Source organism: Heloderma suspectum, chromosome 4 (assembly GCF_057233095.1).
Source record: "Heloderma suspectum isolate Gila_16-S chromosome 4, 16-S_ref, whole genome shotgun sequence".
Classification (NCBI taxonomy): Eukaryota; Metazoa; Chordata; class Lepidosauria; order Squamata; family Helodermatidae; genus Heloderma; species Heloderma suspectum.
The window spans coordinates 51,878,456-51,950,544 of record NC_139461.1 but is presented as its reverse complement, the minus strand read 5'-3'; the positions used below and the strand labels follow the sequence as shown (position 1 = coordinate 51,950,544).

General features: G+C 45.0%; 1 protein-coding gene across 2 annotated transcripts; it reads right to left on the bottom strand.

Annotated features, from left to right (window-relative positions):
* Positions 1-22,277: 22,277 nt before the first annotated feature.
* On the bottom strand, positions 22,278-61,176 carry HEY1 (hes related family bHLH transcription factor with YRPW motif 1). 2 transcript variants are annotated; one of them, XM_084849246.1, is made up of 5 exons: positions 30,877-31,101; positions 29,823-29,898; positions 29,661-29,744; positions 29,448-29,529; positions 22,278-25,600 (listed from the first exon to the last, which is right to left on the bottom strand). In XM_084849246.1, the coding sequence occupies exons 1-5, from the start codon at positions 30,966-30,968 to the stop codon at positions 25,017-25,019; spliced, it is 918 nt and encodes a 305-aa protein (XP_084705372.1). In that variant the 5' UTR covers positions 30,969-31,101; the 3' UTR covers positions 22,278-25,016. The 2 variants fall into 2 exon arrangements, with proteins under 2 accessions (XP_084705372.1, XP_084705373.1); XM_084849247.1 differs by lacking the exon at positions 30,877-31,101 and adding an exon at positions 60,860-61,176 and having other exon boundaries at positions 22,419-25,600.
* Positions 61,177-72,089: the final 10,913 nt, after the last annotated feature.

The following is a 72,089-nucleotide window of genomic DNA, read 5'->3' as shown; positions in this document are numbered from 1 at the left end:
CAGACATGTATGTACATACACCGATCCCCCATCCCCCCCACACACACATATTTCCATCCCCGCACACCACACTCATCTCCCCCATGCCCCATGCCCTTCTCCATATACAGTCCACACCCTATGTCCTCCCCACACACATGCTCCATAACTCCCATACACATCCTTCCACACCCACCTACACAACACGCCATATCCCCACACATATCTACATGCACCCCTCTCCCCAACCTATACATGCACCACACAGACACAAACATCCCACACATCCCCTCCCACACACAAACCACATGCCCATACCACTGCTCACACAAACAACATGCACCCATCCCCACACAGGCAAACCCATTCACACATGACATCAACAAACTAACACCGATCCCCTCTGCAGACACAACACACAAACATCCACCCCCACAAATGCCACTCACACCCATCCCCCCATCAACCCCACACACAACACACACCCATCCCCTCATCCACCCCCAGACACACAACATACCCATCCAGCCATCCATGCGCACACGCACACAGAACACCCACCCATCTCTCCATATACCCTCCACCCACTCAACACATATCCATCCACCCCCTCACATACCACACACACATTCCACATCCACACACACACACAACACACACCATCAACCCCCTCACACACTATCCCCCATACACCCCTCCTCACACAACACACACCCATCCACCCGCCCCAAACACAAGACACACCCATCCCGTCACCTCACACAACACACCCCATCCCTCTCAACTCCTCCCACACACAACACCCACCCATCTACCCCATTCCCCCCCACACACAAAGCTCATACATTCCCCATCTACCCCCTCATAACACATTCCCATCCACCCCCACTCACAACACACACCTATCCCCTCATCCACCTCCAACAGAACACATACCCATCCATCCCACACACTTAATACATACAACACACACCCATCCCCTCATCAACACTCACACACCATACACCATACACCTCCACACATACCACATACATCCATGCACCCCCCAAACCACGCACCCCCATCAAAACTTTACATAACATGCACAATACACACATCCGTCCATCCATGCATCCATACACACACACGCACACACAACACACACCCATCTCTCAATCCACCCTCCACCCACACAACACACACCCATCTCCTCATCCACTTCCCCACACACAACACATACCCATCACACACACACACACAAAACATACCCATCCATCACACACACACACACACACACACACACAACATACACTATCCCCTCTCCTCACACAACACACACCACCCCACTCAACACATAAGACGCACCCATCCACTCATACCCTGCTATGGTGGGTGTGGCCAGTCTCAAAATGCCCATTTCTGAGAAGACAAACTGGTGAGGCTAAAAAAATAAGTAACTTGTCCAAGAAACTCAATACAGGGCAGAAGTGGGGGTGAGCACACACACGCCCAGGCAAGACACCCACCCACACTACACCAAAAAGAAAAACAAGGCAAAACATACACACTACACAAAAAGCTCCAGGTAAAATACACACACACACATAAACACACACACAAAACTCAGGCAAAACACACACTATCCCAAAACAAGGAAACAAATCAAACAAGATCACACACACACACACAGACACAAAAGACACACAGCACAGGCAAACTACGTCCCATCACCCCCAGTGAATGGTTTTCTTTTTTCTGGGTGGCTGGACACACTTCACAATAGAGTGCTCTCCTGCAGCCACTCACCATTTATATTTCCTAAGAACGCCTGTGGGGACCAGAGGCATTCTTGGAAACAGAGACGGTGCTGGAGCTGCTTTGCAGCATGGCTTTGCTTTGCAGCGTGCCTGCCTCACAGTTAAACAATTTTTTCAATTAAAAAACTTTAATTCTTTGTTGAAAAAGAAAAAATCGGGAGGGGGAGGGGTTGGCAGGCACCAGGTGAGGTGTTTGCGAGCGCATTGGTGCCATTTGGGACCCCAGGATTATAGCCTCTTCTAATGCAGAGACAATGTTAGGAGCTAAAGTGTGACCTGGTATTACTTATAGGAGGCTAAGAGCAGGAAGATCTCATGAGCTGTGTGGGAGATAACATTTTCGGTGAGATAGTGCAGTTTGAACATAACTCAGGAGAGAAGGCTGCTGACCCAAAGAATTCTGATGAGTGAATGTTAAAAGATCTACCATGAGTAGTCCAGTCTGGGCAATTGCAGGAGCCTGGCAGACAGTGAGGCAGCAGTGCAGAAACCAAGCAAGTGACACAGGCCGAGGGTTCGAGAAAGGCTTTGTTAAGGACTTTAAGAACTGGCTGCTCTCCTGGGCATGTTAAGATCCCCTTTAAAAGGCCCTTCTCCAGTGTGTATTTAAACCTCCCCATCCCTGCACACTGCGATGCGGGTGGTTGTAACGGGGAGTGCATGGGTATATGTGTGTTGATATGAGTATATATGTATGTGCATATGAGTGTTTTAGAAGGAAGACAGGGGGAAGGGGGGGTGTTTACACCTGTGTGCATGTGTGTGCACGCACATATGTGGAGCCCCCAACCCACCGCCACTTATCGGCGATTATAGCTGCATAGGTTATCGCTGCATGCTATTAGCAGTGGTATTAGCCCTATCATGAGGCAGAGTGGGGCAGTCGCCTCAGGTGGCAGAGGCTGGGAGGTGGCAGCAAGGTGACAGGGGAAATTGCTGTGGGCTGCATGGCTGGCTCTGCACCTTCTAAGCTAGCCTGCTGCCTTCAAGTGTGGGGAAGGAGGTTATCCTATTGCCAGTGTAGAAGAAGACTCATCGGCAGCCCATGGCTTTCATACATGGAATAGGCGAGGGCACCATCTTGTCCTTTGTCTCAGGCAGCAAAATGTCTTGGGCCATCCCTGGCTATTAAGAAACTTCAACTCACCTCCTACATCTGGGAAGGCCTGGTGGGCCAGAGGTTCCCCACTGTTGCTTTAGCATTACTTCTGAAAAAGGAGCTATGTGTTCTGAAGACTAAACTAGTGAGTTGGAAAAGAGAACACTGCAGTGTTATACAACCTGCATTGGACTAATCCCCCTTTGTTCAGATAGCCTGACTTCAATTTAAATTGCTTTTGATGTGTCATTCCTCATGAATTTTGCCTTGAAAAAAGTAAGCTTTTACAGCTGTTGTTAGGAAGGAATGTGTACATACATGCCAAATTACATATTAGTTAGGAAACCTGCCCCCAGATTTTACTATTAAAGTTGAGATCTTCAGAATGAATAAAAATGTCTCTATAAGAATTGTGTCCTGCTGCTGGTAACAGATTGTGGGGTTTTTTTTTAAGACATTGGCTATATTTGGTCAAAGGAAATATTTTGGATTTGAATGTAAAACACCAATGGTTGTTTTACTAAGAGGCAGTTCAATTTAAATAATAATGCAGTAGCATTTACAGAATATCTTTTTCTGTAAGATTCTTCTCCTTAGTGCTTTATTCTTCTGTTCTCAGTAGTGAATCACACTGTATGTGACTTTGACCTTTGTGAATGGACAACACTAAACACAAAGGATGTGCAATGGATCATAATGAAAGCACAAATTTCTGATGATTCTGGACTTCCTACAAGAGATCATACAACTAACAGCAACAACGATGAATCAAGCTATGGAGTTTTTCTGTGCTTTCAGTCACATTTTTAAGCTTTCAAATACACCATCATGGAAAACAAATTCTTCTGTTTCTGTGGAGAATCCTACCATTCAAATATCATACCACATGAATACATTATTCTCAATCATCTGAACAAATTCTAGAGGGGGATAGCTGTGCTAGTCTCTGGCAAGGGCAACAGAATCATGTGGCATCTTAAAGATTAATAACAAATTTATTGTGACACAGGCTTTCATGAGAGAGGGCCCAGTTTATCAGATGCATGGAGTGTTATCCTTAAATGCACATACACATAGATATACATGAGTACAGACAGAATAAGGGGGGATATTATTCCAAAGTGAGGCCAGAAGACTCAACAATGCAAGCGATAGGTGTCCATCATCCAACTCCCTTGTAATGTACATCTATGTATTGGAATGCTGGGGGTTCTGGCCTCACTTTGCAATAATGTTTTCCCCAAGCCCCATCTTCTGTCTGTACCTATGTGGCCAGCAAACTGACTGGCACTTCATGCATCTGGCAAAGAGCACACTTAATATGTTTGGGTTATCTGAATGTTTTAGAGACAACTTGGGTGAATGGGCTTGTGATGCAATTGGTTCAGTGTAGGTATCACAATTAACTACACATTTGCAGCTTGATCCATAACTGAGTGGAGCTGTAATGCTTTGATTTAAGCTGAATTTGGGCACAATCCACCTAGGCTGAAAGGAACTGCAAGGAATGTAAATTGCACTACTCCATTGCTCCCATACAGGTGAATTTCCCAGGAAATGGAGCCCTCCTGTACTCCAGCTTAAACTAGATGAGGATCTCTTGGCTTCCCTGTTGCATCAATGTGCCTCAGAACTGCTCTAGAGCCATTTCAGGGGATAAAGCACAGAATTGCTTAAGGATTCAATTTTTGAGAATTCCTGTATGAAATGACCAGGCTTGCACATCTCAGACTAATGTGCAGATAGGAACTTAGCTATCCATCAGATTTTGCATTTCTTTTCTGAAATGTTGTGATGTAGTTCTCAGCAGTTTAAACCTAACAAAATATGCATTTAAATCCATATCTTGAGATAAAATATTCATTTAAGGTGCAATCCTATGCATGCTTAGACAGAAAAAAGTCATACAACTCCCAGCATGGCTGGCTGGGGAATGCTGGGAATTGTAGAACCTTTTTTCTGCCTAAACATGCATAGGATTGCGCCCTTAAATTTGTATTTTGACATGGCCCTTTCACTCCCATTTAATGCTTTATCATAAGTCGCTGCCCAATGTACGAGTCAGTACCGCTTATAAAACTAGTTTTTGTTCACTGGCTGAAAATGGCCAGTTATCTGGATCATACAGAATGGAATGAGTGTAATTAATCCTAAGTGCTCCTGAAATCATTTGGATTTAGTTGCACCTAATGGTCTCTAGCTTTCTATAATATTGTCTTGGTTGTATAATATTAATAGGCAAGACTTAGACTTCCATGATGCCTTTTATTTTATGTTACTTTATTTTACTAGGGCTACATCATCAGCATCTAAAATGCTCTATTCCAAAGACTCTAGCTCCTAGCTAGAGCATATCTGCGGTGGTTCAAATCTGAAGGCTGATAGTTTGACAGTCTTCAGATTAGATCTTTAATTATGTGTTCTTCCCTACTAGCATAAACAACAATCTCAAGCCTGTGAGTCTCTTCAGAAAAAAAATGATTTTTTGTGGCATTGCCTCCCATACTTTGTGGACTGCTAACATGCAATAAAACTGCTATTCTATGTCGGCAGTTTGATGAGGGAAACTAAATACTGTGCATAATGGATGCCTCACTATGGCTAAGAACAGACAATGGCTGCATTCAGATTATCATATTTCAGTTTAATAAATTGAGATATGAGACTTTTGCCCGCACATGCAGACCCATTATTTCATGGTCAGTGCCAGCAATCAAATCAGGAAGCTTCTAATTAACCACAGTTCCTTGATTTGGATGATGGTTACCCCAGCCTTGGAACAAACTAGGATATTAAACTAGCTTCAAACTACGGTTTATTATCTTGGCTTGCTCCGAAGCTGGTAACCATACTGTCAGACAAAATAGGAAACTATCTTTAATGAGAGGCTTCCTAGTTTAATCTTGCCATGAAGGAAGATGTGAAGCAGCTGAGTATGTGAGTAAAAGGTCCGTTTATATCTCTTTCTTATTAAGTTGAGATATGATCATCCAAACACATCTAATAACCTTTTAGAAGGTGGTAGGTAGCAATTGAGAGCTATTATTGTCCACAGCACACATTCTTTCCCCTGTTTCTTTTATCCGATCATGGTCTCAGGTTACACCCATTTTGCAGTTTTCTGCAGCACTTTGACTGGTTCTTGAGAAACTAACTCCAGGCTGTGCTTCTAGTGGTGCAGCCAGGGGTGGTCTCAGGGGTGGGAGAGCTGGTGCAGAGTTGAGTGGGCTCCAAGCTGAGCTGAGTGGGGCACCAGGCTGAGCTGAGGGGGGCTCCAAGCTGAGCTGAGTGGGGCACCAGGCTGAGCTCATTGGCTTTTTTTTTATGTACTGTCTGCTAGAGTGGCAAAAAACAAGTGTCTGTAACCTTTCTTTTCAAGGTTGTAGAGGTTGTTTGGGTGCTAACTACAAAAATGATCTTCCTTCAATTAGCTTGAAAGTATGTTTCTTTTTCAATTTCCACTTTGATGTCATTTGCGCTAGGTAAAAAGCCGTGGAACACAGCTTTACTTTGAGGCAACATTACTGAGCACTTAGCACTTCAAACACTGTGAATGCTATAATTACTATATAAATAATAATAATAAAATAAAGCTGTAAGAGGTCAGCTGGATAACTTTTTTATTTATAACTTTTTTTGTTATTATTTTTAAAGATAAAAATAATGGATATTCTAAAATAAAGAGTGCTTACTAAAAGATAGGAGCTGCTACAAAACAAAAAATAGTGTAAGTAACACCTGTGATTGTTCTGCTGTGTTGCATAGTGCACTGCCACTATTCAGAACATGACATTTCAAACTTTGGTTTGTGCAAATTGTAGCACAGTGGCGGAGCGATCAAGGTTTTGAGCAATGTCATTCTCGATGGACATCACACCTGCACCAGGCCCCATAAATCCTTCAGGTAGCCTTGCAAAACTGACTATGGGGAGGGGGGAGGGGGGCACCAAGGGCACTCCTTGCCCAGGGTGCTATTTATCCTAGGGCCAGCCCTGGGAACACAACTTCAGTCTGGCACAGCCAGTGGAACCATTGTAAGGATTACCCATTGTACAAAGCTACTGTTTGTGATACTAGTCAAGGCCCATGACCTATTTAGCAGCAGTAAAACAGCATTTGTTTACGTGCACTTGAACATTTGCAAGCTATCAACCTTTCGGAAAGGGGTTTCCTGTATTTGGAGACCCTTCTGGGACAAGAGGGTCTCAATTACCACTAGAGAGGAGCATGGAAGAAAAGAAAAAGCAGGTGCTGTCCAAAATATGCATCCTTTACCCTATGCTCGTATTTAGCCTCCTCTATTATAAAGTCAGTCAATGCCTAGGAATTAAGGTGGCCTACTTGAGCACAGAAACAGAGAGGCCTCTGGGAAAAGCACAAGGGAATAAGGTAACATAAATGACAAGGTAACACTTCATTTTAACTGCTCAGACATCATTAAAGTGTAAGTTAGTCCTTAAAACCACACTGCGCTTGCTGCTAAAACCTGTTTAAGTCACACACAAGAAACTGTTACAGAATCCAATCCCTGTTGTGAAATTAAATTCAAATGTTTAGTATCATTTCTGGGGCGAAGAATCCACTTTACAAAACAAGGAGCTGTAGAATCACTTAAGGGTTCGGGGGGGGCGGAGGGAGGGAGGAAATTTGAACTGCACAGATCTTGATTTCATAGCAATTTCTTTTCTCAAGTTGGACAATTGTTTTAAAAACTGACAGGTAACATATTTATTCGTTAGGAAACGACCATAACATTCTGCATAGATGATACTGGGTTTTCCATGAGTCCATTTGGATACGGACCACCGCATGTATTGAGTAGATCTGAGTTCAACAGGTAATGAAGTGTTGGTGTGATTGCCTCACTATTTTGCTAGTGCAATTCAGCCCTACTAGATCACATTAACTAGAAAGCAGTCGCCATTTTGTTGAACAGTAATACAGTAAATGTGGATTGCGTTGGAAGCTGGGCATTTGGAGAAACAAGTATCCTTTTAGTTAGAGCTGTGCACAGTGCTCCAACCTAACTGTGGGCGGAGAAATTGGGAAGACTGTTTCACCAATTTTTTCCAGGGGAAGGAGAAATTCTCCAACAGTTTCTCACAGGTCGGGCTTGCCATTGGCAGCAAGGGTTGTAGCACAGCTGCTTTCTTTTTTCTAAAGGATTTTTTTCAGCTTTTGTGCTGCCACAGCTAGTGACGACAGCCCCAATTTTGCATCCTCCACAATGCAGGTGTGAAGGGGGCAGTGTTGTATCCAGCTCCAGGGAAGAGGTGGGGCTAGTGCTGTGCCAAAACCTGTCCTCCAGTTTCCTGAAAGTTTTCCTCACCCATGAAAGGGACTTCCATTTTTTCTGCCTCTTTCTTGGGGCATTTTATAATTTATTTTGAATTTATTTTGATGGTGTTTTTGAGTGTACCTTATCACTGCGAGGTGGCCAAGGGTGTGTATTTTATCTTTCTATTATACATCTCTCCATTGCTCAGCAGCCTCCCAAGCTGCCTGTGCTTCCGGATCTGAAAAAGCCCTGTGGGAGGAATTACCTCAGGATGCCTTCCCCTCGGCTTTAACTGAAGTGTGGGAAGCTGAGGAGGCCGCCAGAGATATGACTGTACAATGAAGGACAGGATATTCATGCACACTCCTGGGCCATCTCATGAGTAAGGTAAACACAAGAAACCCTGAACCCAACCCACAAGGATTTCTCTAAAATTTTCTTCTCCTTTGAATTTCTTTTCAAAAGCAATTTATTTTCTATCAAATTGAATGAGAATGGTTATATATATATATATATATATATATATATATATATATATATACACACACACACACACACACACACACACATATAATCAGAATTTGTTTTGGCACAGCACTTCTTTGAGTATGTTAGCCAGGCAGTAACTTTGAATCGCTGCTGACACATATCCCAAACAGCGTAACAAAGTTGTACTTTCTTTTCACTTCCACTGAATGCACATCAGCAGCAGGTCCATGTTATTACCTGGACTGCACTACAAAAAGAAAACTGGGGGTGTCTCTAGATTAAGCAAAACCCCCATAAAAATCCACATCCTTTCCAGAGCTTCCTGCTTTTGGTTTCTTTGCAGGATTAGGAAGAGCTTCTTTACACAGCAGCCATGTGGTTTGAACTGAGGGGGTGCCTTCCTCCCTCCCTGGCATGTGTGCAAAGGAGGGGGGGAGTCTTGTTTTCGTAGCTTAACTTCTGCTGTACTGTTTTCTCGCAGCCCCCAGGAAATCTCTGACTTACTTCTGAGTAGACATAAAATGTAAGATTGTGCTGTAAGTCTGCAACCCTTGGCACACTTATGTGGGAGTAAGCCCCATTGAACTCAGTGGGACTTACTTCTGAGTAGACATAAGATCACCCTGTAAGTCTGCAATCCTCAGCACACTTACCTGGGAGTAAGCCCCACTGAACTTAGTAGGGTGCTCTGAAACAACAGAGGACGTTGCTTCTGAGCTTGTGGGGAGGATCAGATGTGTCTCCCTTCATTGCAGGGGGGCATTTTATCCTCTTCTCTTTCTGATTGAGAAACGTGGAGGCAGGAGTCATAATCAGCAGGCGATTCTTGCCTTTGCACCTGTCAAATCTGCTCAGGTCTCCTTCCCTGCAACCCCGCTCCCATCCTCAATGCCTTCGTCATCCTGACTGCGCCCCCAACAACTGAAAAGAAACGCCCACAGCAGGCAGACACAGCAGTTTCTTCCACTATTGGAGAAATTCATGGGGAGGTTATGGCACATCTGTTCTGTGGGCTGGAAAAAATACCACATTTTTTTGCATTTGGGGAAAACATGAGATAGGCTGGGGGAAATTGCGGGAGGTGCCTTGGATGGTAATGGAGTCATGTAAAGAGCTTGCAAACTTCCGAGAGAGAGCCATCTCAATAGTAGGATAAAAGCTCCGTGTGATGAACCCCTGGGAGTTGTAGTCCAACACATCTGGAAGGCTCCATGTTGAGGAAGGCTAAGGTGGAAGGTCCTTACATCTCCATTTAAAATGATCTCAGGTAGCAAGGCTGGAAATAGCTCTATATGGATCCTTGGAGAGCTGCTGGCAGTCAAAACAAGTGGGCAAATTAGGCCAGTGATCTGATTTGGCATAAGTCAGCTTCATGCGTGTGACTCTTGATATGGCAAAAGTGCTTCACCCCATACCTTGGAGAATGGGCCCGTTCACATTTGCCTGTAGTCCCCATGCAAGGACCTCAAGAACCACCAAGTTCGCCTATGCGGCATTCACTCAAAGATGCCACTTGTGTCAACCTGTGAAGAGACACTTGGGGTCATACCTGCAAGCAGTTAGTTGGAAGGGCCAGAGATGAGTATGTAGTCTAGGCTCAAGCAGTAAAAGGGAACAGAAGGGAAAGAAAGAGACAGACAGACAGACAGACAGACAGACCACCAGGACTCACCAGCCTCCAGCATCTGCGCTCTTCTTATTTATTTTATTTAATTTATTTAAAATATTTCTTGGCCACATTTCAGAGCAGAAGCCCTCCCAAGGCGGCTTACAGCAATAAAATACATAAAAACAGTTAAAATATTAAAAGTGATAAAAACATAAATACAATAAAAACAACAATAAAAAACAATAAAACCAGCAACAATGTTAACAGCAGTAACAGCAAAAATAGCAGTCATATCAAGAGAAGGCCAAGGTAAAATAATATGTTTTCAAGGCCAAAAAAAAGTCTGCAATGACCGAGCATGGCAGACCTCTGAAGGCAGCTTGTTCCAAAGGTTCCAAAGTTTGTTCGTATGTTCTTGCAGAGCCAGTATCAAGGGTAAGCATAGCTGGGCACCTGCCCAGGTCCCACATCCCATTAGAGGCCTATTGCGAAGAGCCCTCTGGACTTGCTCCTCCTCTTCACCATTGCAACCTCCTTGTCCACCTTCCTCTTGCGCTGGCTCAGACAATGGTGGTGGTGAGATGGAGGAGCAGTAAATGCCATGGCCTGCTCACTCACTGGCTCTCTGTCTGGCAAGCAAGCAAGTGGTAGCAATGATGAGGAAGAGGAGGAAAAGCAGTAGCAGCTGCTGATAATGGTGGTGAGAAGTTAGACTCATTGAGAGCAGGGCCCACTGAGGGTGTCTTACCCAAAGCCCTTCAAAAACCTGGATCAGCACCATGTTCTAGGAACTATGTGGGGTCAGAATGGTGTCAGAATGATCCATGCCAACATTATCCTGCCATTATGCAGACAACAAGCCCGCATTCTGCTCAGTGTTATATCGTATTAGCATTGACCTGATACTTTTTCTCACTTTAATGTTAGGTAAAATGGGCAGTATCCAATGCGACACTACCAGTAACAAAGATTATGTTGTGCTAGTGCTCGGGTAAGCAACCTTTTTGGGTTGTGGGCACATTGGGCAATTTGAGAAAGTTTCCTGGGCACCACCACAAAATGGCTCCCATAGGAGGCATGACGAAGGACAAGTAACCTGCCTAAAAGACTGAATATAAGGCAGTGGTAGGGTCTGAGCCCCAATACATTAAACCCACAGTGTTTAACACCAACAGATACTTATTTCATAGCAATCCCAGCTGCCAGTAGGAAAATGTGTGGATTTATTTTATTTTTTTTAAGTGACAGGGGTACGGCATTTTGGCAGGCACTAAGAAAGGTGCCCAGGGTCACATTGGTACCATGTTTCCTACCCCTGCACTAGCACAAACAATCTCTAGTGAAACGCCAATAGCACTTACTGGCACGACATAAGCACACCCTGTGTGTTTATGTCTTAATAATGGTTACTGTGTTCTAATGTTTTAAGGTTCATGATTAATGAGTCAAGAATTCATGACGGTATATTTTTCATTTTCTATGTTGTTCTTAGAACCCTAAAATGTGCATATTCTCTTATGTACAATAACAGCATTTTTTTTTCTTAATGCAAGTCTAACTATCTCCTTGGAGTAGTAATTCATCTGTTTCATAGAGTGTTGTGCTGACTACATACGCTTCCCACCAGAAGGGAAGTACCTTTTGAATAAGGACCATTCAGTACTAGTACGGGATTTCCTCTTGTTGTTGATAGCTTCCTTCAAAAAGTAGATGCAATAATGCCCAAAGAAAATTCAAAGGGAGAATCTACAGACAGCAAGGCTTCAATATGATGCAAGGGACATTGTTCAACTTAATTGATGTTTTCCTTACAAAGTAATACAGGGAACAGCTATTTTTAACATGTCACAAGAATGCTGGCTACATTTACAGTTTCCCTCTGTCACACTCCATGTTCTTTAACCATGAACTAATACCACAAATGATAGACTTAGGGCCAAGTTACACATGACACTAAGTGTGTCTTTGCATTTAATGTGCAGAGTTGTTTTTTATACATGCAAATTGCATCAGCTGGGGGCAGAATAATTAATTGGATAAGTGCAGGTGTGGAGGGAGGTCTCAAGCAGCCTCTGGAAGAATGATCTGCTCAATTCCTATCCTTCAAGTCAATGCCAAGAACACCTAGGTAGGCTCTACTGTTACCTCTTTCATTCTGATCTACAGATTCTCATGCACATCCTCCAAACAGATGGCTGGTGCAGGACTGGGAAAAATCCAAGAAGGTGGAATAATGTTATAAGGAAGGTGTGAGTTCAAACAGTTCAAGACACACTGTATTATGGCAAATTTGACTGGCAACATGGCCACAATTTAAAATTTGTAGGAAAAGAGAAATAAATGTTTTATTTTGGTAAAGTATTTTGGAACAAAACAAATTAAAAAATGAAGAACTCATCTCTGTGGCTAAGGAAAAACGTTGTTTGTTCCCCATCCCCACCCCACAATCTTAAGAATGTAAGAACAGCCATGCTTGGTCAGACCAAAGGCCTATCTAGTCCAGCGTGGTCAACACAGTGTGGTTGACACAGTGGTCAACCAGCTTTGTACAGGAAGCCCTCAAGAAGGACATGAGTGCAACAACACCCTCCTGTTTGTGTTCCCCAGCAACTGGCATACAGAGGAACATTGCCTCCAATATTGGAGGTAATATTTAGCCCTCATGACTAGTAACCATTGATAGACAGATTCATTGAGGATAAGACTAATTGCCTTTTAAAGCCATCCAAATTGGTGGCCTGACTACATCTTCCATAGTTTAACTATGGAATTCTTCACCGTGTGAAGAAACATTTCCTTTTATCTGTCCTAGATCTCCCACCATTCAGCTTCATGGGATGATCCTGGGTTCCAGTATTATGAGAGAGGGAGAAAAATGTCTCCCCATCCACTTTCTCCACACCATGCATCATTTTGTACACCTCTATCATGTCTCCCCTTACTTGCCTTTTTTCTAAGCTAAACAGTCCCAAACATTGTAATCTTTCCTCATAATGGAATTGCTCCAACCCCTGGAACATTTTGGTTGCCCTTTTCTGTCCTTTTTCCAACTCTACAATATCCTTTATGAGGTGCAGTAACCAGAACTATACACAGTATTGGAAGTGTGGTTCCACCATAGATTTGTATAAGGGCAATATTTATTCATTTGTTTGTTGTAATTTTAAACCACCCAATAACCAAAGTTTTCTGGGCAATGTACAATGCATTAAAAACATAAAACACAAACATTAAAATAAATAATAAAAACAGTTCAGAATAAAACCAGCAGCAAAGAATAAAACCTCTCCAGCCAGTATGATATTGGCTTCTGGATATTAGGAAGCATTGGCTTCTTCTGCCCGTCATCTGATGCTTCCTTAAAACATTGTATTTTGCAGGAGCTTGTCTGCTAGAAATGCAAACCTATGCATATGTCTGCTGGCTCAGGAAAAGGGCTAGCTATAAATGAAAGTCAGACACAGACCAAATGCAAAGGAAAGCATTTAAACCAGAAAATGGTGCCTATTAGAGTTCAAAGTGATTGGTACTTGGCTATTAGATATAAATGCATCTACCCTTGTCATTTAAGCCCTTCACTTGGAGACCTTAGAGACATTGCTAAAAGGATGTTCATATGGATCAGACCATAATTGGAGAGCGGTCAGTAGATCTCTTGAAACTGGGAGAATGAGCATCCAAATGTCAAATGCAATTCAATGTAAGCAAGTGTAAAGTGCTGCACATCGGGGCAAAAAATCTCAACTTCAAGTATAACTTGATGGAATCTGAACTAGTGTTGACCGACCAAGGAAGAGACCTTGGGGTTGTGGTGGATAGCTTGATGAAGAAGTCAGTCCAGTGTGTGGCTGCTGTAAAAAAAAAAAAAAAGGCAAACTCCATGTTAGGTATAATTAGGAAGGGAATTTAGAATAAAACTGCCAATATCATACTGCCATTACACAAATCTTTAGTGCAACCACATTAGAATACTGTACACAGTTCTAGTCACCGCACCTAAAAAGAGATATTGTAGAGCAGGAAAAAGTGCAGAGGAGGGCAACTAAAGTGGTCAAGGGGCTGGAGCATCTCCCCTGTGAGACAAGGTTACAACAGCTGGGATTGTTTAGCTTGAAAAACAGAGGCTAAGGGGAGACATGATAGAGGTGTACAAAATTATGCATGGTGTGGAGAATGTGGATAGGGAGATATTTTGCTCCCTCTCTCATAATATTAGAACCCAGGGTCATCCCATGAAGCTGATTGGTGTGAGATTCAGGACAGATAAAAGGAAGGACATCTTCACACAGCGCATACTCAAACCATGGAATTCACTATCACAGGATGTAATGATGGCCACCAATTTGGATAGCTTTAAAAGGGGGTTAGAGAAATTCATGGAGAAGTCTTTCAATAGCTACAAGTCCTGATGGCTATGTGCTACCTCCAGTACCGGAGACAGTGAGCCTATGTCCACCAGTTGCTGGGGAACATGTTCAGTTGGGTGCTGTTGCACTTGTGTCCTGCTTGTGGGTTCCCGGTCAACAGCTGGTTGGCCACTGTGTGAACAGAATGCCGAACTAGTTGGACCCTTGGTCTGAACCAGCATGGCTCTTCTTATGTTCTTATGAGCTGCTCTTCTGAGTCTTTGCTCAGCTCATGTGCTTGAACCTCTCCTCTGACCCTCAGCAGCCATAGCTTTCTGCTAGGACAGGTCTGGGAGGAACCCTTGCCCAAGCTGCCCACAAATGCCTGGGCAGCCCTGCTCCTGGAAGACACACCATAACAAGAGTGGGAAGCCAACCATGTGGTCAGCGTAAGCCGTACTACTCACACACCAGCTCCCAGCAGCTATGTAGACCATTGGTGACCATCATAGGCTAACGTATCCTCTATGCCTTGTTCATAGGGATCCAAAGCACCCATACCCTGGAATTAGACTTAGCAGGATGTGCTGCTTAGACTAACAGCAAGGACCTAACCTTGCTGATACTAGGGATAAGAAGAATAACTGTCTTTCATGCATTCTACTGCCCTTGGCAAGAGAGAAAGGTAATTAGCCTAGCACAGGGCAGTTTGTTACACTGTAAACACCAGTGTTAAACCTTTGAGTGCCCTCTAGTTCCACAGCTTGCTCCTTGTAAGAACAATGAGATCAGAGGCAGAAGCATTAAAGCATCACATTCATTATGCTTTGCAAGCTTTCTAAAGAGCACGCATACATCCCTTCTCTAATGAGCACTTCTGTAGCCTCTTATGTAGAGCAGAAATGGTTCTTCTCAGAATATCAGCTGTGTATGGGAGGGAGGGAGAGAAAGTAAGTCATAATTACCTGGCTTAATATCTAGGCCCCCAACCCAACAGACTCTCAAGTACAAATCCTATTAACTTCATGAATACAAGCTGCACTTGGGCCAGAAAAATCATTGTTTCTGCCCAGGCTCCAGCCACAGTCAGATCCATGCAATTTTTAATAGTATCAGTTATTAATGAAATGTTCCACTGTCCCATACCCATCTACTTTATGATTAGTAAACCATAAGGCAGCTGCTTTAAGAATCCTATTTAGTTACCTATAATGCTCTTTCCTTACATGCATCGGTATGGTTGCTTCCTTGAGCCCAATTATGTGCTGACCAATAAGGATGTGGGTGAAATACTATTTCTCATGGCAAAGAGTTTCACCAGTCATGAAGGACTGATCTGTATGCATTCAAGCCTGTTTGGGATGAAAGTTCCTATTAGGAAATGAACACTTTGGGTGCTTCCAGATGGAGAGATCCGAGTGCTCTCAGAAGGCATTGTGCAGCTATTATATTTTTTTTTCCTTAATAGATCTTCTGTGGTAAGAAAAAGGATGGAAGTAGTAAGAAAATTTGGTGTTTGTGTGTGTGGGGGGGGAGGGGTTAAAAGTGAAAGACATAGTTATTCCATATTAACCCTTTTTCATGTATGTTGGCAAGGGGTATTGAACCTCAGGCCCATGGGCCAAATCTGGTGTCAGGGTGGAAACTGAGCCGATAGAACCCCAGAGCAGTTCTGATTCTGAGGACGAACAGCAATCCGTGGGAGAGGAGCGTGCTCATCCCTCACAGGCACAGCAGCTGGCAGAGATTCCTCCTGCCAGCATTCCTGAGATAGATAGTGACCCTGGCAGTGAGAGAGCGCTGGAGGGGGGCTTGCTGGATGTTCGGCACAGATGCAGGGAGTGACGACAGCTGGAGGGTGCAGAAAGGAGGCGTAGCACTCGTTTGGCGCACAAGCAACGGTCGCGTCCCGAGGACCCAAGGGAAAGAGGGAGGAACTCTCCCTAGCCCATAAATTCAGGGTCTTCCCGTAATTCTCCTTCAAACAGGGACCAACTGCCTAACCTGAAGCATAGCCTACTCTTCTGTTCCTTGCTTAGTTGCTGGTGATTAGTATCTGAAAGAGTTATTAAGTTGTAAAAGGATTAAAGCCTTGAAAAGAATCCTTTTGTCTGTGTCTTGAGTTAGCTATTGGAGTAGACTGAAAGAGGCCGCCAGGGCACTCCTGACATCTGGCCTGCCTGGGGTCCCAATCCAGCCCTCTGGGATTCCCCAGATACCCATGCCCCCTTTCCCCTGACCCCAGCCCCTTTCCTCTGCCTGCCAATTGGTTGGTGTTTTCCAGCTTTTGCACAGTTTTTTCTAACTTGAAAAGTTCAAAATGCCTCTCCTAAGGCTTAGTTACTTGCAGTAAGTGCTCCAAGCAAAAATATGCCACTATTTTAGGCCTGCCCGTTTTGCTCCATCCACCCTGAAATGTGCCCCTCTGCCGACCTTCTCCAAAACTGAATTCAACCCTTGGCCTGAAAGAGGTTCAATGCCCCTGATGTAAACAATGGTCACGAACTAGAAGAGTTGCAAGCACAGCCAATGTGGGTGCTTCTCCTGCAACTAGTGGCCCAATTATTTTATTCATGCTTCACACATGGGATGAAGCATAATTTAGGGAAGCAGCATTGGACCTCTGGCATTTTTTTTTTCTTTTTTCATCTCATACAGATGTTTTTACACATACTTTTGTATAAACCTGCCAATGATATCAGCTATGATAGTTTTCACACCCGGATCACAATGATATGATTTCCCTTGCCACACTCTCCTGTTTGCTGCGATGAGACCTGTTCCAAATACTGAGGATGCTAAAATGCTCTTCTTTACTGTAACAGTGTACTGGGCTCCTTTACCTTTCGTAGGTTATGTAAAGGAGAGCAATTCAGCCTGTTCCGTTTATAATATATATGGCATCATAACAGTACAGTGCAAGTCAAACTTCACCTGCTCAAACTACTTACTACTTTTCATATATTATGACAGTACAGAATCCTATGGCACCTAAGCAGAGTGGGGTGGGGCAGCACAGGATACTTCGGATTCCTGGTTCAGAGGTTGGAGACAGCGCTCTAACTTCGGACCCAGTCCAAGCTCCCCATACACTCCCCTTTGCAGCCAGCATGGAGAGAACTGCACCAGCTGCCTCTACGAGCTCTCAGAGGCGAACTCAGAGAGGACAAAAAGGGGACTGTAACATATGCATGATAATGTAAATGTTTGTGTCTGAATTGCAAAACATTATCCAGGTGAGTTAGAGTGAGTGAGAGAATTCTAAGGCATTTAAAAGGAGAGAACTGACAGTTTAACAGTTGGATAGGGTTTAGGGATTCAGTGAATGTACATCTAGTGAGTGGGGTTTAGGGAGAAGGGTTTAGAAGGGGCAGGTAGGCAGGTTAGGACTAAGTATACGATGATTAAATAGTAACCTATATAACTCTCCTTGTATTTAATAAAATTTTAGTTGGTTTATTATATATATAATCTCATGTGTCGGTTTAATTTATTAAGGCTACCAAATACAAACATCTATTTTCCTTTTACTACTCCTGTATTGGTTAAAGGAAACCAGTTAACCTATTAGGTGTCTCCTTGACACAGAGTAAAAGGGCTGAAGCTTTGAGATTCAGTGAGGACAACTGGCCAAAGCTGAGGCAAACGTCCTGGGGTTGTTTTTTTCAGTTTCAACAGGTGGGAAATGGAAGGAGAATAACCTGGAGCAGGAATGTCACAGGGACCTTCCTGTGGGCAGGGAGGGGAGGGGACTGGGGATACTCCCCCTCCCTGAGGCCTCAGCAAGATGGGCAAAAACACCTGTCTAGCTAAAATGCAGAGCAGGGGGAGCATGGAAGTGAAGATGGCCTCTGCTGCTCCTCCCACACTCTGCATTGGCTGGCCATAATTATTATTATTATTGTTGTTGTTGTTGCATTTATATCCCGCCTTTTTTCCTCTTGCAAGGCATAAGCCTGGAGGCTGACAGCCAGCCCCATAGGATTGCACCCACAGTCCCACTATACCTGAGGTGTTGAACCTATTTCATCCCAAGGGCCAAATTCAATAGGGCTGGGCCTAAAATACCACCCCAACCTCAAATTTGTTGTTCAGTCATTCAGTTGTGTCCGACTCTTTGTGACCCCATAGACCATAGCACGCCAGGCCTTCCTGTCCTGCGCACTCTCCCGGAGCGTGCTCAAGTCCATATTCATTGCATCGGTGATGCTATCTAGCCATCTCATCCTATGTTGTCCCCTTCTCCTTTTGCCTTCAATCTTTCCCAGCATCAGGGTCTTTTCCAGGGAGTTTTCTCTTCGCATTAGGTGGCCAAAATATTTGAGCTTCAGCTTCAGGATCTGTCCTTCCAATGAGCACTCAGGGTTGATTTCCTTTAGGATTGACTGATTTGACCTCCTTGCAGCCCAGGGGACTCGTAAGAGTCTTCTCCAGCACCACAGTTCGAAAGCATCAATTCTTCGGTGCTCAGCCTTCCTTAGAGTCCAGCTCTCACAACCATACGTTGCTACTGGGAAAACCATAGCTTTGATTAAATGAACCTTTGTCGGCAAGGTGATGTCTCTTCTTCTTACTATGCTGTCTAGGTTTGCCATAGCTTTCCTCCCAAGGAGCAAGCGTCTTTTAATTTCATGGCTACAGTCACCATCTGCGGTGATCTTGGAGCCCAAGAAAGTAAAATCTGCCACTGCTTCCATTTCTTTCCATTCTATATGCCAGGAAGTGATGGGGCCAGATGCCATGATCTTCGTTTTTTTAATGTTGAGTTTCAAACCAGCTTTTGCACTCTCCACCTTCACCCTCAACAAGAGGCTCTTTAGATCCTCTTCGCTTTCTGCCATTAGGGTGGTATCATCTGCGTATCTGAGGTTGTTGATAATTCTCCCGGCAATCTTAATTCTGACCTGTGATTCATCCAACCCGGCGTTTCTCATGATGTACTCTGCATATAAGTTAAATAAGCGGGGCGACAGTATGCAGCCTTGTCATACTCCTTTCCCAATTTGGAACCAATCGGTTGTTCCATGTCCGGTTCTTACTGTTGCTTCTTGACCCTCGTACAGGTTTCTCAGGAGACAGGTAAGGTGGTCTGGTACTCCCATCTCTTTCAGAATTTGCCACAGTTTGTTGTGATCCACACAATCAAAGGCTTTAGCGTTTTTTCTGGAATTCTCTTGCTTTCTCCATGATCCAGCAAATGTTGGCGATTTGATCTCTAGTTCCTCTGCTTCTTCGAAACCCAGCTTGTACTTCTGGTAGTTCTCGGTTCACATACTGGTAAAGCCTAGCTTGTAGGATTTTGAGCATCACCTTGCTGGCATGTGAAATGAGTGCAATTGTATGGTAGTTTGAACACTCTTTGGCATTGCCCTTCTTTGGAATTGGAATGTAAACTGATCTTTTCCAGTCTTGTGGCCAGTGCTGAGTGTTCCAAATTTGTTGGCATATTGAGTGCAGCACTTTAACAGCATCATCTTTTAGGATCTTAAATAGCTCAGCTGGAATACTGTCATCTCCGCTAGCTTTGTTGTTAGTAATGCTTTCTAAGGCCCACTTGACTTCACTCTCTACGATGTCCGGCTCAAGTTCAGTGACCACACTATCATGGCTATCAGGGACATTCAGATCTTTCCTGTATAGTTCTTCTGTGTATTCTTGCCACCTCTTCTTCATGTTATCTGCTTCTGTTAGGTCCCTGCCTTCTTTGTCCTTTATCATGCCCGTCTTTGCACAAAACATTCCCTTGAGATCTCCGATTTTCTTGAAGAGATCTCTAGTCTTTCCCATTCTATTGTTTTCTTCCATTTCTTTGCATTGTTCATTTAAGAAGGCTTCTTGTCTCTCCTTGCTATTCTCTGGAACTCTGCATTCAGTTGGATAGATCTTCCCCTTTCTCCCTTGCTTTTCACTTCCCTTCTTTCCTCGGCTACTTGTAAAGCCTCATCAGACAGCCACTTTGCTTTCTTGCATTTCTTTTTCTTTGGGATGGATTGAGTTGCTGCCGCCTGAACAATGTTACAGAGCTCCGTCCGTAGTTCCTCAGGCACTCTGTCTATCAGGTGTAATCACTTAAATCTATTCATCACCTCTACTTTATATTCATAAGGGATATGATTTAGGTCATACCTGAATGGTTTAGTGGTTTTCCCTACGTTCTTCAATTTAAGCCGAAATTTTGCAATAAGAAGCTCATGATCTGAGCCATAGTCAGCTCCAGGTCTTGTTTTAATTACTGTATAGAGCTTCTCCATCTTTGGCTGCAAAGGACATAATCAATCTGATTTCGATATTGACCATCTGGTGATGTCCATGTGTAGAGTCGCCCCTTGTGCTGTTGGAAAAAAGTGTTTGCTATGATCAGCGTGTTCTCTTGACAAAACTCTATTAGCCTTTGTCCTGCTTCATTTTGTACACCAACGCCGTGCTTGCCTGTTATCCTGGTGATTTCTTGACTTCCTACTTTAGCATTCCAATCCCCTATGATGAAGAGGACATCTTTTTTTGGTGTTAGTTCTAGAAGGTGTTGTAGGTCTTCATAGAACCGATCAACCTCAGCTTCTTCGGCATCAGTGGTTGGGGCATAGACTTGAATTACTGTGATGTTGAATGGTTTGTCTTGGATTCGTACTGACATCATTCTATCGTTTTTGAGATTGTATCCCAGTACTGCTTTTCCCACCCTTTTGTTGACTATGAGTGCTACTCCATTTCTTCTAAGGGATTCTTGCCCACAGTAGTAGATATAATGGTCACCTGAATTAAATTCGCCCATGCTTGTCCATTTTAGTTTGCTGATTCCCAAGACGTTGATGTTCAATCTTGCTATCTCATGTTTGACCACCTCCAGCTTACCTTGATTCATTGATCTTACATTCCAGGTTCCTAAACAATATTGTTCTTTAACAGTATCAGACTTTCTTTTCACCACCAGACACATCCACAGCTGAGTGTCTTTTTGGCTTTGGTCCAGCCGCTTCACTCTTTCTGGCGCTACTTGGAAATACCCTCTGCTCTTCCCCGGTAGTATATTGGACACCTTCCGACCTGAGGGGCTCATCTTCCAGCATCGTATCTTTTAGCCTTGTGATACATTCCATGGGGTTTTCTTGGCAAGAATACTGGAGTGGGTTGCCATTTCCTTCTCCAGTGGACCACATTTTGTCAGAACTCTCCACCATGACCTGTCTGTCTTGGGTGGCCCTGCATGGCATAGCTTATGGCTTCACTGAGTTACACAAGCCCCTTCGCCCAAATACCAGCATATTTTAGCTTAAAACTCTTACTGCCGGAAACTAAGCCTTAGGAGAGGCAAGTCAATGTCTTAGAATGGGGCTGAGGTGGGCCAGAACTGAATAAAAGCTGGGAAACCACCTAACTATAGATGGTCAGGGGAAACAGGTATTGCCATCTGGAGAACCCCAGAGGTCTATATTGGAACCGCAGATGGGGCAGATGGGCCACAGGTTCAATCTAAGGTTCAACACTCCTGCCCTACCCAGCCCAAAGCAGACAAGTAAGCAAAGCTGGATGGATTACCACTCTGCTTGAAGAAGCTCAGTGCATGCCCATCATCTACCAACCATGTCATTCTTATTGGGCAACCCTATGCACCCTGAACTGGTATCAAGCCCAGTGAAGTCTCACAAACCTCATTCTCATACAAAACACAAACATGTTAACTGATTGCATGAAAAGTGCTCTTTTTCTATTGTATAATGAAAAATCAGATGATTTTTTAAAAGGGATTCTTAATGCTGACTTTGTGAACAATGTCTTAGAACATGGCTTCATGGGGCTGAATTCAAAAACAACACAGTAAAATGGAATAAGACATATTATTTACTGAATAACATTACATTTAAGGCAGCACAAAAAGTTGGTAGCTACACCACAACCTGTTCAAAACTACATATAACTTCCTCTCGTCTAGCTAGAGAAACCTGCCATTCAGCTTTGTTCTTATTTTTATTAGGCACAATACAAATATAAAAATGTTCAAGTCCAATCTGGTGGAACCCTCTTTAGAGTATCCATTTAAAGAAGAGACTTGTTCAGAGTAGATTGTTATGAAACCAGCTCAAAATATATACAAGAGCACTATCCAAACTGAGGGATTCCCTTCACACTACCCTCAATGTTTTTTGTTTCAATCCTACGCCCCCAAATTAGTGAATACTTTCCTGCATGATTTGTATATGCATTACAGTAATAAATTTTGTTGATGTATATAGCTGACGTTCACCTGCTTTATGCTGGAATACAGCACTACAAAATACCAAATTCTGTAATGTAAAAACTACAATTATGTGAGGGAAAAATTATGCAGAAGGGATAAATTATGCAGATTTAGGCAAAGAATAGTACATTTAAATATTCATTTTGGTTGTACTTTTAAATGCAGAATTATATTTTCCTGTTCCACTTTTAATTGTTGATTGGAAAAGATTTGGGACCCATGGGGCATCAGGGCCAGCCCTACCATTAGAGAGAGTGAAGCAGGTGCCTCAGGCAGCTAATTTTGAGTGTTATGAAAGAGCAGTAATTTAATTCATTAATATTGTATTTTTTTTGGCAGGGAAGAAGTACTTATGTGATTCTCTGTCAGGCACCAAAATAACTTGGCTCATCTTGGGTACTGTGCACCTTGACATTTGTGGGGGAGGGGCACACTATTTCCTGCTCCGTTAAAATGTCTTGGGCCAGCCCTGTGAAACCACTCAAGTTTTCACAGGTACTATCAGAATCTGTGTTAATGGCCATGCTCTGTAGTCACAACAGATTGTATCCAATTGTGTCCTTTCGGCAGGACAACGAACACTGCCGATGGAATCTATTTTTCCCTCACCCCTGTCCGCACCTCTCAAAATCAGCTGGAACCCAATGTGAGCACACCCTTTCAGCTTTCTACGGTTATATCTAAGAGTATGGTTGCCAAATTGCAACCCAGAGAATGTATGTTTATCTTCAAACACACAGATAAAGCATAGATAAAGTAGCTGGGCTTCTGCCCATTCTGCGCCCATGTCCATCCAACCACCTCCCCACCACAGGAATGAGCAAGACCATTTCCAAGTCCTGCCAGTGAGGAAGGTCAGACACATGGACTAATGAAGGAACAGATAAAAGGAACCAGAACTGCCTCATCTTGATTAACTTAAGTCCCCATCAATTTCAGTGGGATCAAGCACAACTAACTCTGGTTGGATCCAACCAATCTTCACTGGGTTGAAGTGTGCTAAAGCTACTCAAAGTAACTTAAATTTTAGATGTATCCCCTAATTAAATGAGATTCAGGACAAAAGTTAGGTTCTATGTAATGCAGCAATGGCAGGTGATAGTAGATCCAACCCATTGCCTTAATATTTTTATGATGAAATGTTTTTAACATTCCAGCTTTGGTGTGAGTTATGCTGGTTTTTGAGAGACAGAGACGAAGGATGCAATCCTATGCATGTTTAGGCAGAGAAAAGGCCTAAAACAAGAGTTGTAGGCCTTTTCTCTGTCTAAACCCACATAGGATTGCACCCTTAGTTGAACTTAGTTTCCATTGAAATGAATGGAACACTGAAATCAATGCAAATCAAGTTCGGCAAACTTAGGCTGCAATCCTGTACCCATTTAAATATCACTGAACTCAACAGGGCTTACATCTGAGTAGACATATAAGACTGCATTGTTATCCAACCCTATATGTCAAAAGTGTTAGGATAAAAAGCTGCTAAGAGTCAGACATCAGTACGTTACCTTTTTGTCACTCTTGCAGAAGCATGCTCCCATGGGAGAAAAACAATATGATTTGGCACAAGAAACAGAGCTGGAGTTCTATAATGGGGATAAATATCTATTGGGAACTATGACAAACCTGCAAGGCAGATTGAACCACTGCACTAGACACATAAAGGTTGTTTTCTTCTTATTATTGGATAAAGCAGGTTTATCTGATTTGTCAACGCTTTTGCTCAGAAATACAGATGTCAGAACATAGTTTACAAAGGATTTTCCCCTTGAATAACATCTCGGTATCATAGCAAAACAAAATCAGAACAAAATGTTAGTTAAGGCTCTGTTGCATAAAAAGACAGAATTTCTACTCCTTAAAAAAAAAGGATCCAGTGTACTCAGACAAATGGGATCTTTCGAGAGATATCACTAACGTAACAAAATAGTTAGCCTAATTCTATGGAAAAAAAAAATCTTAAAGATTTGGATAAACTTCTGGCAACTGTGGCTTTGTTTATTTCAATCTGCTAATACAAATCATAGGGAGGGGGAGAACAGAAACATCCTTTTTTTGTACAAACTCTGTTAAAACTCTAACTTTTACAACAAACTGTTAAAAGAGTTCAAAACTGAAGTTGAAAACACCCCAGCTCAGCTGGATATTTATACACGCACACTCACTCGTCCACCCTGTTAGTTCTTAAAAAGCACCAATCTCAGTCCCCCATGGTCTGTAGGGTTTGCCAAGGCTGGCTGACTGTGCTGGTGTAGATGGACTGAGAGCATTAGGGGACAACAGATGGAATGAACCAAAAGAAAAGGGAAATGCAGACAGGGAGGCCATGGAAGACAGCAAGGGAGGAGAGAGTTTAGAAGCAGAAGTGACCACGGGAAGCACTGGTCCAATGCTGCCATTAGGGGGCGCTCTGAGTGAAGACGACTCAGCATGAGAAGCTGCACTTCTGCTCTGGTGGTGGCCTTCTGTGGAAGATGCTGTGCCATTTGTAGTCACATGCCCATTCTGAGGCAGTAGCAATGGATGGGAGATGTGGGGGTGATGTCCAAAGGCACTGCCCCAGGGAATCTGTCCAAGCCCTGAGTGCGAGTTACTCGCTGCTTCCCGCTGAGAGGCATAATTATTCAGGTGAGACACAAGGCGGACACGAAGAGGATCAGAAGTGTCCAGACCCTCGATAATGCTAAGGTAGCGGGCTACTTCAGCCAAACACTCTCGAAAACCGAGACTCCGGTAGTCCATAGCAAGAGCGTGGGCATCAAAATAGCCTAGGAGAAAGGAACAAAACAGCGATACCTTAAGAACGGGAACCCGTTTCCATTCATTCCTTCTTGAACATCTATCTCAGGGGTGGGCAACTCGTGGCTCTCCAGATGTTTTAACCTACAACTCCCATCAGCCCTCACCATTAGCTACAGTGGCTAGGGCTGATGGGAGTTGGAGGACAAAACACATGGATGGCCACAAGTTGCCCACCCCGATCTATCTCAGTCAGGCAACCATAAGTTCCCCTAAACATACCTAAAAATCAGAACACTGCCAAATGGACACAAACTGCAGGAACATTTTTGCTGTGCAGACCCCACTGAATGAATGGGTCAGAGGAAAGCACACAGACATGCTGCTTCATGTTCATTTTGGAGACGTTTTACCCGGGAGCAATACAAGTATTGATTGGCTGCCCTGTACTGAGATCAACTAATAAGCACACTCAACTCTGCATTGTGATTGTGCTGATAATATGAAAGTATACCCAAAACTAGCAAGGGGGAGGGGAAACGCTTCTACCATTTGCATTTTCCTCACAGGTATTGCATTCATAAGAGACAAATGCTACATAACAGTAAAATATGTTAGTTAATAATGAGGCTGCCTTGTACCAAGTCATACAATCATAGAATAGTAGGGTTGGAAGGAGCTTATCAGATCACTGAGTCCAACCCCCTGCTCAATGCAGGAATCCAAGTCAAAGTATCGCTGACAGATGGCTGTCCAGCCTCATCTTGAATGCCTCCAGTGAGGGAGAGCCCACCACCTCCCTAGGGAATTGGTTCCATTGTCGTATTGCTCTAACAGTCAGGAAGTTTTTCCTGATGTTCAGCTGGAATCTGGCTTCCTGTCACTTGAGCCCATTCTTCCGTGTCCCGTGCTCTGGGATGATCGAGAAGAGATCCTGGCCTTCCTCTCTGTGACAACCTTTCAAGTACTTGAAGAGCGCTATCATATCTCCCCTCACTCTTCTCTTCTCAAGGCTAAACATGCCCAGTTCTTTCAGTCTCTCCTCATAGGGGTTTGTTTCCAGTCCCTTGATCATCTTTGTTGCCCTCCTCTGAACCCTCTCCAGCTTGTCTGCATCCTTCTTCAAGTGTGGTGCCCAGAACTGGACACAGTACTCCAGATGAGGCCTAAGTCATATCATTGGTTCGTCTAGTCCAGTACTGTTTACTCTGATTGAGAGCTTGGAAAGCCACTGAGAGAGTACAGAAGGCTTTTCCCAGCCCTGAGATCCTACTAACTGTAAATATTAGGAATTGAACCTGGGCCCTTCATGCAAATCATGAGCTCTGCCACTGAGCTATAAGCCCTCCTATGCTATAATCTGCAATGTTTCCTTTTCTCTCTTAGCTCCAGTCCTCAACCCAAGAATCTCAACTCCCCCAAATCTTTGAAGACGCTACCTAAGGAAGATGCCAATTTAAATCTCAACTCACCTATAAAACTCATTGGCAAACCAGTTATTCCCATATTACAGATGTGGCTCAGAGATATTAATATGGGGCTACCTTACAGTTTTATTGTAAAGTTCACTGTGAAAAAATATACACAAAACACTTTGAACACTTACAGCGCAATCCTAATCCGTATTTACTCCCATGTAAAGTGTGCTCAGGACCACAATCTTAATATTTGTAGAACATTTTCCTTAAGTATTGTGGTTATTGTTATGACAGGAACAGGAATAAATTAATAATCGCGACAAACAGCAAGCATTTATGTCGCAGCGTTCTTCCTCCCAGGTAACGGAGTGCAGAATTGCAGCCTAACTGCATAACCCTATGCTTATGTATTCAGAAGCAACTCTCAGTGTGTAGCATGGGTCTTACTCTCGGGTAACTCTGCACAGGACCGCAGCCTGAGTCACTGTGCTACACCAAGACAGGATAGGGCACTGGTGCTCCAACTACCCTCCCTGGTGTCCACCAATTTCTGCAACTGACATGCTAAATGTTATTCCCTACAACTACAAAAGATAGAATTGTGCGTGTATTTTATACAGCATCAAGAAGAAAGCAGATAATTTCAGGAGGTCAAGTTTCATGACAAAGAACAACGGAGTGGTATGCTCACAAATCCACATAGACCTGGCTATAAGCTAAGAACAACCAACTAATATTCTTAGCAAAGAGTCTAATCACTGGTTATAGCCCACAATCAAAATACTCTAGATCAGAAACTTGTTAATAGGAGCTCTCTGTAGTTAATGGGTTATGAACTGCAGCCTATGATTTGCAGCTACTGTACACCAGCAAATAGCTTATTAGAAGGATGCATCAGTAAACAGCATATTAAACATAAGAAATTGCACCGCTCTTTCTTGCACACCTTTTTTTCCATGGCGTATAATTATCAATTGGTTATATTTGTATCCTGTCTTTTGGCCCATTGGGTGACTCACAGGATATTAAACACAGTAAAAACTTTAACATATAATCATTAAAAGAACAGAATAGCATGGGAAATGCTAGATGGCTTAGACAACAACACAATCCAAAAGCAGATGATGTGCCTTTGGTCCAAGTAAGGTAGTGCATAATTTCCCCGTGGGAAGAGGGAAATTATGCACAGCAAATCCTATGCATGCTTACTTGGAAGTATGTTCCACTGTGTTCAATGAGGCTTACTTCCCTTCCCACTGAAGTAAACATGCATAGGATCATGCTTGTTAAATGCAAATACTCCATGTGCTTTCATAACACATTTATTGCAGAGTTAATTAGACTGCTCAGGAGTAAAGACGCTGTGGATCTGCAACTTTAGTGTAAAAAAAAAAAAAAAGATGGCAGCTTTCTTTCCTTTTCTTTTCACAGGCCTCCCTGATCCACTGTAATACAGTGACTGGGTTCACACAACACAATAACCCACACTCAAGATTGAGTATGTGTTGCATGTGGGTTGTTGTTGAACCATGGGTTGCTGCTGAACCATGGGTTGTCATGTTGCCTGAACCCAGCCATGATAACAAGCCATGGTTTGTTAACCATGAACAACCTGTGAAGAGGACCCATGGTTTCTTGTTGGGTTGTGAACTGTGGGTTGTTCATGGTTAACAAACTATGGCTTGTTATTGCAGCTGGGTTCAGATAATATGATAACCTACATTTCAACAGCAACCTACAGTTCAACGACAACCCACACTCAAGGTTATCACATTGTCTGGACCTAGTCAGTATGAAGTTGTTTTATTATTTATTTATTATAACATCTATACCCTGCCTTTTTTCCTCTTGCAAGGAACCCAAGGCAGCTTACATGGTCCTAGTCCTCTCCATTTCATCCTCACAACAACCTGTGAGGTAGGTTAGGCTGAGAGTCAGTGACTGGCCTAAAGCTTACCCAATGTGCTTTATGGTTGAGTGGGGACTAGAACCTGGATCTCCCAGTCCAACACTGTAACCACTACACCACACTGGAGTTACAAGTGGGATCTGCAACAAAATGCTCCAGGGTGGGGTGCCCCTATTTAGGGTTCCAGCCAGTCAGCAATGCTTTCTTCCAGGTACTCCATTACATGTCCCCTTTCTTCCTGCTCCAGTTTTCCATTCCACCCCTACCCTCCAAAACAGTCACCATTCCATGACCAATAAGCATGCTCAGTCCTCGCTGACCTATTTTGGGGTCCTCCACACACACTTAAGAGTTTATTTTCCCAATGATTTTTTTTTTTTTAACTTCTGCAAATTTGGGAGTACCCCAAAGCCTACTGATATCTCCCTCTTGGGAGTGGGTGGTGGTGCTTTGGCCACATAAACATCCCTATTCAGAGAATGGGCTTGCCATTAGTATACAGGACTGACTACTTATACATACACACACATATCAGGTAGGAGACCTCACCTTTGCCTCCTGCTGTGTGCAACATTTTCAGATGATCCACAGTCATTTGCAGGATTTCAGCTTTCTCCAGTTTGGCTGATCCCTAAGAAAGGGAAGACAAGTATCTGTGTAACGGCAGCTGGATCCTAGCCAAGGAAAGAAGGCGGCACAGAAAGAGTGCACTGCGGCTTGAGCGAGTCCCAACGGCGGCGCTCCCAGCCACCTAAGAATTACCTGCTTTTCAAAAGCACTAGGCACCAGCCTCCTCAGCTCTGACAGACTATTGTTGATCCGATCGCGGCGACGCTTCTCAATTATCTGAAAGGAAAGGGGGAATACTTTTTAGAGGTGATCCTTAGAAGGAGGGGACTTAGAGCAGAGCAGAGCGAAACTTACTCCTCGGCGTCTTTTCCGAGCCAGGATCTGGGAAGTGGTGGTTGGAGACATGGAACCCGGAGCAGAGCTCAAGTTTCTGAAACCAGCAAGCAAGAAAGAAACAAGGGGTCAATGCAGATCCTAAACGGAAAAGGGACGTGGTGGGGACAGGAAGGCATTTCCACACAAGGAACAGCTAGAGCAGCGTTCCCCAACCTGGGACTCTCCAGATGTGTTGGACCAGAATTCTCTGCCGCCTCCAACCAGTTCCTCTGGCCGGGGGATGCTGGGAGTTGTAGTCCAACACATCTGGAGGACGCCAGGTTGGGGAAGCCTGAGTTAGAGGATCATGCAAAGCACGGAAATATATGCAGGACAGTGATTCCTATTCCCAGGTAACCCTAGTGCCAAAAACAGAGTGCAGGCAGCTGGCCCGGGAGCACGGCTAGATTTGTGCCAGGAGCCATCCCCTCCTTCCTGTTTTCAGTGCCAAGATTTGGCTGCCTGGCCCGACGAACAACAGGCGCATGTGTAGGATCGCAGCCACACCCTTCAGAAAGGCAAGATGGGACGAGGCTTAAGAGAGGCTGCCTCGAGCGCGTGCAGAGTGCCGTTCCTTCGCCACCACAGCCAGCGCCGGCCTCATGTTACAAGGAGAACAGTTCCCAAGCCGAAGAGTGTGCGGGATCTGTAGGCAGCCTTGACCGATCCCTTCCTGCGCCTTTTTTATTTGAGGCATTAACAAGTTTCCTTAGAATTAAATCGCAACGAGTTCCAGCAACCGGCGCCGGAGCGCCCGGCGCAACCCTGCACGTGCTTACTTGGAAGTAAGTCCCACTGCGTTCAACGGGGCTTACCCCCAGATAAGTGGGGCACAGAATCAAAGTCTTAGTCTTCTTACTACCGGGGGAGGGGGGGGGTCCTCCGCGTGTCAGCAGCGGCAATTTGCCTGCCCGGAGCCGCGGTGTCCACACAGCACCTGGCACGGGCGAACCCCGCGCAATCGCCGCTGCTGCACGGCCGGCGCTGCCCGTCTTCCAACCACGCCCAGCCAGCGTTCCCCGGCGCCCCTCACCCGTTCTCGTCCGCGCTCTCCTTCTCCACCTCGATGGGCTCATCCAGCTCCTCGCTGTCGGAGGAGCTGTAGTCCGGGTGCGCCCGCTTCATGCTCGCAAGGGTCCGCGCGACCAGCCGGGAGAGAGAGGGGCCGCTCCGCCGCCCGCCTGGGTTGGGTTGGGTGGCGATCCCCGCTGCCAGCTCGCCGCGCTCGCCGCCGCCCGCCCTCTGGCTCCGTCTCCCCCATCCCGTTCCCACGCTTCGCCTCTTACCCGAGGGCGGGGCGGCGGGCGGGGGGGCGCGCCAGGCGCTCCCGGCCGCACACGACTCCGGGCAGCCCGTCGCCGTCCCGGCTCCTCTGGTTGGCTGCGCTTCCGCCGCAGCTAGCCAATAGCCGCTGAACGAGAGACCGCTCCGCGACACGCCCCGCGTCCCCGCCGCCTCCGATTGGGGAGCGCGCGCAGCTCGGCCGCGCGCTCGAGCTCGGAGCTGGCCTCGCGCCGCCCGCCCGCCCGCTTGCGCAATTGGCTGGGCCTGGGGCCAGTTGGGAGCCCGCGGAGCCGCACGCGTGGCCGGGCGGCCGTGGGAAAGTTGCTCTGCGCCCGGCCGGCGGCCAAGCGGGGCCGGCGGCGGCGGCGCTGAGCGGGGCGTGCATGAGCGGCGGCTGCCGCGTGTGAACCTCCCCTGGGCGCCGGGTGGAGCGGCGATGGCACTCGGGTCGGCGGCTGCTGCCGCACCGCGCTCTACCGCCGGCATCGCCAAGCGCCGCGGCTCGGAGCCTACCCGGGGACGGGCTGAGGAATCGCGTGGCGATTGCGATCCCTCCCGCCCCGGGCCAGCCGGAGTAGGAAGCCTCCTCGCCCTTCATCGCTGGCTGCCTCCTGGCAGCGTCCGGCAGCGCTAACCCGACCCCTTCTCATCCGCGTTCCGCTGGTGAGGGGGAATTCCCGGGGCGAAGTTGCTCGCAGGTTCAGCAGCAGGGCGCTTCTCCTCTTGGGGCCGGGCGGTTTCGGAAATCTCAGGCTGTTTTTTTGTAGCCGATTCCAGCTTCCGCAGTACGTTTTAAAACTTAACACGTGCGTGTTCACCACTTCACTGCTTGCACGTGTGAGTGGACCGTCACAAACCACGACTGTGTTTCTTCATATCACCCACACGCAGTGTGCTTTTCAGTAGAGTCGGATCACACGTACATCTGCCAGTTGCGAAGTGTACAGTATGGGAGTGATGCATGCAGAAAAGGGCAACTAAGCGCACAATCGTATGCACGTTTAGACAGAAACTCCCAGCATTCTCCACCTAGTACGGCTGGCTAGGGAATGCTGGGAATTGTAGGATTTTTTTCTGTCTACACATGTGTAGGGTTGCGCCGTAAAATGATCAAGGGGCTGGAGTATATCCCTTATGAGAGAAGGTTACAACAGCTGGGATTGTTTAGCTTGGAAAAAAGGAGGGTAAGGGGAGACATGATAGAGGTCTACAAAACGATGCATGGTGTGGAGAATGTGGATAGGGAGACGTTTTTCTCCCTCTCAAAATACTAGAACCTGGGGTCATCCCATGAAGCTGATTGGTGGGAGATTCAGGACAGATACAAAGAAGTACTTCTTCACACAGCACGTAGTTAAACTATGGGATTCGCTACCACAGGATGTAGTGTTGGCCACCTTTGGATAGCTTTGGATAGCTTTAAAAGGCGGCTGGGCAAGTCCCTAGAGGAAAAGGCTATCAATGGCTACTAGTCTTGAGGGCTACGTGATACCTCCCTTACCAGAGGCAGTGAGCCTATGTACACCAGTTGCTGGGGAAGGTGGGCAGGAGGGTGCTGTTGCACTCATGCTCTGTTTCTGGGTTCCTGGTTGACGGTTGGCCGCTGTGTGAACAGAATGCTGTACTAGATGGATCCTTGGTCTGACCCAACATGGCTCTTCTTATGTATGCATGCAAGCTAGCTGTCAAAACCTTTCAGCCTAAAGGGCCAAATTCAGTTTTGGAGAGGTTCTCAGGAGTTGCGTTCCAGTGGTGGGTGGGGCCGGAGGCAAAAGTGGTGGAGGCAAAAATACCAACCGTTTTAGTTTAAAGCTAACATGACCAGTTTAACTTAAAGCTTTTACTGCCAGTAACTAAACCTTAGGAGAGGCACTTCAGCCTTTTAGAATGAGGAAAAACTGCACAAAAGCCAGGAGACCACCAAATAATGGGGTGGGGGGTGTCGGCTAGGTGGGGAACCCTGGGTTTGGCCCATGGGGCTGATGTTTAACCTCCCTGCCCCCGTCTACTTTTCCTGTCTGTATGGTAACGTGAAAGGGGTGTGTGCGTGGGGTTTTGGATGTGGGAGGGAATTGGTTGTGCTGACTCAGCAAGCAAGTTGTGACCCGAGTTGGCTCAAACCCATCTGACCAGAAGTGGGCCATAATCAGAACCAATCCAGATAATGCCCTGGAAGCATCTAATGTAGTTCTGTTTGTGAAGATGAGCTAGTCCGGCCCTAGTCAGTATGTGGATGACAGACCACTTGGAAACCCCGTTTTTGTCAGTCTCTGCTCCTTGGAGGAAGGATGGGAATACAAGCAAAATAAATGCTCAAAGAACATAGCCAACCTAAATTCAGCCCTCCACACAACCCAAGCTGTTTTGGCACAGCATTCTCCTGTGCCATGCAATACCCTCCTCCCTTTGGCTGAACTCCTGATAGCCATGCTTTGGCACTAAAAGGCCGAACCACTAGACATCCCTATTCATACATGCCCCTAAATGTGTTTATGTTAAATTGTTTTTACAGCATATACATGGAAGCTGAATATAACGATTTTACAATGTACACATCTGCTTTCTATGCTTAGTGCTCTGGTTGATCTAAGGGACCTCTGGGATTCTTTTAGACTCTTTCTAGGCACTTCAAAGGGAATTTATGGGGATAACTAACTTCTAGGCGTGCCTGTGTAAGTACTTGCAGATGAATTGGATGGGATGTTGAAGGGAATGATTACATGCAACCTGTAAGCCAGGGCTTGCCCAGTCCTAACCTAGACACTGCCTATTGCTTACCCTTCTCTCCGGCCTGCCATACTTGGCTTCAACACCAGAACAGCCAAGAGGAGAAAAAAGTTGAGCAGTGGGGCCCTGGTGCACCCAGGCAGGAGGTACCACTTCTGCCTCTCCAGCTCCAAGCCCTTCATTGTTTAAATTGGTCCTGGGTTTCCTGATCTTGGCTTTGGTACTAAGCAAGACAAGATGTTCAAGGCTGGCGGGTTTCTTTTACACATGCTGCTCACATCCCTAAAGGGCATTTTCAGCAGCCAAGAACTGTCTGAGTACAGAGGTGTTTAAGCCATGCCCTGTTTCCACCCCCTTTTCCCTTCTCCCGTTCTTAAGGCATGCATCTCTAAGCCTTCAGGGAAGCTCAGTTGCTGCCAGGGAAACCTAGGATCAGCCGCCTGAGGTGTCTAACCCTTTCTTTTTACAAAGCCAGCATTTGGGGTCAGTGTTTATTTTTTGAATACGTGTTCTTGTTTCCTTCTCCTGTAGGCTGTTGCATGAATCTAGTCAAAATAACACTGAAAGGAGGGGGTTGCTTTAAGGCACCCCAAAAGGAAACCTGCTACTGTTGACCTTTGTCCTCTAGTGGGTGTGCTAAATTAACTCTGAAAACTCTTCTCTCGTCAGAACTGCTGTTGTTCTCAGATGAGCAACAGCATTGAAGGCTAATCTTACCAACCCGTCATATTGAGCCCTGAAAACTCATTATGGTTACTTATTTTGCCCAGATCATCTAATGATTCTGGCACTCCCACTGCATCCAGTAGGAAGCTGGAACACCCTTTTCACAGGGTACACAGTCGTAAGCTCAGTTATGCATGCATATGCACCATTCAGTGTACCGTCAATTGAAGGTGTGAGCTGCCTCTGTTGAAAAGTATTGAGTTTTGAGGTGATGTTCAATGATACGACAGTTCTTTTCAGATGATTCGTCTGTGATGGCTCATTCACACATGCAAATCATCACTTAAGAACATAAGAAGAGTCCTGCTGGATCAGGCTAAAGGCCTGCCTGGTCCAAAATTTGGTTCCCACAGTGGCCAACCAGATGCTTCTGGGAAGCCCACAAGCAGGACATGAGGACAATAGCACCCTCCTTGCTTTTGTTCCCCAACAACTGGTATTCAGAGGTAATGTGTAAGCGTTGTGACTAGTACCTATTGCTAACTTGTTCTCCATGAATTTGTCTAATCCCCTTATAAAGCTGTCCAAGTCGGTGGCCATCACTACACATAGTGGTAGTGAATTCCTCTGAGTGAAGAAGTAGTTACTTTTTATCTGTCCTGGACCTCCCACCATTCAGCATCATGGGATGACCCCAGGTTCTAGTATTATGAGAGAGGGAGTTGCTCCCAATCTTTGTTCTCCACACCATACATAATTGTGTACACCCCTATCATGTCCTGTTTTATTCACTTTTTTCTAAGATAACGCCCCCCCCCCCCCACATTGTACCCTTTCTTATTGGGGAGTTGCTGTTCCAGCCCCTTGATCATTTATCTGGGTTGCCCTTTCCTGGATCTTAATCCTGGAATTATGTAAACGTGCATGAGCAAATACACCCTGACATAGCTGTTGTGCTGAGGTTAGGGTCAATCCCAGATTATCCAAATGTCATCATTTGTCTCTCACTTTCATAGCCTTTTCATGGGGGGGGGGGGAGTTTACATGATCACTGTGGTAGCAGGGCGGAGATAGCAAAGCTATATATTGTGACCATACACCGGGGGAGGGGCAATTTGTGGCCCTCTACCTATTTTGGCTTACAATTCCCATCATTCCTCACCACTGGGTAAGGTCAATGGGAGATGTAGGCCAAGGCATCTGGAGGTCCATAAGTTGCCCACCCCTGCTTTAAGTCTAGCCATTATTGCAGTGTATGTTTCTACATTGTGACCCAATAGGTGATCCCTGCCATACACTAACCCTCATTCATTTGAATGGCTTGGGGTATCTAATCTCACATCAGAACAAACAATTGGGCTCTTCACACATGAGCTGCATCAGGGGTGCAGAACCTCTTTCAGCCCGAAGGCAAATTCCTTTTCAGAGAAGCTTTCGGGGGCTGCATTCCAGTGGTGACCAGGACCAAAGGCAAAGGGGGCAAGGCCAAAATACCAAAAATACCAGGATATTTTAGCCTAACGTTCTTACTGCCCATAATTAACCTTAGGAGAGACTTTTTAAATCTTTTATAATGGGGGGGGGGAAACTACCCTAAAGCCAGGAAACCACCCAGCAGTCTATGGTTGGGAGAAAGGGGGTGGGGACAAGGAAAGTGGGCGTGGCCCTCAGTAACCCCAGAGGCCTGGATTTGGCCCCTGGGCCTAAGGTTCTGCACCCCTGCACTACATGGTGGAGGAACAACACTGTTAATTTGGATTAGGAAGTGATTTTAATAACAGGTGTTCTACTAAGGGCATAATCCTATACATGTTTAGACAGCAAAAAGGCCTACAACTCCCAGGCATTCCCCAGCCAGCTATGCTATGCAAGCTATGTAGGCCTTTTCTCTGTCTAACCATGCGTAGGATTGTGCCCTAAATGAGGTAGGTAAAGCCATATCATTAACTACGTAAATATCACCCTAGATCATTTAATTTCCTGTATGCCATGTCTATGGTCTAAGTCAAAGAGATATGGGAAATTCTGGCCATAAGGCCAAAGGAAATTCCTTTGACTTGCCAGTGGTATAATGAAACACATCGAGATTTGCTGCAGTGATGTTAATTGGCATGTGTTTAGTATCTGTATGATCCATTGATTGGAAACAGCATTGGCTTGAGACTGGGGACATCTGAGTTCAAATACTAGAGATTCACAACCTGATCCTTAGCACGTTTGCTCAGGATTTAGTTCACTGATTCCTCAGTGAGATTCAGGGCTAGTTCACAGATCCATGAACATCACTTAATTACAGTTACTTACAGGCAGCTGTATGCATGGGCAGACTTTACTAAGAAGCACTGTGTTTGTGGCGATACAAAAAGTCTGTCCGTGATGACCTATTCAAGCATGAAAACCATCGCTAGATGTTGCGAGGGGCATTCATGTAAGTACCTCTCACATGCTGATGAGGGATAGAGCCTAACAGCCACACGCCTGCCACTAATGTGTGCACTGGCCATTCCCCACCTGCATCAACAGCATGCTCAGCCACTGTGTGAAGGACCTACACAAAGTACGTGCATTCAAGGGTGGATCCTGATCAGATGTAGGGCCATTGCACACCCTGGTCAAACATGCAGGCAGCAGGAGACATGATCGGGGCAGGAGGCACGGCTGCTGGGCATGGCCCCACCCCTCCCCATCAACATGGGAAGGGCATTCATATGAACGCGCCTCCAACCATCAAGTAATGAATATGCATGTGTGATCTGTCCTCATTTCCAGGGAAGTATGCTTAGGTTTACAGTGCAAACAGTCTTGTGCAAACCTCTGAGTCCATCTCTAAATCTGGGATAATGGTGACCTACCTCTTGGCATCGCTTTGAGAATTTCTGACATACAAACATTGTAAATGATTTTGAACATTAACCTATGAATAAAATTAGGAACGTTAGAAGAGCCATGGTGGGTCAGACCAAGGTCCATCTAGTCCAGCGTTCTGTTCACACAGTGGCCAACCAGCTGCCCACCGGAAACCCACAAGCAAGACATGAGTGCAACAGCACCCTCCTGCCCACGTTCCCCAGCAACTGGTGTACATAGGCATACTGCCTCTGATACTGGAGGTAGCATATAGCCTTCAGGACTAGTAGCTTGATAGCTGGATCTCTGGATCTCCGAGGTGGTAAATTCCTCCTTGAGGGATGGTGAGGTCCCGGCATCTTTGAAAGAAACTGTGGTGAGACCCTTGCTGAAGATACCAATTTTAGATCCTATGGTTTCAGATAACTACCACCCTAGGTCAAATTTGCCATTCTTGGGCAAGGTGCTGGAGTGTGTGGTAGCCTCACAACTCCAAGCTGTTTTGGATTAAACTGATTACCTAGATCCATTCCAATCAGGTTTCAAGCCTGGTTATGGGACGGAAACTGCCTTGATTGCCCTGGTTGATGACTAACGCTGGGGGATGGATGGAGGAAGTGCAACCATGTTGGTTCTTCTAGGCCTCTTTAGATACCATTGACCATGGTATCCTTCTGGATCGTTTATCTGGATTGGGATTGGGAGGCACGGTTTTAAAGTGGTTCCAGTCCTTTTTGCAGGAGCACTCTCAGAAGGTGGTTCTGGGGGACTTCCATTCCACCCCATGGCCATCTGCCTATGGGGTGCTGCAAGGTTCTATCTTGTCCCCCATGCTTTTTAACATCTACATGAAACCGCCGGGGGAAGTCATCAGGAGGTTTGGGCTGAAATGTCATCAGTATGCGGATGATACTCAGCTCTACCTCTCGCGTCCATCTGCACATCCCAGGGAGGCTGTGGAACTCTTGAACCAGTGTCTGGAGGCTGTTTTGGGATGGATGAGGGTGGACAAGCTGAAACTTAATCCAGACAAGATGGAGGTACTGTGCGCTGGGGAACCAACTACTTCGGCTGGGGGTTAACAACTGGTCTTAGACGGGTTTGCACTCCCTGTAGAAGACCAAGTGCGCAGTCTGGGAGTCCTTCTGGACTCTGAGCTAACTGGGGAAGCACAGGTGGCTGCGGAGTCCAGGAGTGCTTTTTACCAGCTTAGGCTGGTACACCAACTGCGGCCCTATCTGGAGAGGACAGACCTTGCCTCAGTTATCCGCACACTAGTCACATCCAGGCTGGACTACCGTAATGCCCTGTACGTGGGACTGCCTTTGAAGACAGTTCAGAAACTTCAGCTGGTGCAGAACACAGCTGCCCAAGTAATGGCGGGGGCGCAATGATTTGATCACATAATGCCTTTGCTGCGCCAGCTCCACTGGTTACCGGTGTATTTCTGAGCCCAATTTAAAGTGCTGTTTTTGACCTTTAAGGCCTCAAATGGTTTGGGACCAAGTTAGTTGAACGACCACCTTCACCCATATCAGCCTGCCCGCACTTTAGTATCAGAAATAGAGGCCCTTCTCATCTGCCCACCCATGACAGCAGTTACATGGATGACCACACGTAAGAGGGCCTTCTCTGCAGTGGCCCCACACCTTTGGAACAAGTTGCCATCGGAGGTCCACCATGCTCCGTCATTGCAGGCTTTTAAGAAGGCCTTGAAAACATATTATTTTACTGTGGCCTTCTCTTGTTATGACTGCTGTTGTTACTGTTATTGCTGTTGTTGTTGCTGGTTTTATTGTTGGCTTTTATTGTTGCTTTTATTACTATTTTATTGTGTTTATGTTATCACTTTTAATATTTTAACTGTTTTTATGTATTTTATTTCTGTGAGCTGCCTTGGGAGGGCTTCTGCCCTGAAAGGCGGCCAAGATTTTTTAAAAAATAAAATAAATAAATAGCCATTGAGAGCATTCTCCTCCAGGAATTTGTGTAACACCCTTTTAAAGCCATCCAAATTGGTGGTCATCACTACATCTTGTAATAGCAAATTCCATAGTTGAACTATGTGCTGTGTGAAGAAGTACTGCCTTTTATCTGTCCTGAGTCTCCCACCAATCAGCTTCATGGGATGACCCCAGGTTCTAGTAAGGATGTATTTCACAGAGACAGGCAATTCAAAGTTTTTATCCTCTAGCGAACAATACAGTTTTGGGGGATCCATCAAAAGCAAGGTTAAATCTACACAATGCAGTTAAAACATTTTTAAACTGGTTTAACACTTATGGCTTCCCCAAAGTACTCTTGGGATTGTAATTTTGCAAGAGTGCTGAAAATGTTCTGTTAACTCTAGACACCACACACAATGAGCCATACTTAAAACTCCCTGGAGAGGAAGGGGTAAAGGAGAATGTCAGATAAATCAGTTCAAATTTATAGTGCAGATTTTCCTTTTATATAAACTGCCTTTGGAATTTTCTGTTGAAAGGTGGTATAGATTTTTATATATATATATAATAAACAAACAGTTTGAAGATTTCAGCCTCAAAAAGCTAAATACACTCTGGCTTTTACTTCTTTCAAAACTAACATAGGATTGCACAAATGCTAAACTATGAATCCAGTGTGCTCAGTGACCACAATGATGGCTTTTGCAGAAATGCAGAAGATTGTTATTATGAATAATATTTCCCCTGGGGACTAGCAGAGGCCATTCGTTATGCATTGCGGAACTGCTCTGCCATAGCCAATATGTTTAATCTGCCAAGGGTCTCCTCTAAATGTCATGAAGCTCTCTTCTCAGCTGTGGTATATAGAACACATAAAACAATTGGCTGTAGTTTAGCGGAGAATAACCACCTTCGTATTTCAATCTAAGGATGGGAACTTACCCTCTTTCTTCCCTTGCCTCCCCCCACAACAAAAGTGGGAAATGCTGAAAGGATTTTCCATGTGGATTTTTATTGTCATCTGCCTAATTAAAAGCCTGGGGTGGAAATAATTGCTGTGTCATAGCTAAGGAACACCTGGGTATGCACTGCTGCACATGCATGCATCTCCATCCCAGGGCACAACGGTTTATGGTAGGCATTAGGCAACCTTTTGGGCACATTTGGGCAAATTGCCAAATGTGGGCACATTTGGCAATTTGATACACTGTCCTGGGCACCACCACAAAATGGCTGCCATGAGAGGGAGGCATGGCAATGGACTAGTAACCTGCCCAAAAGACTGAATACAAAGCAGAGGTGGGGTCTGAGCCCCAGAACACTGAACAGCTACATTGAACCCACAGTGTCCAGCACCAACAGAAACATATTTTACAGCAATCCCAGCTGCCTGTAAGAAAAGGTGTTAATTTTTTAAAAAGTGGGAGGGGTAGGGTGCCAACAAAGGTGTCTGAGGAGCTTTGATGCTCGTGGGTACCACATCACCTACCCCTGGTTTATGGGCTACTTGCCTGGCCAGCAGGAAGGTTGCCATCTACAAACCAGTAAGGCCAGTGCAAGCATCCAGTCCAACCCTATGAGATAATTCCCAAATGAGTGACTAGTGGGTTGCTGCCTTTTGTTGGGTTTTTTTATTTTTTTATGTATGTATGTATGTATGTATTTGAGGAGGGGTGCAATTGCCATTGATGCTGTGTTCCCACGCTACCATTGTTTGGGCTTTTGTTTCCTAGTCCCATCACGTGCTAATTACTGGAGCCACTGCCTTGCTGGGAGGCGTGTGGCTGAAGCAACAGCAGGGACTTCACTTCCTGGAGGACTCTAGGAAAGCCGAACAATTCTCCTGTTCTCCCCTGCCCCCACATGCAGCCGTTTATCGACTGGCACTGGCAGGCAAACACTAGGGGCCAAGAGAGATAAATTGTGAAAACAATTAAAGATACACTCCACCCACTCCTAGTTTATTTTAGCGAAGTGGTTTTTCAAAGACTTCCTTTTGCCACAGTGCTTGAAATAAAAGCCTCATATTCTGATTTTTCTGTTTTTATAAAAAGACATAATAACAACAACTTGGTGTCCTGCTGAGGCTAAAGCTAGTTCAGACGGCAGGAAGCAATGCAGGAGGGATATTGCCCAATCTGGATTTTCCTTGTTAGTTGACATGCTGGTTTTGAATGTGTAGGGACTGTGGTGGGGTGGGTTGTTTTCTATACGGGGGAGCACTGAGTTAGGCAGCCCCTATCTGTAGTCTGAAGCTTTTACTGGTGAAGCTTTTTACCCCTGAAGCTTTACAGGTGATCTGCTGTTTGGACAGCTTACCAGTGAGTCAGACCATTAAGCCTTCCAGGCCTGTTCTGTCTACTGTGACCAGCAGCCAGGGTGGGCCCAAAACATTTTGGTGCCTTAACTGAAGGACAGGATGGCGGCAGTTGAATCTTACTTCAACACTGGCGGCAAGACAGGATTCTACCCACCACCCATTCCTGAGGAGCACAGAGAAGGCCTAAGCAGGATACACAACTCTGTCCTCAGACATCTCACAGCTGCTTCCTGTCCCTCAGAATCCACTGCTTGAGGCAGACACCACACTGTATCTAATGGTAGAGCTGGCACTGCTGACACTAGTTCTCCAGTTTCTTTTCAAGTCCTCCTACCAGAGATTCTTTAATACAGAGGTGAGAAATCTGTTATTAGACCCAAAACTCTCATCAGTCCCAGCCAGCCTGGCCAATGGTCAGGGATGATGGGAGTTGGAGTCCAACAACATCTGGAAGGCCACAGGTTGGCTTTAATTGGAGATGCCAGGCAGTGATTGAACACGGGACCAGAAATGGGAAAAACTATAGTCCTCTAAGCACAACTTTCTTTCTTTCTTTCTTTCTTTCTTTCTTTCTTTCTTTCTCTCTCTCTCTCTCTCTCTCTCTCTCTCTCTCTCTCTCACACACACACACACACACACACACACACATTCTGAATTTATATACTGCATTTCTAACTCAAAGGGAATCTGTAAATTGGCTATTGTGAATATCCAGTAAGAACTTTAACATTTATAGTGCAATCCTGTGCATATTTACTTGAAAGTTATGTCCTGCTGTGCTGAATAGGACTTCCTCCCTGGTAAATGTGTTTTGGATTGCAGGCTAAACCTGCAATCCTATATCCCTTTACCTGGAAGTAAGCCTCAATGAAACCAGTGGGACTTATGACTGAGTAGACCCTGTTAGTTTCCTAAATGTAGTTTTATTGTTGTTCCCATGCAGCGCTCTGTGTGAGTTTTATATGTTACAACTTGTTTACAGCAGATCCATGCTCATTCCTTTCATTGCTTGGTCTGTTCTTTATATGTTTGGATGGCTTAAATTTATTGGGCTGTAGAAAATCTAAAAAGAGGTCCTAGATTTTAAAACAGGCAAGTATATTTAAAGTTGGAGGGAGGGGAGGGAAGACTTTAAAAGAGATTCTGTTGCTGATGATTTAGTAAATAGGCAGGCATATCCTAAAGCAGGTTAAAACACATTTTTTGTTAAAGATTAAAACCTGGTGGTAAAGGAGAGATGGAACAAAGGCCAGGATGAAAGGAATTGTAAGGTTTGTCCAAATGACCATGGCCAAGGTTATTGGCACTTTTGAGAGGTAATAATTTTAGTACTTAAAAGGAAAAATGGAAGCTCAGTCACAAACAGGAGCTGAATATAGTATTAAGTACAGACTGCACAAGCAATATGTGGTTTTTACTTGGGAGGTGGGGGTCACATGCCAAGCAAATTATGGTAAAGATCCCTGGTTTAACAACAACAGGATATGAACTGACATGAAGTTATGCTAATTCCTAGACACAAAGCTTATATCCTGTTAATGCAAATGGATGGAGCCAAGTCGGGGCATGCATGTTAAACTGGATTGTCCACTGTTTCTATACTGTATTAGAAATCAGAATCTGTGGCACTGGAAACTTGCTAGTTTATGAAACCATAACTGAGAAAATTACAGTTAAACTTTCTCCCACCCCTCACCTCTGCTGCAACAGCCAAATAGATGCCAAAATTATTTATGGAATTCTTCAATTATTATTCCACCTCGTACCTGACTCTGACATTATTTTATTTCCTGTGGATGTGTGGTGTTTGGATTTATGCAGGCCTCCTTCCATCTCTTGTCATGGCATTCTTCTTATTGAGCTTGTTACAGATCTGGAATGATTCTCTGGCTATTTTGGAAATAATTCCAATTTGTATGGTCTACTCAGTAGTCCCAAGGTGCTTCACATGTGAAAAGCAGGGTCTACAGCAGGGATGGGGAACTTGCAGCCCCTGGGCCAAATTTGGCCCACCAGGCGAGTCCATCTGGCTTGAAGGCCTTGGGCACAGCACCTTGCCCCAATGCCCAAAGAACAGTGGGGAAAAGAATCCCTGCTGTTGTGCCATATATATATGAATGACAGAACAGTTGTACTTATCTATGAAAACCTGAACAAATTATTTACCCCAGGATAAAACCGGTAGCAACTAGTTTAATTGCTTCCATGTAATCAGGAGAAACTACTGTCACAACATAGGATATGAACCTGATGAAGCTGTTTTTCTGATTAAGCTGGGTTGTGTGTTTTTTCATTGCTTGTAAGCCAGATCATCCATATTACAAACTTGTTTGGCATTAAAGGCCAATTCATGTGAATAAGATGACAATTTTAAATACTGTTATACTGTTGTTGGCTTCTTATCTGATTTTTGTGAATAGGGTTATCACTATGGCTGTGCCTTAAAGCAGGGTCACCCAAAGGATTTATGGGGCCAAGGCTGGTGTGATGTTGCTGCTCCCTACAAGGACCCATGTGGTGGTGGTGGGCCTCTGGTGAGCAATAAAAAATAGAGATACCAGGCATTCCAGAATTGGAATTCCTGCATGCAAAGCTTGTTCTCTACCAGGGGTGGGCAACTTGTGACTCTCCAGATGTTTTGGCATACAACTCCGACGATCCCTTACCATTGGCTATGCTGGCTAGGGCTGATAGAAATTATAGGGCAAAACATCTGGAGCGCCACAAATTGCTCACCCCTGTTCTCTACCATTGTCCTAGGGGACTTCCTTCTGCAGCAGTTTCTGCCATTTTGTAAACCGTTTACAGTTTTGGTTCTGCTTTGTTTTTAGTTTTGCATGGTCCCCTCTCTCTCTAGTTCTCAAAAGTAAACCTTACTAGATGTTTGTTTTTTTTTTAATGGCCAACATAATTATGGCTCTTTGTTAACAAGATTACCCATATCCATCTGTTTTCTGGGGACAGGACATTGTGCTGCTAGCAGTGGCTTGTGACTAATAGTGCAAGAAGTGTATATTTTAAACATCTGGAAGCCAATCAATCAATTCATGGTGTGGTCCAGCAGAAGTTAAATCACATTTAATTTCCATTGGTTTCGATGGGAAGAAAATTAACTATGTGCTCAGGGCGGGCATCAAGGGTAGGCATAGTTGGGCACCTGCCGAGGGCCCATATCCCAGCAGGGGCCCACTGAAAAGAGCCCCCTGGAGTTGCTGCTCCTCTTCACCATTGCAATCTGCTTGTTCGCCTGCCTCATGCTTGGCCCGGGCAATGGTGGTGGGGGGCGGAGCAGATGCCGCTGCTTACTTGCTCCCTGACCCCCTGCCTGTCAAGCAAGTGGCAGCAATGATGAGAAAGAAGAGGAGGAACCACAGCAGCTGGTGACCATGGCAGTGAGAAGGAAGACTCACTGAGGGAGGGGGCCCAGGGAGGGTGTCTTCCCAAGGGCCTTGGAGCCAGCACTAAGTGTGTTTAACTTTCTGTCAGTGAAATCAGTGAGGTGTACAAGTGGCTAGATCACACCCACCGTTTGGCCAGGCTTGGTCTTTTAAACCTTGTTGTTGTTGTTGTTGTTCAGTCATTCAGTCGTGCCCGACTCTTCGTGACCCCATGGACCATAGCACGCCAGGCCTTCCTGTCCTGCGCTCTCTCCCGGAGTGTGCTCAAGTTCATATTCATTGCATCGGTGATGCTATCTAGCAATCTCATCCTCTGTCGTCTCCTTCTCCTTTTGCCTTCAGTCTTTCCCAGCATCAGGGTCTTTTCCAGAGAATTTTCTCTTCACATTAGGTGGCCAAAATATTTGAGCTTCAGCTTCAGGATCTGTCCTTCCAATGAGCAGTCAGGGTTGATTTCCTTTAGGATGGACTGATTTGACCTCCTTGCAGTCCAGGGGACTTGTAAGAGTCTTCTCCAGCACCACAGTTCGAAAGCATCAATTCTTCGGCGCTCAGCCTTCCTTATAATCCAGCTCTCACAGCCATACATTACTACTGGGAAAACCATAGCTTTGATTAGATGGACCTTTGTCGGCAAGGTGATGTCTCTGCTTCTTACTATGCTGTCTAGGTTTGCCATAGCTTTCCTCCCAAGGAGCAAGCATCTTTTAATTTCATGGCTACAGTCACCATCTGCGGTGATCTTGGAGCCCAAGAAAGTAAAATCTGTCACTGCTTCCATTTCTTCCCCTTCTATATGCCAGGAAGTGATGGGGCCAGATGCCATGATCTTCGTTTTTTTAATGTTGAGTTTCAAACCAGCTTTTGCACTCTCCTCTTTCACCCTCAACAAGAGGCTCTTTAGATCCTCTTCGCTTTCTGCCATTAGGGTGGTATCGTCTGCATATTGGAGGTTGTTGATAATTCTCCCGGCAATCTTAATTCCGACCTGTGATTCATCCAACCTGGCGTTTCTCATGATGTACTCTGCATATAAGTTAAATAAGCAGGGTGACAATATGCAGCCTTGTCGTACTCCTTTCCCAATTTTGAACCACTCGGTTGTTCCATGTCTGGTTCTTATTGTTGCTTCTTGACCCTTGTACAGGTTTCTCAGGAGACAGGTAAGGTGGTCTGGTACTCCCATCACTTTAAGAATTTGCCACAGTTTGTTGTGATCCACACAATCAAAGGCTTTAGCGTAGTCAATGAAGCAGAAATAGACGTTTTTCTGGAATTCTCTTGCTTTCTCCATGATCCAGCGAATGTTGGCGATTTGATCTCTAGTTCCTCTGCCTCTTCGAAACCCAGCTTGTACTTCCGGTAGTTCTCGGTTCGCATACTGCTGAAGCCTAGCTTGTAGGATGTTGAGCATCACCTTGCTGGCATGTGAAATGAGCGCAATTGTGCGGTAGTTTGAACACTCTTTGGCATTGCCCTTCTTTGGAATTGGAATGTAAACTGACCTTTTCCAGTCTTGTGGCCACTGTTGAGTGTTCCAGATTTGTTGGCATATTGAATGCAGCACTTTAACAGCATCATCTTTTAGGATTTTAAATAGCTCAGCTGGAATACTGTCATCTCCGCTGCTTTGTTGTTAGTCATGCTTCCTAAGGCCCACTTGACTTCACTCTCTAGGATGTCCGGCTCAAGTTCAGTGACCGCACTATCATGGCTATCAGGGACATTCAGATCTTTCCTGTATAGTTCTTCTGCGTATTCTTGCCACCTCTTCTTAATCTCATCTGCTTCTGTGAGGTCCCTGCCTTCTTTGTCCTTTATCATGCCCGTCTTTGCGCAAAACGCTCCCTTGAGATCTCTGATTTTCTTGAAGAGATCTCTAGTCTTTCCCATTCTGTTGTTTTCCTCGATTTCTTTGCATTGTTCATTTAAGAAGGCCTTCTTGTCTCTCCTTGCTATTCCCTGGAACTCTGCATTCAGTTGGATATATCTTCCCCTTTCTCCCTTGCTTTTCGCTTCCGTTCTTTCCTCAGCTACTTGTAAAGCCTCATCAGACAGCCACTTGGCTTTCTTGCATTTATTTTTCTTTGGGATGGATTGAGTTGCTGCCTCCTGAACAATGTTACGGACCTCCGTCCATAGTTCCTCAGGCACTCTGTCTATCAGGTCTAATCCCTGAAATCTATTCCTCACCTCCACTGTATATTCATAAGGGATATGATTTAGGTCATACCTGAATGGTTTAGTGGTTTTCCCTATGTTCTTCAATTTAAGCTGAAATTTTGCAACAAGAAGCTCATGATCTGAGCCACAGTCAGCTCCAGGACTTGTTTTGACTGACTGTATAGAGCTTCTGCATCTTTGGCTGCAAAGGACATAATCAATCTGATTTCGATATTGACCATCTGGTGATGTCCATGTGTAGAGTCATCTCTTGTGCTGTTGGAAAAGAGTGTTTGCTATGATCAGTGTGTTCTCTTGGCAAAACTCTATTAGGTTTTGTCCTGCTTCATTTTGTACACCAAGGCCATGCTTGCCTGTTATCCCGGTGATTTCTTGACTTCCTGCTTTAGCATTCCAATCCCCTATGATGAAGAGGACATCTTTGTTTGGTGTTAGTTCTAGAAGGTGTTGTAGGTCTTCATAGAACCAATCAACCTCAGCTTCTTCGGCATCAGTGGTTGTGGCATAGACCTGAATTACTGTGATGTTGAATGGTTTGCCTTGGATTCGTACTGAGATCATTCTATCGTTTTTGAGATTGTACCCCAGTACTGCTTTTCCCACCCTTTTGTTGACTATGAGTGCTACTCCATTTCTTCTAAGGGATTCTTGCCCACAGTAGTAGATATGATGGTCACCTGAATTAAATTTGCCCATGCCTGTCCATTTTAGTTCGCTGATTCCCAAGATGTCAATGTTCAATCTTGCCATCTCATGTTTGACCACCTCCAGCTTACCTTGATTCATTGATCTTACATTCCAGGTTCCTAAACAATATTGTTCTTTACAGGATCGGATTTTCTTTTCACCGCCAGACACATCCACAGCTGAGTGTCCTTTCGGCTTTGGCCCAGCCACTTCACTCTTTCTGGCGCTACTTGGAAATACCCTCTGCTCTTCCCCAGTAGTATATTGGACACCTTCCGACCTGAGGGGCTCATCTTCCGGCGTCATATCTTTTAGCTTTGTGATACGTTCCATGGGGTTTTCTTGGCAAGAATACTGGAGTGGGTTGCCATTTCCTTCTTCAGTGGACCACATTTTGTCAGAACTCTCTGCCATGACCTGTCCGTCTTGGGTGGCCCTGCACGGCATAGCTTATGGCTTCACTGAGTTACGCAAGCCCCTTCGCCACAACAAGGCAGTGATCCATGAAGGGGCTTTTAAACCTTGCCACAATGATAATCACACCAATAAGGTAGAGGGAGTTTATTAATTTCTAAGTAAGGACACTCACGGTTCTTGCCATGTGCTTGTTGCTCTGGTTAGATATTTGTACAGTATTTCATTAGGCTGCCCACTTTTTATGCTGCGTGGCTCCTTTGTCTTTAACAGCTGCATGACAAGCCAACATTTGGCATCCAAAGCTTTTCCCAGCATGCAGAGGTCATGAGGAAAATGTCATCTGCTGACTTCCTGTTTGTCACACAACCATTCAAGATAGAGGAAGCAGCCAGGAAGAAAAAAAGATAGTAACCTCAGGTCAAACAGGTAGGGATAAAGAGTTCTCAGTCTCAACTCCTATGTCTGCCACATGGGAAGGAGAGTACAGTAAGTTGTCATGCTACCATGTGTGTAATAAAATTAATTTATGGTGCACCTTTGACTGCCTCACCTCCACACATTTCACTAATGCAGTCCAGCTGCATCAGCTTCTAACATTCCAAACTTCTGAGACGCTTTGAACAGCTGTCACCATTTGTTCTTTAGCAACCTGCTACAGAAAGATAATTTGTTTCTCCTCTGAGAAGTTCTTCCCTCCCCTCTCCACCGCAATCATATCGCTTTGAAAATTAGTTTCAGTCAAAGGTGTGAATAACATAAACCATTTTTCTAATACATGTCCATACAATAAAATATTACCACATCCATGTATATTGCTGGGGTAGGCAACCTTTTTGGGCCCGTGGACATGTCTGGCAATTTGAGAAACTCTCTTGGGCAGCACCACAAAATGGGCACGGTGCAGATGAAAGCATTGGCCTGCAGCCACCTGCCACCTTCATTTCCTAAGAATGCTCCTGATGCCGATGTGTGGCCCAGAGGTATTAATGGGGGGGAAAGGTGGAAGTATCTACATGCCCTCACTTTGCCTTGAAGCGATCCCAGCTGCCAGTAAGAAACTTTCTTATTTAAAACAAAATAAAACATGGGAAGGGTCGGGCACTTCCGTGGGAACCAAGAAAAGTGTCCAAGAGCGCATTAGTGCCCATGGGTGCCACATTGCCTACCCCTGATGTATAGTGTGCATAGAGACTTTTAAAACCACAGTCCCACAGCAGATAAGCAACTCATCTGCCAAGGAATCCTTGCATGTTGCAGAGAAGTCTGGGATGTATTCTAGGATGCATGCTTGCTCCATGGTGGGTACTAGCCAGGCCTGTCAGGGGTCACCCCATCTGAACTGAGAAAGCACCCCAAGGCACACTTCTCTGGAGGTGCAGTTCTCAAGGTTCTGCAGCAGGGTGGGGAGGGGGGAACTAGGGTGGCCAGATGCAAAAGAGGATGTGGGGGTTCTGCGACTTTAATAGCTGTGTGAGTTTCAGCAGGAGAAGCTACAGCTGTTGAAATTCCCTTCACCATCATGATTAAAGGTTCAGGAGCCCTGTCTTCTTTTGCATCTGGCCACCCTAGAAGCTGTCTTGCAAGTAAACTTATCTTATATTTTTGTATTGATCTACTGTGTTATGCTGGCTACTTTGCCTGGTAAAACTATAATACATAAAGAGGGGGAGAGATAAGAAAACTCCTAGTTTGTGGTTAAACAGGTGCTTCCGGATGGAAGGTTCATAGTGCTACCAATCAAGAAGCATTGTGCAGCTATTCTTTTTTCCTTAGCAGATTTTCTGCAGTAAGAAAAAAGGCAGAAGGGCGGGGGGTGGGGGGGACACCGGAGGATTATGAGTAGAAGTGGTGGAGGCTGGTGGCTCCAATGCTAGTGGGGTAGTGAATCCGTCCAGGTTTCAGTCAGATCTCTAAAGGAGCTATCCAAGGTGCTTCATACCTTGGATAGCTCCTTTAGAGTTCTGACCAGTTCTGACTGAAACCCAGAGTGGATTCACTGCCCCAATGACATTGGAGCCACCAGTCTCCACTGAGCGGAAGACAACATTGCCTGGATCCCCAGCCCCATAAAGTTCTGTGAGTGAGGCAGTGTGATAGTGTCATAAAAGGCTTGTCTGGAAGCTCCCTATGTTTTCTTACATTCCTGTTGGTGGTTTCAGAAGGTCATTCCAATGGCTTGCTAACACAGACTCTTTCCTTCTTCCTCTTTTCAAGACCTGGTCCGGGTTTTTTAAAGGAGATATATGATCTGCAGCAGTCCAGGCAGCTGTAGGACATTCATAGTTTCCTGATGTCATCAGCCTGGCAGCATCAATGGACAAGTGCGCACAAAGTTCTGTGTGCTGTAGCAACTCAACACAAAGCACGCAGCTCCATTTCAGGACTATCTTTTTGTGCTTGCAAAGGGTCCCAGTAACTAACATTGCAACATTATAATATGGGCTAGATAATCTCTGTCTCACACACCAATTTCAGTGCTTCAGTCTTTGTTCACATCAAAGGGCTCAGCCCTAAATCACATTGCATAGCCCTAAATCACCTAAGCTCTGGGCCACCCTATCCCTCTGATCCCCAAAGTGCTATATATATTGGAGTGTTCTGATGCCTAAGTAAATGTGGAAATTAGGTTAGTCATACTTTCCTGCGAAATGTATTCTGTCCCATTTGGCCACAAGCCGTTACATTTCAGGAATCAAGCTGCTAGGAGTCTAGCAGGAGGCCCTGAGTGCTGTTAATTTTAAAAGTAAACAGTGTTTAGGTTCATTCAAATGGCTCAGCTGCAGGGGTGGTGCTCAGTACCTCAAGTGATCCGGGACATAGGCCTCGGGCAGAGGATGGGTCATGAGAGGCAAAGGGCTGACCCGCAGGACTACAACAGAAAACATTCCTTTGAAACTACGTTATCCTGTTTCACTAAGAAGCCATTACACAGCATCCAGAAACCACCTCTTGACATAAGCATCCCCACCACTTTAAGATCATGAATGCAAAACAGCAGAGGAGAATCCACACAGCTACACAGAATTATGATGGTGATGATAATTATATTCTCAAAGCCACACAGCAAAGCAGCCCTTGGCACCCAGGAGCAACCCACTGCAAAAGGGGACACAGAGATAGGATGAGGACAAGGGTAGTAATAATATCCCCAGAGCCACACACAAAAGCATCCAAAATGCTGGTAAGCATGACCACCAGTTTCTGAACATCTAAACTTATATCTCTTTACGTGAGCATCCCCCTCTCAAAACCTCCTGAGAAGCAACAGCAAGAAGCAGCACACACAGAGTAAAAAATATCCATCTGTTTTATAAATGCCTACTCTGAAGCCAAAAGGACTCGATTACTCAGGAGTAAGCATGGCCACAAATTCTGACTGCATCAAAAATCCGCCCACCCCACAAGCAATCAAAAGCAGATTTTTTTAAAAAGGGAAAGGAATACTACCATTGCCAACCCATGCAGGTTTAAACAGAGAGGTGGCACATGTTCTGGACTACAACTCCCACCAACCAGCACAAAAGGCTTTGTGGGAGGAAAGGCCACCAACTAGCACAGACAGCTTGGGATTCCCCCTAACAGCAAATATGGCTTCAAATTATCTTTAACAGAGCAATAAAACAGCAAGATCTGCAACCCAGAATAAAAGCAAGCAAGGAAGACATACATACACACACCTGAATAAAAAGCAAATAAGGCTGCAAATACACACATTACTGGGTGTAAGCTCTATTGCAGTAAGTGGGCTGAGTAGACATTCATCGGATTGCACTGTTAAATGCTTCCAAAGCCATGCTACCAGAGATTCTGGTTTTGCTAATTTGACTCTTCCTACCTGTGGACTATTACTGACATAAAATTAAGAAGGGGAGAAGAAAGGTAAAAGTGCTCAATGTTTAAGCTTTCCTTTCTGCAAGAATCACAGCTCTTATGTACCAAAACTTGCTCAAACTTATCCAAGTGAAACACTCAGACACAAAGAAAAAAATCTGCTTGAAAAGTAATCTTCTCCATCTCTATGATAAGCAAGAGAACTTGCCTATGTCTTATTTAACTACATGTATTCAGTTTCTTATGTGTCAGCCAAACTCACCAAAGAGCGTATCCCTTATGCATCTACTAACTTTTAATACTTCAATGTCAGTGATAAGACTAGAAGCAAGCAATATATCTATAATGTGCGCATGAATTACTGACTGGGCTACATTACAGCAGCCACATGTAAAGGTGCTTTAAATTCCTCAACAGGGAACAGATGTTATCATGAAGTAAGCCATTCACATGGAGCCATTCACCATGATTGGTCCATTCTCTTACAGATCATTTTTGAGCAGTTAAACACACACAATTGCATAGAAAGGCACTCTACATGAGCAGCATGGCATGAGCAGCTACATGGCACCATCTTAATGACAGATACAAGCAAAACCAGGACACTGATGCCTTCAAAATAAGATTGCAAATGCATGGGTCACAAAAGCTTCGTTGTTTTTAAGTACACACAATGAAATGATTTTTTAAATAACTTCATAAATGTGGCTACCGTGAGAAAAATATCCTTTAAAAAATCACTTTTGGCCACATAAATAGATCCTTTTCTCTTTTCAAAAACCATGGATTTAGCTGGTCACAGATTAGAAACATGGTAAAAAAAAGTTGCTGACACGAATAATAATAACAACAATTGTCAACGTAGTGATAATGGATTGTGCTGCAACATGTTGGTTCTGAAGATTTCTGCAACGTGTTGGTTTTCTCTCTCCCCCACCCAAAAAACAAAAAACCTGAAGGAAAAAATTGTTCCACTGACTTACACAGAGACTATAACCGCCGTGCTGAAAATTGACTGGAGGGGGGGCAAGTCCCCCCACCGCCACCAAATACTTTGTTTCACTGCTGAATGCTGCTCGCTCTCGCACACTCCCCCCCCCCCGTTTTCCTCAAATAAAAAATAATAAAATAATCTGACTAGGAAGGGAATGTGATCAATACCTGCCGCTTATCTGTTCTGGGCCAGCCTTTGATCCTGTCAGGGATTGTTTCCCTAGGATCCCTTCAAGAAATTGCCCATCTTGCCTTGCCTGCCAGTTGCCACCATCAGGCAATCTGGGCACTTGCGTGCTCTCCCACCATGGCAGTCGCCTGCCCTACTGGCATGTGCCCCTGTTCCTCCGAGGTCTCGTGAAATTTCGGACAAGCTCCCCACAGCTGGTAAGGAGGGTGCTGGCAGCTGCTTCTTGCCTCAGGCAAGATAGGTTGGGCCAGGCTGGGCCTGTGCTTCAGAGTTCTAGGGCCCCAAAGCAACGATCTGGGGCCCGGGCCACAGTGGGCCCTTCCTTCCCCCACCTTTTCTCAGCTGAGTCTAATAGTGCTCCCAGATGAGGCTTTTATTGAGCAATCTCACTGCCTCATTCACAGAATTTTATGGGGGGTCCAGACATCTTCCATTTTTAACCCTCCTGTGTTTTCCCACTGCTTCTTCCATCTTTTTCCTTTGCAGAAAAAAACATCCATTAAGGAAGAAACGATGGAATAGCTGCACAGTGCCTTTTGATTGTTAGCACGAGGAGCCCTCCATCTGGAAGCACCCTAAGTCAAGAGCACACCTGATAGCAGTGGCTCACCCTACTGTACAAGAGAATCTCTAAGTAGAAAAAGAGTGTGTGTGCGCTGTTGCCAAGCTAAGGCAATTGGAAGTCACATAAAGAAGGATTGTCCTGAAAGTGGGTTGCATAATAAAAACAAACCCAATACTCTGTTAACAAGGTTTTTAGAGGTCAGGTTCTCATCCCTGCCCACAAAGACATGTGCAAACCCAGGAGATTAAGGGGAGGGAAAAATGAGCAGGAGGGAGACTGTTTCCTTCCACCCCTCCCTGATGCATTTCTCCCCCCCCCCATCCCAGCTCCTTGTGGAGTGACACTGAAAGAGAAAGGATCATTCTGAAGGCGCCGAGGTGTGATTGCACCAGAGAATGCCACGCATTGTGTACTTCATCACAAGCCAGCATTTCAGTGCCAGCCGAGGAAACAAATGCTGGCCCGCTGTCTCCTGGAAATCCCGCTCTCATCCCTGCTGGGCGAGCTCATTTCAACGCCATCTGACTTTTTGCCCTCTCTTAATAGAGCTTAAAAGGTTCCAGCTTTCTTCCGTCCTCTCCCGCCACCCCTCGCCCCCTTCTGCACGCAGCAATTCCAGCCATGAGACATGTGTGCAGTCCAGGTTTGCAATGTGTCCTCAGGGAACATGGGGAGGAAAAACAACAAAACCCTCCAGAGGATGAAGGAGGGCAATTCTCATCCAGCGTGAGGGGGAAGCTGTTTGGGTGTGAAGGTCTTTGTTTCCCCGCAGCAATCTGAGCAAAGCGCTATAAAACATCTGATCTTAAAAGGTAGCAGTTAAAGCCACCCAAATCCCCTTTGGAGTCTGTGTCCCTTACCGCTGTGGGGCTGAAAGGCCCCAGCAGATCTTTCCCATACTGTTCCCAATGATGTTTTCACTCCTCTTGAGACACACACACTCAGTCTCTCTCTCTCTCTCTCTCCTTGGAAACAAAGGTTTTGTATAAAGTGTGGCCTGCCCTGCCTTTGGCCTGCCGCCGTGGAGTCTTTCAGTCTCCAAGAGCAAAGGCTCCAAAGGCTGGCAAGCGTGATGGAGAGAGGTCTCCAGTAATTAAGTTAGCTCCTAGCTTCTGTGAGCTACTCTTAGTCCTTCACCCCAGCTGCCCGCCTCCATCTCCCCCCCCCCACGCTTCCTCCCTCCCTCCCCCAGAGACTGTGTGTGTTTAGGAGGTGATGTTTCCCACAGCTCTGATCTAATTCAACTGTAATTCAATCTCCGTGTGACCAACACTCAGCCAGCGCTCTCCCACCCGCCGGCAGACTCCTCTCTCACAGGCTGTGCGTGTTACACATTTGCACTGTCAATCTGACATCCTCCCCTCAAACAACCTCTTCTGTATAGATTTACACCGTCAATCAGGCAGGGTTTGGGAGCCTGTCTGCAGCAATAACTCTAACAGGAATGCCCTTCTCCTTTTCCTCCATCCCTTACTCCCTTCCTTTTCCTGCTGTGTTCTCCTTGTACAATAGATACCCAATACCTGCCAGTCAGCAACTTGGAAAGGGGCTTGTTGCATGGCATTTGTGAGCAGCCACAAAGACAAAAGGCAGCTGAATCAGATAAGGCTGAGCACCTGAAAGAGGCATAAAGGAGATCATCAGACCTGCTTTGCCCATGGATCTTCTTGTAAACTGGGTTGGGTCCAGATTTAATCTGGATCAACTGTGCTGATGGAAGTGAACTTCCCCGCCCTGTCCTTCTCATGATAGCCCCTCCAGCCCCCTGAAAATGCTACACATGGACCTGATTTGCACATAATGAGAAGCCACCATGGGTTAATTTCCCTGCTGGGCTTTCTGTTGTGGCAGCCACCATTTTGAATATTCAAGCTGTAGCAGGTGCTTTTCGTAACATGTGAACCCAGTGAGGGTGGGTTGTTGGGGTGGTTGTCTAGCTACCCAGAACCCATGGGCTGTATTAGCATTGCAGGTGGCTTATTAACCACCCCAACAACCCACCCTTGTCGGGTTCGCACATAATGACAAGCACATAACAACAACCTCCGCAGCTCAAATATTCAACATGGTGGCTGCTGCCACAACAAGAAGCCCCACAGGGAAAATCATACACTTCTCATTACATGAGAACCAGGTCAGGAGACTGCTGAATGGGCTGGGCTGTGGTGTGTGTGTGGGAAGGAGAGGGATCCCCAAAAATCAGGCAGAGGGACCTTCCTTTCTCTGGCGGAAGGTCCCTTTCTCTTGCAGAGGGCAGATCCTGGATCCAACCCATTTATAATCCTTTATAACGCATGTTTCAGTAGGTTCAGCAGGGCTTCTTGGATACTGCTAGAACAAGACTAGCCACTTACCTAGAAAAATAGCCTGAAGAATGAACCAACTGGTAGATTCTTATCATGTAGAGGTTCAGAGCTACGTTTAGTGTTACTTTTCTGGGCAGAATTGTCTTCTTTTGTGGGTTCACATTATGCTCCCTGAAATATCCCAGAACTGCTGGTGAACCTCTGGACTTTTACTCATCTAAATATGGCTGAGTATGTATCAGCAGACCTTGCATGACTAATGCAGAATTACAGTTGTAGAGGACAGCAAATTGTTCCCAACAATAGATTGTCTGTAGAATTTCTAAGTGCAAGTGTCTTTTGAGTTAATAGCCATGGGAAACCAATTCTGGAAAAAATTCCAGAAATTCCAAAGTTCCCTGAAAGAAACTGTGGAAATCTTACCTTTGAACCACAACTTAACTCTCTATTATTTAGAAAGCAGGTATTCTTAACACATAGATATTCTCAGTCCCCAAAGGCAAATATCAGCTAGGAAAGGGGGGATTTTTGGCAGGAAACCAGTACACGGCCCCAGTCTGTATCTGGAGCATCTTACGGATCAGGGCCCTACAGCTGCTTTCCACCCCCACCCCCAAATAAAAGTGGCCAGTTTAAGCATGTTTTTTAAAAGTGTGAATAATGTAACATATAGTTTGATGCTTACATAACAATAAAATATAATAAAATAAAAATGTAAGACGAACAACAGTAATTCTTAAAAGCAATCAAAGCAGTTGTCTAAAAACACTTTAAAAGCCTGAGGCCAAAGGAGGGGAGGTTTCTAGGCCAAAGGCTCTTTGCAATACTAATCAAAAGGCACTGTGCAGCTGCTGCCCTGGTTCGTGAGATCATTGCAGCCCATTGTGGCTTAAATAAGCCACAGTGGGTTGTGGTGTGTACTGGTGGCCACTGTGAATATTCAAGCCAGTGTGGGCAGTTGCTATGGCTTATCATGACGTGCAAAACCAGTGAGGGTGGGTTGTTGTGGTGGTTAACAACCAACCCTCAACCCATGGGCTGTTTTGGGGTTGTGGGTGGTTTGATAACCACAGCAACAACCCATCCAGTGCCGGGTTCACATGTCACTATAAGCCATGGCAAACACCCACCACAGCTTGAATATTCACAGTGGCCACTAGCACTTGCCACAACCCACTGTGACTTCAATAAGCCATGGTAGGCTCCGGTGATCCTTTGAACCGGCCCATCCTGGGTTTTTTTGCATCAGGGATTTTTTTGGTAATAAAAAAGAAGGTACAAATTTGGTACCAAACATTAGGGATGGCTGAATTGTTTTAGATATATGTTGTTGCGATTTTATGTCCTGATGTGAATGGTTTTTATACTTTATATAATGTATTTTAATGGTTTTTAATTTTTGTGAACTGCCCAGAGGCTATGGGGCAGTATCAAAATATAAGAAATGAAATGGATGAATCTGTCAAGTTCAATTTCCGTTGGGTTCTCTCAGTCTCTTTTTTTTAACGTTTACGTTCATTCCGGCTCACTTCCACATCAGATTTAATTTTTTTTTCATGTGCATGAAAAATTTTACTAATTTTTATATGCATTTTTAAAACATGCACATTTTTGTGCTCAGGTTTGCAAATGCACACATTTTTAAAGTGATTTTCCAATTAACAAAGCTGTTTATTTGCTTCCCCCCCCCCAAATATATACATTTTTCTGCACATTTTTTAAATGTACACATTTTTGTGTGTATTTTTTGAAATGTATGCATTATTATGTTAATTTGTTTGGTATTATTTTACAAACTGCATCATAAACTGTAGAAATCTATGGATTGTGGTAGTAAACTGTGTTCCGGTTCTTGTTCAGGTTCAGGCAGGGCAAATTTTGTATGTTTGCATTAAAATGCGAATCCAACAAATTTCTCAGGTGTCCCTTCCTAACAGCCACTCATGGTAAGAAGCAAAGGCCCCAACTGCATGTCTTGGCTGCAGACACATTTGTTTAAACCAGGATCTGCCCCATCGCATATAAAGGGAGGAGCATTTTAAGAGTAAAAAGCACTGGTGCAGCTAGGTAATTTTTAGGGCTGTGCACGCCTTTAGGGATGTGTGCCAGCAGCCGTCTTCCTGTTCCAGGGAGTTACCATTTTTAAAATGGCGACTCTCTGGAACAGGAAGACGACTGGCGACGTGTGTCCCGAGGGCCCAGGAGCTGGCAGCAGTGGCGCTGATGACTCCTTCTCTTCCCTGGAAGACAGCTGCCGGCATGTGTTCTGAGGCCCTGATAAGGAGCTTGGGGCTCGCGCAGTGTGGTGAGGGCAGGCTAAAGTGGGATTCAGCCATCCGAATCCCACTTCAGCTCTGGAGGGTGAAGCAGGTTGGGGCCCCACCAAATCAGCCTGTAGCAAATCGGGCCTGTCTTGGAAGCCCCGAAGCGGCCTCCGAGATGGATGTGGCGGGAGGTCCCTGCACAGCCCTAGTAATTTTAGAACCTGGAATTAATGGTCTTATGGGGAAGATGTGCATTGCTTTAGTTGTGAAACACACAACTAAAATTTCTCTCCTCCCTGTCATTCCAAGCTTCACAATTTCTTCTACATTCCTGATATGTTAGAAAAAACACACAAACCTGTTTGCCAACCCTGATTTTTTAAAGGAAACACTGAGCATGTGCAGTTTTACATTTTAATTTACCTAAATCATAGCACTGACTATAGGAATAAAATGGAAATTGCTTCCTCCTCCCTGATGCTAAACACATTTACTTGGAAATAAGCACCATTTTGTTGTAGAAAAGCAGAAGTAAAATAATAACATTAGCATCTGTAACCACTAAGAATGTCGGAGAATTCGGCAATGGAGTCAAATGAGTTCAGATTTCTATAAATCCAACCTGCTGATTCCGCAGCAGACTGGCTATTTCTAAGTTCTGTGGATTTCACGAACGCGTGGACTGGTTTATTACTTTTGGGGGGATTTGTGTGAATTCGCACTCTTGTATCCCTAAGAAATACCCGATCCTGTCAGTGAGAGGGCAATGGAACGAAAGATGCCTGACAGTCCACGAAACACAGATGGATGGGATTCAACAAAATCTGTATATTCCTAGTAGCCACATATATGCCCAATCAGCTCCCCCACACATATTTTAAAATGTTTCTTAAAAAAAGAAAAAAAGGATGCTATGGTGAGCAACATTGGCCCTTGCATGCCCTTGCAAGCCTAGGTGCTAAGGTGGGGTCTGTTTGCCACTGCTCCATCACCTGCCCCTCTCTGGGTGGTCATGGGGGCGGGCTTGGCTGTGGAGGGCCTGGTCCTTGACCCTGAGGTCCAGGGCTCTAGCTGCACCACTGGTAAAAGGAATGCAGGTGGAGAGAGCTGCCCTCTCCCCTCCCGTGGCTTGGCTCACTGTATTCCATTGACAGATCTCTTCTTTCCCCAGACAGGCTCTGATGCTGCCTAGTGTACGCGGGGTGGGGGAGTGCCTGGGGATGAGGCTTTAGAGAGGTACTGTTTGGCTGCCCTCAGCAATGCCTCCTTTTAATGTCCTTTCCTCTCCTACTTTATATGTGATTGGAGGGAGCTGGATTTAAACTAGGGATGGGCAGTATGATTCCCCCCCACAATCTTTCTTGTGGCAAATTTTGCAAATTTGCTATGGTGGTGGCAGCACCGGCAGCAGCAGCAAAAATAATCTGCAGTTTGCTGCAGAAATTTGACAGCAGCAGCAGCAGCAATAAAAGGTCCATTTTACTTTGAAACAAGGTGCATGAGTAGCGAATACCTTGTTTTCAAACAAAACCGTGCTCCTGGAAGCGTCCCTGGAGTGTGATTTTGCTTGAAGGCAAGTTGCATGCTCTCTGCACACCTTAAAGGAAAATGGTCCCCTCTTTTGCTGCTGCCATGCTGCTGAATGTCAACAGCACATTCGGCGCCATGGTGGCAGTGGGGGCGGGGGCGAGGTGTGGCCCCTGGTGGACTCCAGGGGGGCAATGTGGCCCCCTGACCCACAGACATTACCCACCACTGGTTTAAACAAACAAGTCTGCTGCCGTCGCATGATGTTTGATACAGAGTATGGTTCAAGGTCATACAGGTAAGTTGTGAAAGGGATCTATGCATCTCCAGACACTCAGGGACACATAGGGGGCACTGAAATTAGGATCTGCAATTGGCCACAGCTCTGTGATGTGTGCCCCCCCTCCGTACACTTGGAGACACGTATCATCCTTTCATATTCTGTGCCTCAGCTGCAGTAAACACTTATGTATGATCAAGCACTTGTGTATTATCAAGCGTTACCACAGTAAGCACAATGGCCATACAAGGTGTGACATCGTTTTTGAATCATTAGTAGCTGAAGCATCATTGCAGGCAGCAGTACCTCAACATGCAGCAGAATGGGGTGGTAGAGTTCTGAAATAATAGGATGGGCTGTACTACTTCAGACTGCAGCTAAGGGAAGCATGCTGCCCTATGTAAAAAGAAAAAGAAAGAAAGGAAAGAAAGAAAGAAAGAAAAGAAACGCTTTCTACATATGCAAAACTAGCACAAAAGGGGGGAAGTTATGTTTGGGTTATTTGGGGTTTTCTTCCCCACCCCAAGAGTTTTGGTTGTTCTTGTTTATGCATCTGGGGAACATTAAAGAATGGTGTCTCTTACCTGCAGTTTGAAGTTAAAACCCCAACGGAACCACCATGGTTCCAAAGATATGTGACTCATTAACCTCCATGATTCAGCACTGAAGATTCTCCTTTTTCCTCTGAAAACTAGGAAGGGGGGGGCAGTGTCCTGGTGAAATGTCTCCAAGCCCTCAATCACTGTTTAAGAGATCCTGGCCTTTGAAGGGTCATAGAGGAATGAAGTTGTTTGGGGATTATGCGAATAGCTTTTATTTCCGCCCATAATGGTGAGGGAAATGCAGCAGATGCCCCTGGGCAGATAAGCTGATCCACAGAATGCCGCTCAAGTGCTTCTGCTAAGCTAAAGGATAAGTGTCAACAATGCCAGAAAAAGGGAAGGCTTTTCATTTGGTCATAAGCAATAACGTTTTAAAAGCATTAAGCAATGAGAATGTCAATGGTCATGCTGCACTGAACGAAGCTGCAGCCCTCACACATACATCCCCTTTGAAGTAACTTCAAAGCGAAAACTCTTCTAAGCAGAGGGTGTGGTATCAGGCCTGTGCTTGGCTAATGGGGGGGATTCTCCTCCCCCATCCCCCCAAAAAGAAAAAAAAGCCAAATATAATCTTTGGTGGTGGTGGTTGATGCTGCTAACATTAATTGAGTGATGCCAGGATGCTAGTTACTGAGGATTCATTTGGTGATGTTAAAAGCAGGGCTAGCATCGAGGGTAAGCATGGTCAGGCACTGGCTGAGGGTCCACAGGGGCACAATGACAGGTGTCCCTTGCACTTACTCCTCCAGGTCATCACTGCAACCTGCTTGTTCACCTGCCTCTCGTGCTGGCCCAGACAACAGAGGTAGTGAGGAGGAGCTGTGGATGCCACTGCCTGTTTGCTCACTGGCTCTCTGACTATTGAACAAACAAGTGGTAGTGATGATGAGAAAGGGGATGAGGCGGCTGCTGGCAATGGCAGTGAGAAGGCAAAGTCACTGAGGTGGCCCACCGAGTGTGTCTTGCCCAAGGATTCTCAAAAACACCGGGTACAAAATGAAGCAGGACAAAAGCTAATAGAGTTTTGCCAAGAGAACACGCTGATCATAGCAAACACTCTTTTCCAACAGCACAAGAAACAACTCTACACATGGACATCACCAGATGGTCAATATCGAAATCAGATTGATTATGTACTTTGCAGCCAAAGATGGAGAAGCTCTAGACAGTCAGTCAAAACAAGTCCTGGAGCTGACTGTGGCTCAGATCATGAGCTTCTTGTTGCAAAATTTTGGCTTAAATTGAAGAACGTAGGGAAAACCACTAAACCATTCAGGTATGACCTAAATCATATCCCTTATGAATATCCAGTGGAGGTGAGGAATAGATTTCAGGGATTAGACCTGATAGACACAGTGCCTGAGGAACTATGGACGGAGGTCCGTAACACTGTTCAGGTGGCAGCAACTAAATCCATCCCAAAGTAAAAGAAATGCAAGAAAGCCAAGTGGCTGTCTGATGAGGAAAGTAGCTGAGGAAAGAAGGGAAGTGAAAAGCAAGGGAGAAAGGGGAAGATATATCCAACTGAATGCAGAGTTCCAGGGAATAGCAAGGAGAGACAAGGCCTTCTTAAATTAACAATGCAAAGAAATCGAGGAAAACAACAGAATGGGAAAGACTAGAGATCTCTTCAAGAAAATCAGAGATCTCAAGGGAGCGTTTTGCGCAAAGACGGGCATGATAAAGGACAAAGAAGGCAGGGACCTAACAGATGCAGATGAGGTGAAGAAGAGGTGGCAAGAATATGCAGAAGAACTATACAGGAAAGATCTGAATGTCCCTGATAGCCATGATAGTGCGGTCACTGAACTTGAGCCGGACATCCTAGAGAGTGAAGTCAAGTGGGCCTTAGGAAGCATTAGTAACAACAAAGCTAGTGGAGATGACAGTATTCCAGCTGAACTATTGAAGATCCTAAAAGATGATGCTGTTAAAGTGCTGCATTCAATATGCCAACACATTTGGAACACTCAACAATGGCCGCAAGACTGGAAAAGGTCAGTTTACACTCCAATTCCAAAGAAGGGCAATGCCAAAGAGTGTTCAAACTACCACACAATTGCGCTCATTTCACATGCCAGCAAGGTGATGCTCAAAATCCTACAAGCTAGGCTTCAGCAGTATGCGAACCGAGAACTACCGGAAGTACAAGCTGGGTTTAGAAGAGGCAGAGGAACTAGAGATCAAATCGCCAACATTCGCTGGATCATGGAGAAAGCAAGAGAATTCCAGAAAAACGTCTATTTCTGCTTCATTGACTACGCTAAAGCCTTTGATTGTGTGGATCACAACAAACTGTGGCAAATTCTTAAAGTGATGGGAGTACCAGACCACCTTACCTGTCTCCTGAGAAACCTGTACGAGGGTCAAGAAGCAACAGTAAGAACCGGACATGGAATAACCGAGTGGTTCCAAATTGGGAAACGAGTACGACAACGCTGCATATTGTCACCCTGCTTATTTAACTTATATGCAGAGTACATCATGAGAAATGCCGGGTTGGATGAATCAGAGGTCGGAATTAAGATTGCTGGGAGAATTATCAACAACCTCCGATATGCAGACGATACCACCCTAATGGCAGAAAGCGAAGAGGATCTCAAGAGCCCCTTGTTGAGGGTGAAAGAGGAGAGTGCAAAAGCTGGTTTGAAACTCAACATTAAAAAAAACTAAGATCATGGCATCTGGCCCTATCACTTCCTCGTATATAGAAGGGGATGAAATGGAAGCAGTGACAGATTTTACTTTCTTGGGCTCCAAGATCACCGCAGACGGTGACTGTAGCCATGAAATTAAAAGACGCTTGCTCCTTGGGAGGAAAGCTATGGCAAACCTAGACAGCATAGTCAGAAGCAGAGACATCACCTTGCTGACAAAGGTCCGTCTAATCAAAGCTGTGCTTTTCCCAGTAGTAACGTATGGCTGTGAGAGCTGGACTATAAGGAAGGCTGAGTGCCGAAGAATTGATGCTTTCGAACCGTGGTGCTGGAGAAGACTCTTACGAGTCCCCTGGACTACAAAGAGGTCAAATCAGTCAATCCTAAAGGAAATCAACCCTGAGTGCTCTTTGGAAGGACAGATAGTGAAACTGAAGCTCAAATATTTTGGCCACCTAATGCGAAGAGAAAAGTCACTGGAAAAGACCCTGATGCTGGGAAAGATTGAAGGCAAAGGGAGAAGGGGACAGCAGAGGATGAGATGGCTAGACAGCATCACCGATGCAATGAATATGAACTTGAGCAAACTCCAGGAGAGAGCGCAGGACAGGAAGGCCTGGCGTGCTATGGTCCACGGGGTCACGAAGAGTCGGACACGACTGAACGACTGGACAACAAAATCCCTTGTTTTCCTCAAATGGAAAAGAAATGGTATTTTTACAAATACGCGCAAATGGAGCACCATGACCCCCCCCCCGTGTATTTCTCCCATAACACAAATGAACTGCTGTGTGTTGGAGGCTGTGGGCAGTTGTTTTGGGTTGTTGGGGTTGTGGTCATGATGGCAGAAGCAGTGACAACAGGCTGTGTTGCCTTCCCGCGCCTGTGCCATTTGGGGTCTTCGCCATTTTTGGCCTGCAGCGTTCTGAACAAGGTGGCAGAGGGGCAGGTCAGCAGAGCGGCAGGTCGGCAGAGCAGTGTGCCAGCCTTCTGACCTGCTGGGATGCCCCCTGGTATGCATTCCCAGTGAGTAAACGGCTGAGTAAATGTCAGAGATTGTCAAAACCACTGAACAGGGAGGCGGGGGGCCCAGGCGGATCGGTGGGGGGGGCGTCTGAGTGTCAGTCCCCATCCACCAGTAATGTGCAAAGGGAGAGAAGGGGGCAGGAACCAGGGAGGAGCTGTCGCTACACCCCAAGTGTGTGTAATGCTTCTTCGTGAAAAGGTGTGAATGCCTCTGAGCAGCATCACACACACCCCATGAGAAGGAAAGAAACAAAAAATAACGTGATGAGGACAGCCTTCTAAAGAGAACAATCCAGTCCTGCAATGATACCTGATGGGGAAAGAATCAGCATTGATGTGGAATTCTCTGCCCGTGTGATGGAGCCCACTGGTTAAAAGAGAGGTATCTGATGAAACATACCTGAGGTGCCCAACATGGTGCCTGTGGGCCCCAAAGTACCCATGGACATCTCCTTTGGCGCCTGCCAGGCTCCTGCCCCTCCTGTTTTTTTAAAATTCTTGGACACATTACTTTTCTTTTACTCTCACGAGTTTGCCTTTTGGGGAATGGGTGTTTTGCGACTGGCCGTACCCACCATAGCAGCCATTTTGTGAGAGCAACAATAACACTGTCTCAAAATTCCAAATGTGCCCATCAGTTCAAAAAAGATTGGGGACCCCTGATTTATACATTACAGGGAGATTGAGCTGGTAGAATTCTGGACTGGACCACTGGAAATGGGAGGGAGTCCTTTTTTTTTTTTAATGGTCCCCCTTGGAAAAGAAAACAAACAGCATGTGATAAATCAGCACATCAGAGATAGAAGTTCAGCACTTTAGCATTGCACCAAGGGCAGAATATTACCATCAGTAAAAGCAAGTAGAGCACACAGTTATTTTATAGAATTGGCTCCACTTGGTGTGGTGGTGCCCACTAGCTTTCAAAGGGGATTAGACAATGGAGGATACGTCTGTCAAAGGCTTACTGGTCATAATGGCTCTAGATGGACCCTTCAAGTTCACAGTCAGTATGGCTCCAAATACCTGTTCCTGGGGAGCAACAAATATTGCCTTGTGAGCTTTGTGGCTGGGCATTGTGGAGGATGTTGGACTAGCTCAGCCTTTCCCAACCTGGTGCTCTGCAGATGTGTAGGACTACAATTCCCAGCATTCCCCATCCAGTAGGGTACCAGGTTGGGTAAAACTATTCTAGCTGTTTGTGGTGGAAACCCCTTCTCGTTCCCACCTTGCCCCTTTTCTGGTTTTGGATCTGCATTTTCTCCTTACTTCTTTCTTTCTTGCTGGTTTCAGAAACTTGAGCTCTGCTACATCAGCCTTCCCCAACCTGGTGCCCTCCAGATATGTAGGACTACAACTCCCAGCATCTCCCAGCCAGCCACCTGGAGGGCACCAGATTGGCAAAGCTGGACTAAATGGATCTTTGGTCTGATCCAGCAGGGCTCACCTTACGTCTTTACACTGAATATCTTTTTTTCTCTTGAAACACCCTTGCAGTGGGTGCAGAAATCCAGTTCTATGGATTATTCACCCTGCACTAATCTTGTACTGGTCCCTCTCAGCTTGTGTACTAAGGGAGACCATTGAAGCCTATATCATTCCCATAGCTGGTCTGCAGTGATCAAGAGCACTGAACCGCAAGGTTTGGGAGCACTGGAACAGGGGCATTCAGCATGGCTGAAGATAACAACCGAGGAAATGAAGCAATTTTAAGTGGCAAGAGGGAGCAGCTTAATTGCAGGATCCAGTTTTGAGTTAGCTATGTATACCATGGATTGAGGGACATATGGTGGTGCTGCGCTCTGCGTGGGATGACTCATCTTGAGTATTGCATTGCATGAAGACAGCAGCTGGCCTGGGCTGCTCCTCATTGAAGGCACAGGTGGTCAAAGCCCTGTCTCTGGCACCCTGAATACACAGCTGAGGCAGCGAGATGGGGGAAATTATCAAAATCAAGAGAAAGGTTGCTGCAGCTCAGATACATTCACCACATGACAACAACACCTGTTCTCACATCTGCCCCCCACTTCGGACAGACATGTTGAGTTCTTGTTTCTCACTTTTAGGATGTGATATCTCAATATGACAACCATAGCGCTCTTTGAGACACAAAGGGCACAAGAAGTTGTCCTGCTCAGGCTATGCTGAGATGAACGCAAGCCACTCTTGGTCACACTGGGATTCCAAGATGGTTCCCCTTCCTCTGGTCGCACTGGGATTCTTGGGTGATACACCCTCTTTTTCAAGCGTGATAGGGAACCATGGAAGGGGGAGATAAGACATTTCGTCTCTGTGGGCCTGTCTCTTCCTTTTCCCTCCACACAGGTGCTTATTTAAATTTTGATGTGTTTTAAATAAACTGTAACTGAGTTAATGTTGTATTATAATATATTATAATTATGGCTATTGTATTTGTTTGTTTTGTGAACCACTTTGAGCACAATGTATTGTGGAAAATGCAGTTTACAAAGAAATTGACTATAATTTCACTATGACAGATTTTACCCACCCACCCTTTCTCTCATAAAAGACGATTTGTTCTTACTGGCATCTATGGGGGAAATTCATGGGGCTACAGTTGGAAAGATTGTAAAAATGGAAGCTATATCCATCACTCTTTCCTGACTCTTAGGCAACCTCACAGTATCTTCACCTCAGTTGTGCCCTTGACTGAAGATACTTTACTTTCTCCCAGAGACACCAACATGAGCCATTAACTTTTATGGGACAAGGAAGTATACACAGGGCACTTTGCTAGTACATGAGAAAACCTATCAGTAACTTCTAAAATCTACAGAATGAACAGCTGAATTAGCGTCTGATGGCAAAGAAAATTTGCCAGTCCCAACGCTGCTAAGGAGCTGAAGGATTAGGATCATCAAAAAGCTTTCAAAATATACATAATGAGGTCAAGTAAAATATTGGGAGATACACAAATAAACAGAACAAACTTAGAAAGAAAATTGGAGGAGTAAAAATAAATATTGAATATGAGACTGCAAAGTTCTTCTTCAACCAACAATACAAAACAAGGTTATAGTATAGGATATAGCTGTTGTTCCCAGTTCACCTCATTGCCCAAATCTTGGCAAAAACTTTTAGGTTCCATTGATTTAAATATGAGAATGAAGTCTGTACTTCAATCTCTCCTTTGTAATCAATAGGACCCAAAATAGCTGAACATAAGCTAGATTGTGACCACAGTGTTTTTAGATACGGTCCATATGTTAATACTAATCCTAACCTTTCAAAAATTTGATCTATTGACATTACACATCTTTTTCTTTAAGGCTAAAATCCTTCCTCTCATACAAACATGTGGTTCTTTCCATTTAATTCATTTCTGCATAAAATAAGACTACATAAGCTGCAGAATAAGAGGAAGAAAACAGAATCAAATCCCCATCTCCAACATATCATTAAAAATATATTTATTGAGCTTCTTCCTTCCCCAGCCATATGAGTCAGCAGTATGCTGGCAGCATCTCGCTAAACAAAATATCTCTATAAAAGCACACTCCTGTTATTTATGTGGGACTTCCTCAGGAGATATTCTCAATGGATTGTGTCCACTATTTGGAGAACAACCCCCCCCCCCGCCTTCAACTGATACAACAAATATCAACAGCAACCCTTTGACCCGCATGTCCTAGTTTTGCCATTGTTGCCAATGAAGCCACTGCAGTGCTAACAACAATAGGGATAGTTCTGAAAAGAATTCCCACCTATATATGGAGGGTGGCTCCTTTTCAGAAAAAGTACCTTCCAGCAGCTGATCAGGAAGTTCACAGTTAAGTTGTACAATTTCTCATTCTCAGAATTGTTTCCCTCTGCTGGCAAACTTTCCATTGTTTCCTAAGCATTATCCAGGAATAATTCACGTCCTTGAGAAAACATGTCCTTTTAAGCCACTCTATTGTTGTTGTTGTCTCGTCCTGCCCCTCCCTGGATCAGAGTTGCTGGACTCACCAAAGCCACATCTGTATTGTTGTTGCTGCTGTTTAAATTTTCTTAAGAGGGAAAGATGGACTCAAGGATTGTAGAAAGATCCTGATGTGAAGCTTCTCAACTTTCCCAATATCACAGTGTGTCAAGTACAACAAGGGATGTTAACTCCCACCATTAGAGCCCAATGGATCATTTCCTTTCTTTTTGTCTTCATTCTCATACCACAGAGAATGGGGGTGGGGGGAATGCTAACTACCTTTTTATTTTTTTAACTGTTGAATAGTGGGGTATTTGTGATTTGCTGTTCCTGTGAAATTTGGGGCTGACTTCTGTGACTACTTTTTAAAGATTACTCTTATAAGTGTGGACTCTTTACCTCAAGATTCCCAAAATACTCTTATTGCAGCTTTCCCCAACCTGATGTCCTCCAGATGTGTTGGACTACAACTCCCAGAAATGGGGAAGCCTGCTGTATTGCGAAGGGTGAGAGAAATAAGGTGAATGTTTTTGGAATGCTATGGCATGATGGGTCACCGCAGCCCTTTGATTGTTTCTTATAATTCCACAGCATTAATAGAATTCAGTCCTGTCATTCAAGTTGATTAAATACACTCATTTAATTGACTTACACAGTGGCTCAAGAATCACCCAGTGAAAATGTATAGATTAGAAACCAGTAGAATGGAAATTCTAGCTGACAACCCTAACCAACGTCACTCACCATTCCCACAGGAATACAACACCTCTAAAACTATTATATTTATTTGTTCCACTTTTATTCTATCTTTCCCCTGGAGCTTAGAGTAGCATACATGAAGATCTTCCTTGCTTCCCCAACCTGCTTAGCTTCAGAGAAGGTATTATATGACACACTTTGTAAGAAGACACAGGCAAAACTGCCTATGTCTTCTTGAGTGAGGGAATCTCAGCTCGTCTTATAAGAAATATGATGTATTTCTTTGTCATTTATTTCTCTCTTTTAACAAAGGCCATCTAGAGCATCACACAGTTATGTGAAGGACAAGTTTTACCCACATCACTGTTGCACAATGATACTTTCATTTCACTTCTATGAGCCTTTATTTGCCAATTAAATGCCTTCACAAAGACACTGATTGTGTCAGCAGCTGGGGTTGTTGCCACAATTCCATATTAGCAGGATAAGTATCACTTTTCCCCATCCTCCTGTAAATATACAAATATAAGGCATTGCTTAGCTGTTAGCCTAACTTTAAAACAAACTCCAATAACTCTTATCCTGGCAGAGTGAAGGGGGGTGGGGGAGGGATTCTAACAATAAAAGAAGTCCAACCAGAGGAAACCATTTCAATTGAATCTGGGAGGCGTCCTGTGGTTGGAGTTTATGAGAAGTACTGCCAGATTGGCATCTCTCGGTGAACGAATTATTCGAACTTCAGACCTGTCAGCACTGCCCAGCAAGTTCTTTCATTTATTTTTAAGTGCCTTTAAAAACAGTCCAAAGTTAAACTATTTTGAGGTCAAGATTTCTACAAAGGCTGCCAAAAATGTTAATATTTCTAAGCACCATTAAAAAAAAAAGTGGTACTTGACAATGGAGAGCTTCAGCTATTGGGTAGTATAGAAATTTTAAAAAATACATAAATAAATAAATGGAGCAAAAAATGATTTCCCAATGTATTTCCAGCAGAAGCTCCATGCATTAGCCCTGACCCCCTTCTAAGAACTCAGTTGCACAGGTGAATGGAGGAGAGTGAAGCAACAGGTGGCCAAATCACAGGTGGTGGTTAAAAATGTTCTCCCCTCAGATGGCCTCTTTTCTTAGCCCATCCTTTTTTCCCCAACATCTTGGTTTCCTCCACAAAAAGAAGGAGCCCTTCCGTTTGTAGAGGGGAAACTGTGGATCTAATCCCATTTGTTTTCAGTTGGCATTTTTAGGAAATAGTTGCTAATGAAAATCAAGGGCCACAAATAGGGAGTTTGTTTTGGTTCAATATAAATGTAGGTAACAATTTTGGGATAGTATCGAACTGGAAAAATTGTTATGAAGTTTTCCAGTTGCCATCTGTATTTGGGGACATATACATTCCATTCATTATTATAGTGCTTAGCTGGAGCCAAAATGTTCGGGGGGGGGGGGTTATGGTGCATTTTTTAAAAACCAAAAAAAGGTGTTTGGGGACCGTTCGAAATAAACTCAACTCAGGACATGTGAAAGAGCAATGTGGTGCATAATTACTCAGAGCAGCATCAAGTGAACCAAACCATAAAGGCTGTCTTACAAAAGAAAGCGTTGCCTTAAAGGGTCTGTAAAACAGGCAGTGCACACATGTACCCTATTAAATGGAACTTGCAAGAGATAAATGTAGGGTTTCTCTGCTGACACATTTTATTTTAAAGCTAAAGCCAGTGAAAAACTCTGTGAACAGTTCTGGGTGCAGGGGGAGAGAAAACAGAGGTAGCAAGCTCTAAATCCTCTGCCAAGTCCCCTTTTCATAATTTATAGTCTGTCACCAGTTTTATCACAGAGAGCTGTCCCTCTTTTTCTCATTCTGCCGGCTCTTTTCCCACTGGACAGTCCATGCCAGCTGTCTAGGCAGCAGGAACGTCCTTTTTTTCCCAAGCCCCGACCTGTGGGAAAATCTTCATTGGCCAGTAATTGATTCCACCCTGCCAGCTCCATTACTTGAGTCTACAGTCAAACTGCCAGCAATCTGGAGACAGGCAGCCACAGCCCGCCCTTGCTCTCGCTATTGAAGTCTGCTCCTACCAGCGCTGTAAGCTACTGGCTCTCCAAGTGGATGTGTCAGCCCTCCCTGCAATTAGCACTAATCTGAAAATTGGCCTCTGCTTGCAAAGCCAAGCACCTGACAGCTAATTGTTTATGTCAGATTGATGTGCATTTAATATGGAAAGGTTATTTATCAAAGCGTATTCTTCCCCCCCTCCCTCTCTCTCCCCCTCCCCTCTTTGGCTTAGTTGAAAGCAGGAAACATATTTGCCGCAGGCTGTGAGAGTTGACAAACCAACAGAGCTCTGCGTCATTTACCTTAAGGAGCCAGCTAAATACCCACTCTAAAGCTTGCACAGTTCCAAGAGCGCAGGGCTAACCTGTTTACGTTGTTTATCAAGAAATAACTACTATTGCTCTTCTAAAACCAGTACAGCGGACAAAGAGATCAGTAAACCAGGGATGCACAATCTTTGTGGTCCCAGGGGCCGCATGTGATGCTGGGTCAAGGGCCTGCATATGTGCGCCTGGACACACACGCACATAGGTCCCCTGATACACATCACTCTTTCCAGCAATGAAAGAATTATCTGTATGAGAATCTCTAAGGGAGGGAGTGGAGATCCGTCTCTCCACGCTCCCCCAGCGATCATGGCACAGATTGCTCTGTCACTGCTGCTGGCAGCAGTGGGAAAAGAGCAATATGTGTCGGGATCACTGGGGGAGGAGTGGACAGAAGACTAGCCCCATGGGTGCCGAGCAAAGGCCTTGGGGGTTGGGCAAGAGCTGTGCAGGGAACAAGTCTCTCTCATTGGCTGAGCAGCACCTACAGGGTTGATGACGTTCAGTTCTGCTCTGCCCACCCAACCTCGAA

Excerpts from the sequence above, each read along its gene's own strand:
- HEY1 (XM_084849246.1), bottom strand. The coding sequence starts at position 30,968 with ATGAAGCGGGCGCACCCGGACTACAGCTCCTCCGACAGCGAGGAGCTG. Across the intron at positions 29,530-29,660 it reads CTAGTGCTTTTGAAAAGCAG|GGATCAGCCAAACTGGAGAA; the intron begins GTAATTCTTAGG and ends TCCCTTTCTTAG. Across the intron at positions 25,601-29,447 it reads GCACACAGCAGGAGGCAAAG|GCTATTTTGATGCCCACGCT; the intron begins GTGAGGTCTCCT and ends CCTTTCTCCTAG.